The following is a 70976-nucleotide window of genomic DNA, read 5'->3' as shown; positions in this document are numbered from 1 at the left end:
TGCTGCGATTATTTTATTCTTGAACCTGCCCAGTATTATTACTAGGGCTGTCAATCGATTAAAATATTTAATCTTGATTAATCCCATGATTGTTCAGAGTTAACTCGCAGTTAATCACACATCTTCTACCTGTTCTAAATTTACTTTGAAAGGGATATTTCTCAAGTTTTTAATAGGGATGCACCGAAACGACTTTTTCAGTCCCGATACCGATGCCAGGGCTTTGTGTATCTGTCGATACCAGATACTGATCCGATACCGTTGTTTAATTCATAATAAACTGTATACCTTTTGCACCTTATGCCTTCCTTCCACCATGTGGAAGAGACTAAAGGCACCAGACTTTCCTAACTAAACATTACTTTCCTAACTAAGACAAAATAACATAGATGTAATGTATTGAATTCTTATTTGTTATTTAAAAAACAATTGTGCATTCAAATATAAAATATAATGTAATCAAACTTCTTAAAATAAATTTAAATAAATAACAATAATGGGCCTTTATATAGGTTTATAATGGCTTATTCTACTGTCAGGAGTACATAGAATATCACAAACATTTAATGTCATCATGTTTACTAAAAGCTTTGATTACTAAAGGGTTTGCTTGACTCATCAACATTATACAATAACGTTAATATGAAGGAGAATCCATGAAACCGTTACAGAATCTAAACAATTTTTTTTTCCTGCAAAGAGGTAAAATAAACTCAAATCGAATGAATACACATACAAACAACTAGGTAAGTTAGGTTGTAGTGTGGTTGTAGTGCGTGACTGAACGTAGCTCCGCTGTCAGCCTCCTTCGCTGTTTGAATGATGTTAGCAGGTTGGCGGACATATTTCATCCAGGCAAGGCATCTTAAATCCAGTGTTTTAATCATTGCTCTGAACCCGTCTTTCTCAACGGTCTGTAGCGGGACCGTAGCTGAATTGCGTTCATAATGTTGCTCCGCTGCATGCTTGAAGTGACACGTCTTTAACGTTAGCACTGTAACGTTAGCACGGCCGAGTAACGTTAGCGCGACGGGAGACAACAGTGGCTAAATTATGTCCGATTTTTTTTTAGAAACAAAAAAACCTTGTAACAACAGACGGTTCCTCTCTTGAGCATACGTTGTTCTGGTGTATCTCCGGTCTTTCTTCATCCTCTAACTTTCTTCTCTGTTCTTGAATGTGCAGTAGCGACCGGAGCCTCTCCCAGCTTAACAGACTGTTATGCTACCTGGCCAGCTAGCAGCGATAATGTTACCCAACATGCCGTTCGGCAGTGTAGCTACATCTGTAAATGTAAAATTATTAGTGTTAGAAACTGTTTAAGTCACAAATTGTTATGTGCTATGGTGTTTTATCCTTTTAAATAAAGTTAGTTGTGGGTTATTAATGGTTGTGTTATAAAGTTACTACCATGCGTGAGAAGGGTACGCAGTTAACATGGGTCCCAGTGCTGCGACTGAGGGGGGGAAAAAAACAAAAAACTGGATCGGCCCGTGGATCTGTTCATTTTTCCGATCCCCGATCCAGCTATTTTGTCAATATCGGGGCCGATATCCGATCTTAATATCGGATCGGTGCACCCCTAGTTTTTAATGCTCTTATCTGCATGTGAGACAAATATTCTTGCTCTATGTAGATGTTTATTATTATTGCAACAATGACAATGACTGTCTAGAATATTCTCCAGAAAAACCTCAAAGGTACTGTACGCTCAAAATATTTGCTGAAAAAGCATAATATGGCAAACTCAAGCCCATCAAGCTACAACAGATGGGCACGTTGACCTGAATGGAACACTACTTGGTAGTACTGACACAATGTAGTGTCCCACTTTACACTTAGAACGGTAGCAGCTCAACACAAAACAATGGAGCTCGTGCATTACAGCAACAGACTCACTGTACATTGGTCAGCTAAATGTAACTGTCATTGTGTTTAATAATAAAGGCTCACAAAACATTCCCTTTTACTAAGTGGAATGGCTTGGTGGAGGCTATGTGCTCCAACGCTAGTTGCCTGGCAGTCATGTTCTGTGCACTAACAGCGGTCAGTGTTCTGACTTTATGTTCAAGTCCCACTGTCTGGCTACTTGCAGAAAGTGCTCGGCGCACGCGTCAGCCTAATGCCCCTCCTCTATCTTCAGAACAGTCGAAGCATGCGACCGAAGTTCCCACTGCGGGTCAGAATAATGTGCTGTGACCCCGAGGTAACTGATTACTGAGAGAAATCTCCGGTGAGTGCAGCGCATGGATGCAGCGCCGCATCGCCTTCTGATTTCCTAAACTACTGATCGGCTCGGGGGACCACGTTACAGAATGCGCGTTTGTCAATAGCGTGTCAGAAAATGTAGTGCCGTTAAATGGACCTTGCGTTAACTTGTAATGAATGCGTTCATTTTGACAGCCCTAACCAGCCTATTTATTTTCAAATCAAAGTACAGGGCCATTTTCCCCTTATGGCAGTTTTGATTGTTAATTAGTTTCCTTTGTCACTCGGGTCTGTTGAAAAGTAATGGATTTTAGGTGATTGTTAATCGCTCTGCAGATGGTGTGAATGTATGGCTATAGAATTGTTATGAATCGCAATTGTCTAATTTATCCGAAATTCACCACACGTCTGCTGCAGGGCTCTGGGAGTGAAGGACGCCCTGAATCTCCGAGTGACAGCTTAGACGGGACGAAGAAGGGCGAACGGAAGAAAGAGTTTGTCTGCCAGGTAGGTCTTCCGCTTACAAATTTTACTTTTCTTATTTTGTAAAAGTGGCATCACCTGCTTGTTTTTTAAATACAATATATCAGGGTGAAGTGTTTCACATAACCGAGCATGCTGGATCACACATTCTTGTATAATCTGTGTAATATAGACATGTTTTCTAAATTTCAAATGTTTTTGGTTTCTCACACGTCCCAATTAACGTCTCTAGTTCTCCTGATTACCATGTCATTCTCTGATCTTTTATTCTGATCGCATGCACCAAAACGTCTCAATCTTATGTCATATATTTTGATCTGTGTATTTGTTTTTCCTGCAGATGTGTGAGCAGGCTGGCGAGGACTTGGTGCCCTGTGAAGGCCAGTGTTGTGGGATGTTTCACCTCCACTGTCTGGGCCTGTCACTCAAACCTGACGAGAAGCTTCTGTGTCAGGAGTGCAGCACAGGTTAGAAGTTCACACATGTCCAGGGAACAACGTTTGGTCAGTTATAAGTGACCTCTTGCTTTCAACTTTCAGTTGTTGACTGTAATATAAAAGTCTAAGCAAGTCCCTTTTTAATCATACCTAAAAATTACTTTTGTTAGGAAGTCATCTATTTTTTTTTTTTTCTTCTCTAATCTATGAATGTTATATCTTCAATATAATCATGTTATTTGGTTTTCTCTGACCAAATGTCAAAACCACAAGGTTTTTATTTAGTTATTCACTTTACAATAATATAAATGTGATTAAAAGCAGTTTTCGTTACATTTCTTTTAAAAAAATTTTTATTGTAAAGGCTGTAACCAATGACTATTTTGGAATTTTTTTTTTTAATATAAATTACTTTTGACTCATGCCTAATTGTTATTGCTTTTTGAAACCGTAACATGACAGGAATGTATTATGAGGGGTTTAACTCAGACAGACAGAGTAAGTTGGTAGTAGTTGCATCCGTAAGGTTTTTGCTAGAACTAGGGTTGGGTACCGAAACGGGCACCTTATTTCGGTGCCAATTAAATGCCTGCGCTGCTCTCTGGTGCTCCGTGATAACAGAAGCAATGTTTGTAATTACTACTGTCAATTTCTTCCCTCCTTTTTGATTCTCTTCGTGTTTCTCCTCTCAGGAATTCACTCGTGTTTCAGCTGTAAGCAGTCGGACGGCGCGGTGCGTCGCTGCCACGTCCCGCACTGCGGCAAGTTTTACCACGAGGCGTGCATCCGCCTCAACCCCCTCACTGTGTTTGACAACAGGGGCTTCCGCTGTCCGCTCCACACCTGCCTGAGCTGCCACTACGGCTGCCGCACCAAGCAGAAGTCCACCAAAGGTGAGGCTCTGCAGCACTAGAGATTAGGGGTGCAACGGATCACAAAACTCACGGTTTTGGGTTACGGATTCGATCAATTTTCGGATCAGCACAAAAAAAGGGGGGAAATGTATTTCACACTATTATTATGGTTAAACTTTGCAATTCATTTACTGTTGAAATTCTGTTACATTTTAGGGGTGCTTAAACTGAGATTTCAGTTAAATCCTGTGTGTGTGTCAACTGTATTTTAATAACTAAAGGATCATCATTATCAGGCAGCACCATCCTGACCTTTGTTACCAAATTTCAGAATAGATCTGTTATGTATAAAAAAAGGACATGATTTTGATAATGTTAAATGACCAAAAGTTTCTGACTGTTACTGTAAATCATTTGAACCTCACAGTTAAAAGCATGACATTTACAGATAAAAACTAGCTGAAGGAAAATGAATTTGTTTGGAGAAAGGGGTCTCCAACTACAGCCAGGCCGCATTTTGATGAAAAATGAAAAGAAATCCTGCATTTTTGCTTTCTCTATTTAGGATACATATTACCTAGTGAGCATTTCATTTGGTGGCCGTGAAAACGAGGCACTGATTTAAATATGATGCAGCCCCCCTTCATACAGTTTGTGACAGACAGGACCAGTTTCCCTAAACAGAATCAGCCTAGTGTTGTAGACTTAAAGCAAAACCGTTCAACAGCACTTATCTACAGCAGGCATTTTTGGTCACTTGTACTTGTCCGAGTGATGTAACTCTATCTAATCTGGTGTCCCTCTCACTCTGCGTACTGCAGGTAGGTTGATGCGTTGCCTGCGCTGCCCTGTCGCCTACCACGTCGGTGACCTGTGTGTTGCCGCCGGCAGTGAGATGATCACCAACGCCGCCATTATCTGCACCAACCACTTCAACGCCAAGAAGGGCTACAGCCACCACAGTCATGTCAACGTCAGCTGGTGCTTCGTCTGCTCTAAAGGTTTGCTACTTCTCTTATCAACATGGAGTGTGTGATCATTTCTTTTGTCTACTTAGCCAGTCTGCATTTTAAAGGAACAAGCTGACTTATTGGGACTTTGTCTTATTCCCCGTAACCCCCAGAGTTAGATAAGTCCAGACATACCCTTCTCATCTCCGTGCGTGTCGTAACTCTATCCGACACACCCACCGCTAGCCTAGCTTAGCACAGATCCTGGAGGTAACCGGCTCCATCTAGCCTACTGCTCCCAATAAGTGACAAAATAATGCCAACATGTTCCTATTTACATGTTGTGATTTGTGTAGTCACAGCGTGTACAAATAACAAGGTCACATGAGACACAGCCGTCTTCTAACCGTATATATACTGGGAACTATATTCTCAGAAGGCGAAGCACTGCTACTTGGGCGGAGTGATTAGCGCAACACCTGAAAAGTCCCATGGCACTGTGTCAAACTCAAGGCCCGCGGGCCAAATCCGGCCCCTTGCAGGTTTTGATCCGGCCACGCATATCAATTAAGGTTCATAATAAATGTTGGCCCGCCTAGTTTTTTCGCTTTTTCAATTTTTTGCCACTTTTTCGTAAGGTTTTTGTCACTTTTACCGACGCATTTGACACATTTTTTCAATGTTTTTGCCCCTTTTTGAAGTTGTCTTTTGGCACGTTTGTTTCTCTGCTTTTTTCAACCTTTTTTGTTGCTTTTTTCTTCGATGGCTAAGTTACTTTTTGGGGGCTTTATGTCGACCAAGCTGTAAGTGAAAAGACTATATGAGACATGCAATAATACAGTAAAATATGTTTGACTTCTTCTATTAAATAAAGCATGTCAATAAACTACATGTCTGGCCCTTGATGTGATTCTTAGTTTCCAGTGTGGCTCTTAGTGAAGTTGAGTTTGACACCCCTGGTATACATACTGGGAACTATATTCTCAGAAGGCGAAGCACTGCTACTTGTGCGGAGTGATTTGCGCGCAGCACCTGAGAAGCCCCGTGGTGAGGAGCCGAGAGTAACAACGGTGCTTTTCAGGTGTTGCGCTAATCACTCCGCCCAAGTAGCAGTGCTTCGCCTTCTGAGAATATAGTTCCCAGTATATATACGGTTAGAAGATGGCTGTGTCTCATGTGACCTTGTTATTTGTACATGCTGTGACTATACAAATCACAACATGTAAACAGGAACATGTTGGCCTTATTTTGTCACTTATTGGGAGCAGTAGGCTAGATGGAGCCGGTTACCTCCAGGACCTGTGCTAAGCTAGGCTAGCGCTGGGTGTGTCGGATAGAGTTACAACACGCACTGAGATGAGAAGGGTATGTGTGGACTTGTCTAACTCTGGGGGATACGGGGAATAAGCTGAAGTCCCAATAAGTCGGCGTGTTCCTTTAAGGATCACTTAAAGGATCTTTCGTGCTGTTAAAAAAACTAATTCCAGCTGTATAATGGAAGGTTTTGTACTAAACTTCACTTTAACATCCTTTAAACATGAGTAGTTTTCATCTTTGGCTTCGGCTTTTAAAATCTAGCCTTTTCTAGAAATGACAGCATTATGCCGGTAGTAGGGTAAACCGCTTCTCCTGCACTTGTTTAAATCTTAGTATGCATTTCTTTTCTTCCTCTTTGTGCTCGGCTTGTCTGCATTTTTTGTGGCTGGATTGATTTCCAAGTTTAGGGAATTCAGATCACAACCAGACCTCTCCTCTCGTTGACTTTGAACTAAAACCATTGTGAGAAAAATCTGTCTTGTGTGTCCAAACCCTTCTTTATGAGGTTTCCCTCAGGCTATTGTTAAGCAGAGGTGATATGCCACACAGATCCTGACGCATGGGATCAGTTAAGTTTGTATATGTCAGCAAAAAAAAAAAATGGCTGCAATATGCTGCACCGCCACTAATGTTTTCCTGAAAGTTTATTAAATAAAACAAAAATTGTATTCATTTTTTTGTTATGTTAGTGGAGGGGGTCTTTATTTCAAGCTAAGTGGCTGGAGACCCTTCTTTTAATATGATGTAATAGCGCTACAGAGAGTAGGGCAAATGTTCTAGAGCAAAACAAAAATAATTAGCATCTCCTTAGTCTATAAAGGGTAATAAGGAAATCATTTTGGCACTCAAACTGCACTGGAGCTGTACAAGGGCGGGTGTGGAGCTGTCAATCACTCATTCAGTACTGCTACTGAAAATCAGGAAATGCTGAACAGCAGGAGTCCTGAGCATCCTTTTTTCTTAGTTGCGCTCACAGCCAGTTTTACAGAGGTGGCTGTAAGTTCATGTGCGAGTTATTTTCTGAGTTTGTGCAAGATGATACTGAAACCCAGAAAGCAAGCCAGCTGTAGAAATGTCAAGCTTGGAATGACAAATAAGTAAAAATGTTGGTATCAAAATGAATACTAACTTTATGATTTTTGTCATCAATGCAAAATCCAGTAAAAATGCCTTGAACCACTGCACTAGCCTCCCACCCCCTGTATCATCTTTGCTTCAGCACCAAAATACACAGAACAGCAGTGTCTGTAGGTAAATTGAGTGGTTATGTGGCAGGTTTTTGGGCTGCTAGTCGGACTAAACGCTCCCATTGTATTGTGCTCGTTTAATCACCCTCTCACAGATAACTGTAAATGGGAACTCTCTCTGCAGCTTTGATGCTTTAATACGGCACCAATTAAACTAAACGTTTTTAAATTGATCTTGTGTTGCAGGAGGCCAGCTGCTGTGCTGTGAGTCTTGTCCTGCAGCTTTTCACCCCGACTGCCTGAACATCGCTATGCCTGATGGGAGCTGGTTCTGCAATGACTGCCGGGCCGGAAAGAAACCCAAATACAGAGACATCATCTGGGTCAAACTGGGAACATACAGGTCAGAGAAACTGATCCCTAATTCAGCACCGTTGCATTTTCTATCTTTTAAAATGTAACCCAAATGGCTGTGTTTCTTCTTGTTCTCTATTGTGACCTAGACTCTGAATAAATAACTTACACCTGCTACCGGCCTTTTTCCTTCTTCAGGTGGTGGCCTGCAGAGATCCACCACCCCAGAAACATCCCCACCAACATCCAGCACCTTCGCCACGAGATCGGAGAGTTCCCAGTCTTCTTCTTCGGCTCCAAGGACTACTTCTGGACTCACCAGGGTCGGGTGTTTCCATACATGGAGGGAGACCGGGGCAGCAAGTACCAGAGGACCGGCATTGGCAAAGTCTTCAAAACTGGTGACGATCTAAACTAGGAATACACTTTTTAGGCCATTTCCGTAACCCATGAATAAGTCATTAAATCTCATGAAAGTTGTTCAGAAGATGTTTCCGTAGTTGAGATGGAATGTAATGAGCATCTACATTGTTTTGTTTCCTCAGCGCTGCTGGAGGCTGAAGTTCGATTCAAGGAGATAAAAATTAAACGAGAGGCCAAGGAAGCGCAAGAGAACAGCCGCAAGCCACCCCCATATAAATTCATCAAGGTGTGAAATCTAAAAGTGTGCATCTCTTCGTTCAAATGCTTTTTTTAAAGTGAATACATGTGAAGAGTTTACTCTATTTACATTGCTTTCAATCCTTCCAGAATAGATCCTCCTTTCATGATATTGCTGTGTCCTTTTTCTTCTTATTTTGTTTATGTTCTCCTCCTTTTCAGGTCAACAAACCCTTCGGCAGGGTTCAGGTCTACACCGCAGACATTTCTGAGATCCCCAAGTGTAACTGCAAGCCGACAGATGAAAGGCCGTGCGGCTTTGAGTCCGAGTGTCTCAACCGCATGCTGCAGTACGAGTGCCACCCTCAGGTGTGTCCCAACGGGGAGCGCTGCTGTAACCAGGACTTCACCAAACGTCTCTACCCAGAGACCAAGATCATCAAGACCCCAGGCAAGGGCTGGGGCCTGATCTCTCTGCGGGACATCAAGAAGGTAAAATGGTCTTTTAGTGGGATCAGCCAATGTGTCATGCAAATGTACATAATATCAGAAAAGATTCATCCCATTGAAAGTCGTACTGAAAAGCTGAAGACTTATAATCAGGGTAGATAAAAACATTGGTTATGTTTTTTGCATGAGCACAGGAAGATTTTACAAAATCAGTAATAATTTCTGGTATTTTTTGTTTTTGTGCAAATCCATGTTTTAGTCACTTGGAATTAGATCAGCCAGTCCAATTATTGGCTCGTTGCCGGTACATCAGCAAACATGTCAGCTGATTAATGACAAGGAATTGAATAACAGAAAAGCCAAAGCTATGTTTATTTTTTGAAACGTTGTCACTATTCTATCATGTGTCTATTGGAGTTGATTTAAAAAAACAAATTTAAGGAAACCTTATTAAAAATGTTAGGGGTTCTGTAAAGACAGTTTAAAATCGGCCGATTTATATTGTTATCCACATTGTTTTAAACTCTTGAATATCTGCCTCTAAATTCCTGTATGGGTCGGGCTATACCTCAAATGTTGTACTTGAGGAGATATTTCTGCTGTTTCAAAGAAGGTTAAATCTGCCTTTTTGGCAGCTCAGCGACAGGCGCCTGAGTTGCAGGAAAGTAAGGATCAGGCTTGTACACAGTGTCGTTTTCACTTTGACATTAAATGGTCTTTTTGTAAATCACACCTTCCAAGGGGTGTGGATAGTGTTTTTAAAGGCACTGTAGCCAATACCCAGATGGTCCTGTGGATCAGCTCGGGACTAGTATCAAGACATTGCTGGTCTGTTTCTCAAACAGGGTGAGTTTGTAAACGAGTACATTGGAGAGCTGATAGACGAGGAGGAGTGCAGGGCGAGGATCAAATACGCCCAGGAGAATAATATCACGGATTTCTACATGCTCACCATCGACAAGGTTAGTGGCCAACCAAAAGTTGGAGGTACTTTTTTGCTCAGCGGGGTGTCCAGGTGCTGTTTTCTCAGCAGCAGTACCACTTCCTCTGTGAGCGAGAGAAACACAATGGTATTGCATTGGGAATGTTGCACCATAGGTAACTGTAACATTACAGTAGTCAATACTACAAATCTTCCTCAGCTACAGCTGAATCCTATACATGGATCTGTTAAAGCTAATGATATAAATAATATAATAAAGTGACAAAATGCTAATTAGGTATGTAGTGCTACATACTGTAAATTGTAATGTTGGTACAATAAAATGGGAATATAATGCACAAATGATAAAAGCTATAAGTTCATTTAGAGGCACTTACTCAAAATTGTCGTCTTTGTCTTTTTAAGGACCGGATCATTGACGCCGGTCCGAAAGGAAACTACTCTCGCTTCATGAACCACAGCTGTCAGCCCAACTGTGAGACGCAGAAGTGGACGGTGAACGGCGACACACGGGTCGGCCTGTTCGCTGTCTGTGACATCCCAGCAGGTGAGACAACTTGGAAACGAGACCTTTTTAGAGCCTTATCTGCACATTCCTTTCACAACAACAAAATAAGTAGCTTGAGATGGACACCTAATCGTATAACCCAATATGTTTTCCTAAAATGTTTTTGTATTTCAGGGACTGAGCTGACATTTAATTACAACCTGGACTGCCTTGGGAATGAGAAGACCGTTTGTCGCTGCGGTGCTCCCAACTGCAGCGGTTTTCTTGGTGATCGGCCTAAGGTGAGCTTTCTAATCAGAGCTGTTGGTTTATTAAAGGAACACGCCGACTTATTGGGACTTTAGCTTATTCACCGTATCCCCCAGAGTTGGATAAGTCCATACACACCCTTCTCATCTCCGTGCGTGTCGCAACTCTGTCTGACGCCACCACCGCTAGCCTATCTTAGCACAGATCCAGTCAGTCTGGTGAGTTCAGAAAATGACATCACATTACTGTAATGCAGCCCTTAAAACCAGGAAAAGACTAAACTTGTGTCATATTACGATATCCAAAATCTAAGGCAATACCTAGCCTCCCATATCGATGTCGATATAATATCGATATATTGTCCAGCTCTAGCATTAGTGGATTCGGCAGCATGTTTTGAGTGGATCCATTTTCTGTCTTGTAATATTTTATAGAATTTGTATGCATTGGTTGCCTTCTAAAATACCAATAAATAGACGTATCAAAAAAATATATATAATATTGGAAATCCATAGGCATTTATCAAATGAATCCCAACTTGGTGTCTCCTTTGCAGAACTCAAACGGTCAAACGGCTGAGCCAAAAGGGAAGAGGTTGAAGAGAAAGTATAAAAGGAGGAAAACCGAAGGAAAGAAGTCTGATGATGATTGTTTCCGCTGTGGGGACGGAGGGCAGCTGGTGCTCTGTGGCAAGAAGACCTGCACCAAAGCTTATCACCTCTCCTGCCTCAACCTCACCAAGAGACCTTTCGGTAAGAAACCCCCGAAATACCACGCTGCAGCAGCTAATATGCTTCAGCCCAGTGTAGTATCACAGATATTCACCACATTCAACGGGAAGGAGCTTTTGTGCTCTTGTGTTTATTTGTTCCTGTCTGCCTCCATACGTGTAAAGACCCGTTGGGTCTCTTGAAACTATAAACATACTATAAAAATGCAAGTTATTGTAGATTTTTATCGATTATCAATAAGAAACAGAAAAAAACTCCTGTTAACCCAACCCATCTGGCTGACATAAAACACGCGCAAAGATTTTCAAATCGTTTTTAAATTTCGAATCAAAGTATTTAAATTTATTTTCTACATAACTTGCAGTTATTGTGGTTATTATTGTGACTGAGTAAGCAAATGTTTACTCACTACTAATGCATGTTTCAAAGGGCTTTCTAAAACATTTCATACAAAACAATAGCCACTTTTGTTTGTAAAGACATATCACAACCTTTAAATGTGTAAAATGTTGTACTATGGTTGGTGCAACCTAGGGTTGGGTATGGGTTGGGTTTATTCCGATACCTGTGCTAAAGTGATACTTTTAAAAAGGTGCCGGCACCTAAACGGTACAAGAAGAGCACAAACTGACAGTCGGCGACATTTAAAGAACAGCTTGTTTATTGCTAATGCAATATGGTCAAAATTAAATGATTTATTAATAATGTAATAGCTTATAAAAATAACATATTTCACCAGTTAATTGCTGTTAAACGACAAAAACAGCCACTAGATCGGAAGTTTTTTTTATATAAATAAATAAATGTACTGGACAATAGGAATATTACAGTTCAGGAAGTGTACATAGATAATACATGAACTCAAGGTATCTCCTCTCATTGCCCTTTTTTTCTGTCCCTTCTATATCTCGCCAACATTTCAGTACTATTTGACAAGAACAAGGGATGTAAAGGTTATAGCATATTTACCACATAAGGATTTGTCAGATGGAAAAAGGGTATTTTACAATAACTTTGAATGCACCACGAGGCTTACAAGTTTCAAGTGAACGCACCGTCTGTGTTGTTTTTCCGACAACCGAAACAGAAGACTGTTGGACGTCCTGCTGTTGGAGTCCTCTACAATGGAAAAACAGTCAGACTTTACACGTTTAACGTTAGCTGTCAGCGTTTTAACCGTGTTTAATCCAGCTACTAGCTAATGCTAGGCTAACGTTACCTGCTGCCAAGTGTAGTGTTAACTAGTGTCACCTGATAGATGCCTCTGTTGCCTGTAACGTCCGTTTCGGAGCATCGGGCATTTCAGTGGCACCGAAATCCGCATTGCTATCCGGTCCGGTAGGTACCGGTCGTTTAGGCACTGGTGCCGTATTAGCACCGGGTCTCGGTGCCCAGTCCTAGTGCAACCTGCTGCTCACCAAGTCAATTTCTTTTTTGTAAAGTTTATTTATATTTAAAGAGACTCATACTCCTTTTTAAAGCGTCATATTTGTACTCTTGGGGTCTACTAGAATAGGTTTACATGCTTTGATGTTCAAAAAACATTGTTTCTCATACAGCCCATTGCACAAAAAACTATATAACAAACTAAAAGATGGGAAAAATCCAAATAAGCATAATACAAGGTTTGGGTATGTCTCTGTAGATATAAGAAGTATAACCTTTTCATTACATTTTTCAGGAGTTTAATTTCTTAAGAGAGCTTTATTTCTGCAGTGTTTTAAGTTTATTTCACCCCCCCCATTTTGACGTCTTCTAAACTTTGTGTCCGTATCCCTGCAGGCCGCTGGGACTGCCCCTGGCATCACTGTGACGTCTGTGGCAAAAACTCGGAGGCTTTCTGTCAGCTCTGCCCCAACTCCTTTTGCAATGCTCACCAGGAGGGGGCGCTGCGTCCCTGGCCCCCCACAGGACAGCTGTGCTGCCAGGAGCACGACGAGCCGGAGGGAACGGACAACCGGGATCGGGACCTCAACTTGGAGACTAACGCGACGCCAGCGGCCGCCTCTACTGCCACCGCTGGCGCCCGGCTCCCTAAAGGCTCCAGGAAGGCAGCAGCCGGGGCCAAAACAAAAGGCTCCAAGAGGAAAGCAGCAGAGGCCTAACAGTGACCTTTGACCTCTCAGAGCCATAAGACCAAACTAGACTCTGACGCCTGCCCCCCCCCCCCCCCCGTTCATGGACAAATATAAACCCCACGTAATAAAGTCTCCAAGACGGCAAAAATAAAGGCACTGTACATCTTCATCAGGGAAAGCCGCTGATGGCTCACACGCTTGGCAGCGGCCTCTAGCTCAGAGCTCAAATATTTTTCTATTTTTAAACATTTTCAGGTTTATTTTTTACTTGTCTGCACTGAGCCGAGCCATCTGTGGTAAAGCACAACGCAGAGCGAGCGCAGGTCAGAAAACTTCAGCTAGTGGATTTCTACTCTTATTCTTCCACCAACCAAACTGCGTTTTTCATTTTTAGTTTGGTCTTTTTCATGTTTATTTTTATTTTTTTATTGTTGTTGGTTTCTGCAGAAAAGAAAGTGAACCAGCTGGAAGTAAACTTGAGCAGCAGTGTCACCGTCTGCTAACTTGAATCCCACCCCCCCCCCCCCCTCCCCCTCCGTCGCTCCACACGGAGGACCTGGAACAGCAGATTTTTATAGCTATATCATATCTATATATGTTTATATCAAAGACCAAAATTATGATTACTGGAATAGTTTAAGACATCAAACAGGTTGCCAAATGGATTGTTTTTATTTTTATATATAGTATATATATGCCAGATGTAATATGGAAACACCAAGACACTATGGATAGGCCTCAGATGACCTCTTTACTTCCGTTTTGTAGCCATAGGTTACATTTAACTGTAGACATTTGTTTGCTATTTTACAACCTGTTTTGTTTTAGCTCAGTTTTTGCTGTAGATTCATAATGATTTTTTTTTTTTTTTAGATAATTTTTTTTGGGCTTTTTGCATCTTTAATGGCAGGACAGCTAGTTGAGAAAGGGGAGGGAGAGAGAGGGGGAAGACATGCAGGAAATCGTCACGGGTCGGATTCAAACCCTGGACCTCTGCGTCGAGGCATAAGCCTCGAAGTATATGTGCGCCTGCTCTACCCGCTGAGCCAACCAGGCCACTTCAAAAAGATATTTTTTGGTTTGTTTTTGGTATCAGGATGCTGAACCTTTTTATCTCCCTGCCTGTCCAGAGAACGAGGTGAGCGCTCTGAAACTGCCGTCTGACATGAAAACACTACTGGGAGGTTTTAAGTCTTTACTGCTCTCTGCTAAACCAGATAAATGAAGGAATACTTATTCTTTTCTGGGAGGTTTTCTTAGTTTAGTTTGGAGTCCTAACCTTTTTTAAGGTGCTTTTTTTTATTTTTCCTCTGATGTATCTGAAATCGAAGGTACAAAGACTGAAGTTTAAATAATACACATTCAGCTGATTCACATTTTGAAACCTTTTCGGTGTCAACCGGCCTGGCTTTTTATCAGTGATAAACTCATTGAGTAGTTGTAGCTGAGGTTTTAAAAGGACAGACCTCAAATATTTTAATCCTCCGAGGGTTTTTAGCCTCAGAACTGCATCATGCTTGTCGTTTAATACTTCAAAACTGGCCAACGTATTGGTCAGATTCTCCTTTTTTGTAATTGGCACGAGGCATCTCAAAGGAGGGTTAAGAAACTGGTAGTACATTTTAGGACATGTCGGACTGTGTGGTCCGTGAGCTCCAGTGGTAGCTCCATGGTAGTTTGTAAGGCTCGGCGCTACATTTATAGACTTTGCTTAGCTTAGTTTTACTGATTTTGAAATGTCCTAAAATGGCCACCACACTAGGCGTTTTGAAACCATTTCAGATGCCCGTTGGTTCCGGTGAAAAGATGCATGTTGGGTAAGCAAAAAGGCAACAGGAGAAAAAACAAGGGCTGGCCTTCTTTTCTTTGTGGTACCAGGTTAACGGTGATTGTCTCACATTTCATATTTAAAGGTGCTGTAGCAAGATCCAGGACTTAGCCAAAAAATGTGAACATCGACAACTTCTCAGTCCCTCCCCCCTTTCCGCTAAAGCCCAAAACGGTCTCCTAAGCCCCTCCCCCCACAAGGGAGAATGAATGCGTGTGCATGAGCAGTGATTGACACGCAGTTAGACACCCCCCCTCCCCCTAGCCCTGATTGGTGCATCTGAACAGGGAGCTGTGGGTTTTTGCAAATCTCACTACAGGCTGTAAGTGGAGACAGAGGAGCTGGATTTAATTTTTTTTTATTACCTGCTTCATGTAGTTCTACTGGAACATAGGGTCAGTTTCAGCAGATATGACAGAAAGTTAGTTTTATAAGGCTTACCTACTGCTCCTTTAAGTCTGCATTAAGGGCACACAATATTTTGGCAGTCTCTGTTTTAGGCCAGTTAATGAGGTGTTTTTTTTTTTTTTTTTTTTTTTTTCTGCAACTCTGAGGCTACAGACATTTATTCCCATTTAACTTCATATCTGACATTGACTAAAAAAAATGCTTAAACGGTTTCATCTTAAGCTTAATCTGAATATTTTCTCCTCAGCCGACTATTTTATCTCAAAGCCGAGATCTGTTTTTTTTTTTTTTTTTTTAAAACATCTTCAATGTCCCAGATTTCAGTTGTAGAGACCATTTTTAGAACTGCACCTTTTTTTTTTCCAGGGCGTGTAAATGGGACATGTCCAGAGGCGTAGAAAGTCTCGCACGAGTATTTTTTACTTTGTATGTATCCTAACCTTGACTTGTGTTGAGTGAATGTAGTCCAGCCAGTTATTTTTTTGTAAGCACTGTAATTCCCTGTAGAGCTGAGGTGTAATGTGTGCGTAGGGGTTTCATTCTGTAACTACTGTCATAGTAAACCAGAGACTAATATGTACATAATGTATAAGTGGTAATAGTGATGCATCTATTGTAAATATACAATTTCTGACATTGTATGTTTTTTGTTTTTGTTTTCTTGATGCAGTGCTGAAACACTTTTGTGCAGGATCTCACGTCTGTTGAATCGTGCAATAAAAAGTGACCAAACATGCATCTACTGTCTGCACTGCTGGACTTTTGTTATCATCAATCACTGATTATTATTATTTTTTTTTTATATATCTATCTCTTGCTACAGTGTTAACGGTCATAGTATAGTTGGAAAAGTGGGAATGGTTTTATTTTGTATGAATTTAATTTAAAAGTTAAATAACACCACTAATGTAAAAAAGATATTTAATTAAGTTTTTTTTTTTATAAAAGCTAACGCTAAACTGAATTCTTGGCTTAAAAAGTTCAATAATGCCGAAGGATGTAGAACAGTGTACGGTTTGAATTTATTTTCTAGAAAGTATGTGTACATCAAAAAATGTCAGTCTAGTATGTTGGAAAACGTGATAATGTCATAGCATACTATGTCCAAAAAAAGTCATAGTATATAGGCTATGACGAAAAAAAAGAAGTGATAAACGGTCATAGTATGACGGAAAAAGAAGTCGTCTAAAATCGGGAACTCTGTGCGTGTTCTGTCCTCTGCATGTTCAGAGTATGGCGAGTGGATGGTGCCACGGATAATGTACCGAAGGAGACTGTCGTGTGACTCTTACGTGTGTATAGACTACACTGTCGCCAGTGTGCATTGTCGATAAGTACACCGCCACACCTACGTGTCGTTGCCCCCCCCTGACACACTTTTTTGATATTCAAATCAATATACTGTACAAAATTGTTAAACTTGGCACAAAAAGTAAGGCAAGTTTTGTTTGGTAGATTATTTCTCTGTTGTAACAATGATTCTTGCCAATAAATCTTATACCGTTAGCCTGATTATTTCCCTTTTCAAATGGTGCCCCATTAGTAAGGAACATGCATTTGTGGGATGAGCAGCAGAGCTGAGTATGTGGGTTGCGCCCATGAAAAAATTGCTAAATCGTCCCAAGAAGACCATTTCCTCATCCTGTCAGCACTTAGGAACCGTAGGCAGTCTTCTACAGATTTGCAGTCAAGGTTTGCAGGACGATATGGCCGACACCTCTCTGTCCAGTCAATTCGGAACAGACTGTACGCAATCTCTGGTCTCATAGGGCTGCCCTTCACTGTCAGGCCCGTTTGCACCGGTGTCGGCAACACGTGCAGTAGAACCTGAACATGGACTCACTGGAGCGGACCAAGGAGACCACAAGATGAAGGGGGATGTGACTGAGCTGAGTGAGTGCATTCACTGATACCTTCATATCTAATCATATGATTTTTTTTCCTGTCTCTGATAGACCAAAGGTGGGCTGCAAGATTGCATTTAGTTTACTAAGTCACAGAAGTTTGATTTGATAGTTCCTATACATGAGAGATTAAGAGTATCCCCAAGTCATATATGCATTTAAGCAGATTAACTCACATAATTCTCTGCAAAAGGTTTACGTACTGATCCAAACGCTCTTAAACACACATACAGTGAAGAAGTGCATAATCTGATCTGACCTTCCTCTTGGTAGAGTTTATTTTTTAGGTTTTAAATTTGACTTTTAATGTAATTTATTCAACAGAAATTGCCTCAAACTATTAGGGTTGCAACTAATAATTATTTTCAATATTGGTGAATATGTCGATTATGTTCTTGATTTATCGTTTGGTGTATAAAATACGTACAAAAATGTGTAAAATGCCTGTTTTATTTTTTGAGATTATGTATTCATATAGTTTTTTTTCAAAATAATCACAAGAATCCCGAGAAATTGAATTTACTATCATATGTGACTATTGATTCTAGTGGAAAGAATTGAATTTAAAAATCGTCGCAAAAAGAAAATCACGATGCATACATTTATTGATTTGGTTCCCACCCCTAATGTGCACATAGTCATCCAAAATGAAAAGAAAAAAACATATATCTTCCACCATGTGTTCAGAGAAGATGCAGCGGCTCACCTTGGCGTGGATGTTGAAGTACCTGTTGGTCTCAAAGTTACAGTGGCCCTGAAGTGCAAATCACAACAGCAAATAGAAAAACGCAACAGCAAATCATAAAACACAACGGCAAATAGGAAAACACAACAGAAAATAGGGAAACACGACAGCAAATATGAAAACACGACGGCAAATATGAAAACACGACCGCAAATAGGAAAACACGACAACAAATATGGAAACACGACGGCAAATATGAAAACATGAAAACACGACCACAAATATGAAAACACGACAACAAATATGAAAACACGACCACAAATATGAAAACACGACCGCAAATATGAAAACACGACAGCAAATATGAAAACACGACAGCAAATAGGAAAACACGACAACAAATATGAAAACATGAAAACACGACAACAAATATGAAAACACGACAGCAAATATGAAAATGTGACAGCAAATAGGAAAACACAACAAATATGAAAACATGACCACAAATATGAAAACACGACAACAAATATGAAAACACGACAGCAAATATGAAAATGCGACAGCAAATAGGAAAACACAACAAATATGAAAACACGACGGCAAATATGAAAACATGAAAACACGACCACAAATATAAAAACACGACAACAAATATGAAAACACGACCGCAAATATGAAAACACGACGGCAAATATGAAAACACGACAGCAAATATGAAAACACGACCACAAATATGAAAACACGACCGCAAATATGAAAACACGACCGCAAATATGACAGCAAATATGAAAACACGACAGCAAATATGAAAACGCGACAGCAAATAGGAAAACACGACAACAAATATGAAAACACGACGGCAAATATGAAAACACAACAACAAATAGGAAAACACGACAGCAAATAGGAAAACACGACAACAAATATGAAAACACGACGGCAAATATGAAAACACGAAAACACGACAGCAAATATGAAAACACGACAACAAATATGAAAACACGACGGCAAATATGAAAACACGACCGCAAATATGAAAACACGACAGCAAATAGGAAAACGCGACAGCAAATATGAAAACACGACAGCAAATAGGAAAACACGACAGCAAATAGGAAAACGCGACAACAAATAGGAAAACGCGACAGCAAATAGGAAAACGCGACAGCAAATAGGAAAACACGACAACAAATATGAAAACACTTTAAAACACAACAGCATTAACTTCTACCAGAAAAGGTAGGTCCTATCTAGTAGAGGACGGAGCCTCCTGATTGGACAGACGGGCTGTCTTTCTTTTAACAGGAAGGAGAGGTGAAAAACGCAGAAACGTGCCTACTTTTAACAGAGAGACAGTCCGTCTGTCCAATCAGGAGGCTCCGTCCTCTACTAGATAGGCCCTACCTTTTCTGGTAGAAGTTAATGCCGTTGTGTTTTATGATTTGCTGTCATTTTTTCCTATTTGCTGTCGTGTTTTCATATTTGCTGTCGTGTTTTATGATTTGCTGTCGTTTTTTCCTATTTGCTGTCATGTTTTCCTGTTTGCTGTCGTGTTTTCATGATTTGCTGTCGTGTTTTCATATTTGCTGTCATGTTTTCCTGTTTGCTGTCGTGTTTTCCTATTTGCCGTTGTGTTTTATGATTTGCTGTTGCATTTTTCTATTTGCTGTTGTGATTTGCACTTCAGGGCCACCGTATGAAGTTCCTCTTCTCGCTGTCTGCATAGTAGAGCAAGAAGCTGTCTTTAATGATGAAGTGAATCAGCATTCACACAAATATTGTAAAGATGGAAACTGATCTCCCACAACGTAACACACTGTGGATGATTAGAGCAACAACCTTTTCAGGATCGATGCCACGAAATGTGTCATATTGTAATCTTGTTTACTTGTTCTTTGATCAGATAGTTTCTGTTTTTAATTTAAAAACATTATTGCCAGTTTTACCCTATTTCTTTTTTAGAAAGAGTTCTTGTTCAGCTGCTTTTGAAAACGTTGGTTTCTCTAATACAAATTTAAGAAGGTACTGGCAAATTAGTACAACTATCAAAAAATACATTCTCAGAGCTGAAAGTGAAGTGTCTTGTTTTGTCTGACCAACAGTCAAAAACCCTAAAATATTCAGTTATTTATTCATCATTGTGTATGAAAATACAATATTCTACCGGCCCCAATGTAGACCAGTTGCAGAGCCAAGATGGCAGCTGACTGACAGGTCTATTGACCAATCACATGCAGTTTTGTCAGAGGAAAAAGTGTCAATAGGATAAGCCTAGCGGGAGGGACTTTCTAGTCAGTGTTGGAAGACAAATACAGAGAAGACAGGAGGCCCCCTGGAGGCTGAAATGAGTGTGATTTGGCCTTCTGATGTCTAAAAGCAGACAGATAATGCATTAGAGGTGACACAACTAACCTTTTCGGATAGAAGCATATGGACCTTTCTGGGAAGAAACCTAAACAGTTTTATATTTTTGTTAGTTACAGAGTTTATTTGTGTTTCTCCTGATTGCCAACACTTGGGAGAACAATTTTCAAAAGTCAAAAGTCTTGGCCATTATTGTTCTCTGTGTGATTTCAATACATTTCTGTGAGATTTAATTTTCGTTTAGTCTTTTCTTTTGTCTTTATAGCCATATAACAATGTATGCATTAATGTGACATTCCTGCAGCATGCATATACTTATATATGCTTATTTTATCATCCTGTTTATGATGCAAGTTGTGTGTGATGTCTTTAAGCTACTGGGACCTTGAATTTCCCCTTGGGGATCAATAAAGTCTCTCTCTCTCTCATCACAGGGTTGAGTTATCTACAAGCATTATTACACAAGGAGACCAGGCGAACCAAAGACTGGAAAAAATGGCTTTGACTTGAGAGTTAATGACCAATTAATTATTCTCATTTTAGCTAAAAAACTATGTATTATTGTATCTATATTGAAACTCAAATAATGTTTGAGCACAAGGATGACTTTCCTCCTTAGAATACTGTTTGCTTCTTACTGGAAAGGTTGCTAGTTCGAATCCACAGTATCGATGAATGCAAAGCGGGGAAAATACTTTGTAAAAGATAATCAATCAAGCACGGATCAGACTTAAGTCCTCCAAAGTTTTTATTCCTCTTTAAGACAGACAAAAACAAGTTTCATTTTGCATAACAGTAGTACAGCAGCGGCCGAGGGTACAAAATGCTTCTTTTTTTTATTATTCAGTGTAAAAATAACTCTACTCATAACCTCACACCTGTGCCGTCCTCTCGTAGTGCAAATGCTTCAAATAAAAGTTAGGCACATGATGGATACGATACGATCGCAGTTCAATTACACTTAAGTACTGTGACAAGGAAACATTCTCAACTCCTTTTTTGTGGTTTCCCAGCCCATAATGTTCAACACTGACACTGAACAAGACTGAACAAATGATGACAGCTGGAGTTTAAATAGCAATAAAAGGGCAGTTTGCCTTCCTGTTTGTAGCTGTTAAGTCCGATGAAGCTTCATAAAAAAAAAAAAATAATAATAAAGAATAGAAAGACCTAAGAGTCCTATTTTGCTGACAAGATGATTATCTGTGTCCGCTTCTTTGACTAAGTGCAACGGAGTTTAATACTATGTCAAAAACAAACTATATATCGCAAGCTTATGGTCCCAAGCAACGATCCCAACTTGTCCCTAGTTTGCTTGTTTTTATCTGTGCGAGCATTTAAGTGGCAACTTGACATCTTTCTACTTTTAAAAAGGAAAGAAAATAAAAACTAGCTCAAAATAAAGTCAAATATTTCCCAGATTTACATATGTTACAAATAAAAAATAAATATCAGCTTTGTTTTTCATCTAGGCATTTTTATGATTCATTCGAGAAAAATAATAAAAAAAAAAAAAAAAAGGTACAAAAAGCGGCCGTCGTTCTTTTCCGACTAACACAGTGCAGCTTATTTTAGGTGTTCCTCCGCCATCAGGAGGCCAGCACGCCTCGGCGGATGATGTCAGAGCCGTAGCGCCGGCCGAGGGCCGCGTCGCCCCTCAGTTGGTGGGAGTGGCATCGTTTCAAGCAGGGCTCCACCTCGCCGGCTCTGGAGTCGGAGGTGTAGCCGTCGCTCTCCGTCCCCGTCCGGAGTCTGGTCCTGGGGTACGACGGCTCCGGCGTGTTGGTCAGCGGCCTCAGCAGCGGCTCGCCGTGCTCCGCCTCTTGCGGCGCCTTCATGGCCGCCGTCAGAGGCCTCTCGCTCCTCTTCGGGATCCTGAACTTCCCCCAGTTCCTCAGATGTCCGGCCACGTGTCTGCTGGTTGTTTGCGAGCCGTTGGCCTGAGCTTTCCTCAGCCAGCCGTTGGCTTTGGCGGGGGTGGCCTCGCCGGCCCTGCTGAGTTTAGTGTTGGTCGCTGCGCCCAGAGAGACGGGGCACCGTTTGGTCATTCCTTCGTCCGTGAAGAAGTCGTCGTTGTCAGAGTTGCGGATGTCAACCAGCCGGATGGACACTGTTTTCTCCAGGTGTTTGGACCCGTACCTGTTCTTCGCCTGGCTGGGGAAGCTCTCGGTCACATCGCTCTTCCTCTTCCTCCTCCTCTCCTCTTGTTCCTGGTCGTTGTCTCGTTTCCGCCTGGCCAGCGCCTCAGGTTCGGGCCCCGGAGCCTCCCTCCTGTGGCCCCTGACGGTGATGGTTTCCTGAACGACTTCTGGCTTCTGAAACTTTGGGAAGGGAATCTCCTGGCTGATGTCAGAGTTGGGGGTTTTGGCGTTGCGTGTGTCCTCAGCGGGCTCACACTCTTTGACTCGGGAGACTTTACTGTCCTTCGTCTCCACTGGTTTGCTTAGATTGTCCTTCTTGTGAGTGTGCGGGGAGTCCGAGAGGCCTTTTCTCTCGCCACTTCTCCTTTTTTCCTGCTTTAAAGACCCTTGTTTGGTTTGGAGTCCAGAGTGGCTCCAGGAGGAGCGAGCCTGGGAGCCCTGAGACGATAACCAGCCCAGAGAGAAGAGCTGCTCCAAATCCTTCGCTGACGGATCGCCTGCAACACACACAAGTCATGTACAAACTCAGCACAAAGTTAAGGCAATGCTTTTCTATCATCCTCTACTGACTTTCAGTTGACTCTTACTGTGATCTTATGATCTCATAATTACGTTTTACGCATTTCTGTTTCCAAATTAAGAAGTCCTTTTCCTTCCGTTAATTAAAATAACAAAAACTTGGGCACCTGGATAGCTCAGTTGGTAGAGCGGGCGCCCATATATAGAGGTTTACTTCCTACACGCAGCGGGCTCGGGTTCGACTCCGACCTGTGGCCCTTTGCTGCCTCAGATTTAGTGGAATAGAAGGAGGAAATAGCAGTTCATTCTCAAGATTGTACTAAAGGTGGCCGGGGTTGGCTCAGTGGGTAGAGCAGGCGCACATGTACTTAAGTTTATGCCTCAACGCAGAGGTCCACGGTTTGAGTCCGACCTGTGACGATTTCCTGCATGTCTTCCCCGTAGACCATGCAACTTTTAGTTCTTAAAACCTCCAGACACTTGTGTCTCTCTCCCGAGTTGTTGAAGCTTTCTCCGACATTTTTTTTTGTCACTTTAGCCAATGTCTTTGTCAATTTTTTCAGTTTTTTGGACGTTTTCGTTGTTTGTTTTTTTTCTCTACATTTCTTGGGGGGCATTTTAAGCCTTTATTTGTATAGGACAGCTTAGATTTGAAAGGGGAGAGAGAGGGGGGAATGACATGCCGCAAAGGGCCGCAGGTCGGAGTCGAACCCGCGGCCGCTGCGTCGAGGTGTAAACCTCTGTACATGGGCACCCGCTCTACCAGGTGAGCTAACCAGGCGCCCCTTTTCTCTACATTTCTGTCACTTTTTTCAGTGTTCTTTAATCATTTTCTTTTCTTCAAATGCTAGAAAATTAGATAAAACACCCAAATTCAATGAAAGTAGTGAACTGATCAGTTCTGTAACTTGTGAAGAGCGTTGTACGGAACCATCCAAGTTATTTTTTTTGACAATTTGGTTGCAGGAAACCCAAATTTCTAATATAGAAACTTTTTGAAAATGGGTCAAATTTGACCCCGAGGACAACAGGGGGGTTAAACATGAATCAAATACATTTTAGATGTCTACGGAATATAATTGGATATTGGGAGGTTCCAACTTAAAGTGAGATTCTTAAAACTGAACTACAAAAAAAAGCTCCCAAACCAGCTGACAGACACAGCGCCCTGATATGATTAGTGGAGCTTTAGTGACATCATGTCGCCGGGCGGGGCTGACTCACCCGTGAGCAGCTCGTGGTCGACCAGTCGGACCTGGTGCTGGAAGATCTGCTCCTGGACTCGCCACAGCGAGCGCTTCATCTTCTCCCTGCGAGTCACCATGTAGGTCAGGTTACGCACCTGCGGAGCAAACACAGCTTCTTTAGACGGTCAGAAACTTAGATGAACAATCTCTGGCTCGGAACAATGGCTCACACCGAGTCCAGCTTCTCAAATGTGCAGATATGCGGCTTTTCTCTGTTAATATCCATATAGAGTGACGTCTAACAATTTACACACATCAACCTTTAACGGTGGTTAAAAGTGGAACGGGCGTTTCTCACTACTTACTTCCAACATTTTGAAGACTTAATTATTAAAGTAAATCATCATGCAGCCCCATTTTAGATTAAATCATCTTCTATTCCGTTTCTATTGCACATGTATTATATTGTGTATACTTCCATACGTCTTTGCATATTGTATTTATGAATCATACTGTAAACTATATATTTTTTAATGTACTCCACCATACTTTTTCAATAGGGCTTGCACTAATGGACTAACAATATTTGCAAAATCTCATTTATGTAACAGTGATTAAATCTGGCCCACAATTTCCACATTTCCGAAGTGCTTTTTTTTTCTGCCTAAGGTATTATAATCTATACATCTTTTGCAATTCTTAATGCATTTTATATTCATAAACATTACATTTACATTATTGTACTGCTGTGATGTAAATAACTTATCTACAAAGAAGCAAACCGTTCCACCATGTTCAGAATTCATTTTTAATTTATTTAAACGGGGTTCTTTGGTCATTCCGTCCTTCTCGTCTCCCCGCCTCTTTTAACTGTGGAGCAGGGGAAGTAGAAACCTACCCTCTCCAGGTCCTGTCGCAGATGTGTGAAGAGCTGCAGGCGGCGCAGCAGCACCTCGTGCTCGCGGCGCGCCAGGCTGTCCTCCTCGTCCTTCTTGGGCGTGAGCAGCGGCTGGTTGAAGTTGGCTTTGCGCTTCAGTTTCCAGTACTGGTACAGGAAGTCCACCGCCTCGGGTGCCAGCTTCAGGTGGGCGGCCACCTCCTCCACCTCCACAAACTGGTAGAACTCTTCCTCCATCTCCTGCAGCTTCAGCTTGCGGAGGCTGACTCTCTTTTCCTGCTGGCGACAGACGAGCGCCTCCAGGTCGCTGGCCGCTCTGTCGGCCAGCTGCGGAGCCACGTAGGAAGAGGAGGAGGCGGCGTCTTCCTCCCCTCTAACCCTGCCTCTCCTCTTGCCCTTCTTGTCTCTGGCGCTCTCCCGCTCCTCCTCTCCTCCAGAGTCTCGCTCCCTGGACTCGGCGCCCTCCAGCCCCGAGTGTTTGGGGCAGTAGGACTTGAACTTGACCTCGTCGTCCTCGGTGAGAATGGTGTTCATTTCGAGGCTGGCGTGGAGGCCGCACGTCACGTGGAAAGCAGTCCGGCAGTTTTTCGCGGAGCACTACAAGCAGCAAACACGACACGGGTAAACATTCAAAACACACAGTCCTATATGAATTATAACAAACTCATTTCATATCGGCCAAAGTCTATAGCTGTGTCCCATATCCATACAACAGGCTAACTCTAAGCAGCAGGCCCAAAGGGAACGGAGGAGCTTCTCTGGATGGTGGTGAAACAGTCACAGTTTAACTGTTGTCTGACGGCACAGGTACTGTATAATTCCAGTTATGTTGCAAGTTGATATCTTGTACACTTACTGCAAAATTTGTATATACTGTATATATTATTAAATAAACGTTTGATGCAAAACAACTTGACAAACGGATTTTGTGCTGACTGATCAGCTTCCTCCTCCAACCTGCTGAAATCTATTACAATTTAATTCCCCACATTTGTTTGGTTGTGAAAGGCAAAGGAAACACGTCACTCTCCACAACACTAAAGATATATCCAACTGCAGTCGGAGTTATTCTTACACGCTGGGTCCAGCGTTGCTATTCACGGCTCATTAAATGTCTCCGTGTTTGGGTGAAATGTGAGACGGGGACTCTACCTGTATACACGCTCCGGCCTTCTCTTTGCACAGGCAGCAGATCAGAGCCCATCTGTTGCTGGGAATGTGGGACACGTTGGTGATTGGCTCCATCTTCTCTGGATTCCCGATGCTCACCTGCACAGCACATTTAACATATAACATGTCACGTGCAATTCAAATGTCAGCGCAGGACAGGTGGTGCTGACTCATTTAACACAGAGTCTTAGATGTTTACATTTCCATGCATTAAGTCATATGTCATTTTTGACAACTTGAACCAAACAAGTTAATCTCCTCGAAAGCTACCATTTAAGGCTGTAATTAGGAAAGAAATCTACATTTAATTTTTTTATTTTTCAGGCGGAAAAGTCTTTGATTATTTTATGAATAACAGGAAACAGCCTAATGTAAATGAACACCAGCTTATAGTTTTAAGTTGTATTTTGGACAGTAAAAATGATTTGTTTACAAGCAGAAGAAAGCTCTTTATATGAAAGAGTGATATCTTTTTTAGAAAAATGTTAAAGATGATATATGCTCGTGATGCATGATAATTAGTTTTTCATTCGCAGCGATGGATCATCTTTTCCAACTGCAATGTAAGTTGTTTACCAATTTGATGAATGAATTTGATGAGAATAATTCAGAGCCAGGTCAATGTCAGTAATAACATTCATCATATACATACACAACATACATCAGGGATTAAAAAGGCTGGAATTGTCCTTAAAACATGATTTCTATACAAAGTTAAATTAGTTCTATACTAATTTTCTAAAGATTCACACAGTACTGTAATACTGTGTCAAAAACAGGAAGAGTGAATGTAATTATTTGGTATAAAAAACAGAAAAATAAAGACATTTTTTTATCTCCACCTCTGGAATCCACAAGGCACAGCTGACGTGGACCCACTTGGTTCCGCTTCGGGTCGGCTTCATGGCTCCCCCCTTCTTGGGACACAGCTGGCACTTTGGCAGGATGCCGAGGGCACAGATCCGGCACAGCCAGCTGCCCTTTGGGACTTTCTGGATGCCGTAACACGCCTGATGAGAAACAAAAACGGGTCAACGTATTTGGGTGCAGGCAGCAAGCGGAAATCAATACAGCAGCAATATAGGAAGACATAGAGAAAGCGCGTGGGTACATGTGTGTCACATGAAACCACAGCAACAGCTGATCTGACAGTTAGGAGGAGTCATTTTCATTTTGCTTTTTCACCACAGCGGAAAAAAACAGTCAAAAGATTGAGCCGACCTGACGTGTCACATCTGATTGACGTGTTAACATCTGTGACTGAATGTAAAGCTTCCTGCTTCAAATGCAACCAATAAATTGACTAATTTGGAATTTGAAATGTGTTCCTCTTAACCCCCTTCTCCCCCCCCAATTAACACGCGCTCCCAAGAAAGTGAATGCCGGAGACAGGAGAAGAAGCTCTGGCTGTCTGGGAGAGGTCAGCCAAATCCTCTGTAGTTTGGCTACCTAAACCATAAGGAGTTTATTTGCAAAACAACATCAAAGAGAAAACACACAGCAGTTTGTAAATCCTGCAATGTAACGCTGACTGAGACAGCTGGGACCACCTCCATATTTTTATCAGCACTTATAAAGGAAGACTAAAGAAAAGGTAAGCTAAGTCTAGCGAAGGTAGCTAGCTATCGTTTTCAATCTGCCTCTGTACCAGAATTCTTCAGAAGTTTAGCGAATATTAGCTATACAAATTAGCTAGTTGTGTATATACACTGTATGCTTCAGTTGTTTGACAGTTATTTGGTCTGGTCTTGGTCTAGTCTCAACCCCTCCAAGTCTTGGTCTAGTCTCAGTCTCAACCCCTCAAAGTCTTGGTCTAGTCTCAGTCTCAACCCCTCCAAGTCTTGGTCTAGTCTCAGTCTCAACCCCTCCAAGTCTTGGTCTAGTCTCAGTCTCGACCCCTCCAAGTCTTGGTCTAGTCTCACGTACAGCGCCCGTGTGTGTGTTGAGCTCTGACCTGGTGAACACAGATGTTGCACTTGTCGCAGAACACCATCTCGTTGTTGTCCTCCCCGTCAGGCGAGCGGCAGACGTCACACACCACGTCCTCGTCGTACTCGATGCCCAGCCCCTCCTCCGTCTCCATGGCGTGCGTCATGTTTTCGTGACAGCAGCGCTCAAACTCCTCCATCACACGCTCCATGGTGATCTCGTCCAGCGGTGGCATGGCTGCAAAAGTCAGCAGTGAAAGGTTTGCTGGCTTGTTTGTCACAAGAAAAGTCCAGTCTCATTATCTCAATATTGCATTCTCAAATAAAGTATCAAACGCTACTCTGGGACATGAGAAACTTGTTGAAGTTAATTAAAAAGTCGCGGTGATTTGCGCCTGGGTAGCAGAGGCTCAGACATCGACGCAGGTGCTGCGGGTTCGGTTCCGACCTGCGGCCCTTTGCTGCACGTCATTCCCCCTCTCTCTCCCCTTTCATGTCTAAGCTGTCCTGTCACAAATAAAGGCCTAAAATACCACCAAAAAAAAAAAAAACATAGACAGAGCTCAACTGTAGACAACAATGTGCATCTAAACAAAGACGTGGTCAAAGCAACACAAGCAGCCTAAAATAAAAACTCTAAAACATTGTGAACCCAAAACCTGTTGTATGAACAGAGTCTCCAGCTTGAGGAGAAGATGAAGTGAAGCTGAGACGCTGTTAGGACAGGGCTGACTGTAAACCAGGGACAAAAATGAAAGCAAATCTGACACTTTAGACTTTTCTTTCCCTAACAAAAAAGTTGGCTGTTCATATAGCTACACAGAAAGAAAACACAAATCAGTTTGAGGAACACCTTCAACCAAAGCATCTTCAGATGTGTTGGAATAGCACTAACATTCTGAATCAAGGCATTTAACTAACCCTTAAATCGTGATTCATGTTTTTCCCTGAATCGTGCAGGCCTACTTGACAGTACCGATGGGGAGAACTTGCTGCCGTGGTAATAAAAAACAAGCTGGCTCACTTAAAGTGTATAGTCTTTAATGAACCACCACAAACATCCTAAATCCCTTTCATGTCTGAATCATACAACATAGTTCCAAAACATCAGATTACAGAGAAAGATTTAATCAAAAGGGCAAAAAACATGGTCTAAAATTTGCCAACAGCAGTGCATTTTCGGCCGATTCAATACTTTTAGGTTTTGAAGGCAATGATGTTTTGTTAAATAGATTTCGTGAATGACACCTACAACACAACTACCAGCCTTCTGCCAAATCATCATCCTCATTTCTAGTGATGAATTGGCGAAAACAGGTTTTATTTCTCCGATTCACGGCTTTGTCCTAGGTGCTACCTCTCTTCAGTCACTCTCTAGCACGCTCCACCTTACGGACTTGGGGGCACACGTTGAGCCTCCGTTAACAGTTTGTAACAGAAATAAAATGGATTATGGATCATTTTTATTGTAGCTGACTTTACAAGCTGACATCACTATCTATTGGCTGTTAAAACAGGTGACGTCCCGTACGCCTGGGCAATATATCGATATCGTGATATGAGACTAGATATAGTCTTAGATTTTGGATATCGTAATATGGCATAAGTGTTGTCTTTTCCTGGTTTTAAAGGCTGCATTACAGTAGAGTGATGTCATTTTCTGAACTTACCAGACTGTTGTAACTGTTCTATCATTAGCTTTTACCCACTTAGTCATTATATCCACATTACTGATGATTATTTATCAAAAAACCTCATTGTGTAAATATTTTGTGAAAGCACCAATAGTCAACACTACGATATCGTTGCGGTATCGATATCGGGGTATCTGGTCAAAAATATCGTGATATTTGATTTTCTCCATATCGCCCAGCCCCAACGTCCCGTACGTTCTAAAACCAGCTGCCTGTGACTTGACCAACTGAGTCGCAGCGACACCATCAGCTGGTTTGAATTGAACGTTCAAAAACAGTTTCGTCTCGTCGCGAATCTTTGGTCTGACCTGGGCACAAACATCAGCAGTTTTGTGACTAACCCATCTCTGCAAACTCCTCGTTGGCGGTCTGCAGCCAGGCCACGTCCTCGTCGTTCAGGTCGTAGCGGCACATCCCCTCCGCCAGCGTCCGGATGTCCACGTAGCCCAGCGCCTCTGTGCCAGACGTCCGGATCAACTTCTTCGGCTTGACGAACATGACCTCCTTTCCTTTCTCAGCCAGCACCCTGCAGAGCACAGTCGAGGAATAGGCGTCAGTTTACGGTCCTGCATTTACAGTATGGTACTTTGAATTATCCATCCATCCCTTTTCTAAACACTATATAGCACTTTTAAAAACACGTAGTTACAAAGTGCTTCACACACACACAATACATATGAACAAATAAGAATAAACATGTATTACAGTGCCAAAATACAGCGTAAAGGGGGTGTAGCCCTTTACAAGACGGCTAGTGTATAACGGTGGGTGTTTAAAAGACGCTTCAAACTGTCAAACAAAAGATTGAGCCGACCTGACAGACTGACGGAGAAGATTCCAAAGGGTTGGAGCTAAAATGGCAGAGGCACGCTCACCTTTGAACCGCTGAACACCGTTTGTGTTGCGTGTTAAATGAGCAGCATTGTATCATAAATTATGCTTCGACTAATACTCTTTACATCATCATTACAATTAAAATCTACATGTACAGGTTTGGTTTCCAACTGCTCTCTAACATTGTGCTTGCTGAAAAACCAAACTATCTGACTATAAGCCTGTCACGATTCCAATAAAGAAACGATTCCATGTAGAAATCGGTTGTCGATGCCCAATCCTACCTGGCGACAGGCTGCGGGATGGACTGGGGGCTGACGGGAACCTGGACGCCCTTCTCCCACTCCTGCCTCCACGGGTCGGCCAGGATGTAGTAGTCCTCCGGGTTCAGCTGGTACGAGTCATGCACCTTCATGGCGGTAATCAGGTCGGTCCTGAAAACCTGCGACAGGCGCATAAAAACAAAAGTCAGTACACTTCACTGTAAGCACTGTTGCAACTAGGGCTGCACGATGAGAGGAAAATATGCGATGACGTTGTTGAATATCGAAATAAAGATATTACTTGGAATAAATAAACAGATATTAAAGTGCACTCAGTCTTGCTGATTTCAGTATTCTGCTAAAATACAACAAACTGCTTGTTGAATTTAAAACAAACTAAAGGAAATCCTTTCTAAGATTGTTTTATTGAACAAATTAAACATTGAATATAAAAAATAATATAAAAAATAAAATAATTTTTTAAGTGCAGTTTTCTGCTATTTTCTTTCAACTACACACAAAGAATCTCAGAGTGTCTTTGGCGCTATGTCGCAGCCTTTCGCAATGATTATTGTGCCAGTTGATATCACGATAAAAAAAAATAATAATAAAAAAATAATATATATATATATATATATATATAAATTGTGCAGCCCTAGTTGCAACAGTGAATAAATACAGCCTGTGAGGGGGTAATATTTATTTTGTTGTTTCTGACAGACCATCACATATTCTCTTCAGTAATCATACAGCCACATTTTGGCTTCCAAAACACTGGTTTATCAGCATTAATGATTTCATCTGAAACAACATCTACATCAATACATATACATCAATCATCCTAAAGCTCAACTACGCTATAAAATGTTTAAAAAAAAAAAAAAAACTACCACTACACATAGCCTGACATAACCCAGCCAATCAGGATCCTGCTTAGGCCTGAGTCAATGCTTTGTTTTGATTGGCTGTTGGTCAAAGGGCGTGTACCGTGGCCTGCAGAGACCAAGTCCACAGACTGTACAGTAGATAACAGCAGTATACTGTGCAACGTGGAAGACCGCACTAATGAATGTGACAAATAAAGACGTGTTTTACATATACTATTTTTGTATAAATATACTATTGTATGTTTTAATTTACAATATTTTTGCAGGAGTCAATTTGTTCCTTAAATCATTACATGTTTTTAGTTTGTGTTTTTTCATGGATCAATACAAATAAAATAAAAACAACAAAAATGAACTAAAACATGACAGACGAAGATAGTTCATGAACTATGGCCTTTACACATGTTCATTACAGTCTTATCATCCTACAACGCGGTTGTGATTAAGAGTTCAGCCAGACGTACCTCGGAGGGTTTCTGCCCGGTCCCCCTCCTGGGCTGTGACGAATGTTGGGACCAGCAGGTGGAATTACCTGGAGGAACACAACAGGGTGTTAAATGTCTCATTCATTTTTTGTCTGTTTCTGCTGCTGCTTTAATGAACAACCACACATTCTGTAGAAGGTTTGGATTTCACACACCCCCCCCCCCCTAATTTTCATAGTCAAACTGATGAAACTGACATTTTCTGTTTTCAATTTCATTTCTTTACTATTCAGTAATTTGACTTTGGGCTTACTGCAAAATTAATGACAGCTGCAACAGCAGTCATTTGGCATTTAAAAATCACAAAGCCTTCGTTCTTTTTACATGTTGAAACTCAAAATCCTAAAAGATCGTTTGGTTAAACAGTTACAAACAACAAAACCCTGAATCAGACCTTGGCTAAAAGCAATTTTCAGTAAGAGCTTCGGGTTTGTTGTTATACCAGATGGCACGTCAGATGGATTGGATAACAAGTAAACCCAAACAATCACATGGAAGCATCTACACTTTGGTTTTCCGCAATTAACAACTTACCACAACATTTTACACAATGTGGTAGAACCCCACCCATCTGAGAGTTTGTGGAGGATGAAACACACTACTACATGTCACATTTGAGCCTGTCTGTCTGACCTGCCAGGATGTCTTTAAAGGTCCAAGTGTCCCTATTCTGTCCCCTGTCTCTCAGACTGTAGACCTTCTTTTTCTTTTCCTTAATCTTTGTCCATCTGCTGCCCTTCTTCCCTTTTCTCTGTCTTGATTTCCTTCCTGAACATGAAGTATACATTTACTGACACTGACGAAAGATATATTTTCAGGAAAGGGACAACTACTCTGACAAAGAAACAGTGAAGCCACAATGAAAAGGCTATTTGGTAACAGCTAGAACATGTACTTGGCCGACAAAAAGATGTGACATTTACAGATGAAAACAACAAAAATGCAACAATACTGAAACACTATCTTCATCATTATCTCAAAATTACATTTTGCGGTATTTAAGGATACAAGTTGGCATTTCCTCTGCAGCTTTAGACATTTTGAAATTGAGGAAAGTAGCAGAATTGTGAGTGACCTCGTTCAGATCTATATTTGGACTTGGTATGAATGAGTCAGCAGAGACAATATTTGCTTACTTCCATTGTCGGAGTCATCACTGCTGCTGGGGTGCCTGCTTCTCTTCATTGTCGTCTGTCTGCGGAGCTCCGGCGTAGGTACACTTAACACAGACCAGGCAGGAGGTTAAGTTACAGGAGGGGATTGATGACAAGCCACAAGATATACAGCTTTGATAAAGAAAACTATGAACATTTGGGAATAAGAGTCTGACTCAAAAACTGACATGATGCTATAGCACAATGTTAGCGCCAGAGTCTAATTAATCACTGGCATACTTAATGAGTAAGTTAACACAGAATCAAGTTTAGAGGGCATGGAATTAATGCAGAGTTACACCTATACACAGTCAGTTTCCACCATGTATAAAAGCATACTCATGACACATTGAAGCACTCCCACTGCTGCTTTATTTACTGATATAAAGCTGTGATCTCGTTGGTTTTCATTTAAATAAATGTCTAACTATTACTGAAAGAGGTAACACAATAGTGACTGATGAAAGTATTGCAATATTTATATATTTGAAGTTGCAGTATTACCAACTGGGTGTCCAACGTGACATGTCCCGGGGGAAAACAATCCTGCATTACAGGTTTTTCTACATTGTATATAGACACACAAATTGAACTATGTACACAATTCTGAGCTCATGTATCAACAAGACTCCAGACCATAAAATTGGAATGAGATTCATTCCCAAGACTGCTAAACTTTACACTCACACTTTTATATCCAGTTTAATTTCTAGCCTAACAATCAGGATACAATCCCTGCAGCCACTTGCCCATCTTCTGAAAGGTGGTTTTTAATTCAATCATTAAACTGCTAGGTAATCCATCATGTCTCTAAATATTTACAATAGCTCTACTAACATAACAATTATTGGCTATAAGCAGGTCGATATCAGAGAAAAAACAGTAACGTTGGTTCTATATACTAATTTCACTATTCCACCGTTTCCTTGTTGCTCTGACAGCACACCAACCCTGTAGCTAAAGATGTGTACAACATTACATACCACAGTCACTTTTCAGCGATGACAAGAAGTAACCACATGCAACAGACAGGAAACAACGCTTTTTACGGTGCTACGAATTCAGCCTGCATGATGAAAAATATCAGCGGGGGATCTAAAATTCCCGACAGGTGGAAATATCTCAGGGACTGCCGATAGCACGCACAAGCGGGGAAGGTGATAACCCCAATTTAGCTGGCTAGGCTAACAGCAGGCTAGCTACGCCCCTTCTTCCAGCAAACATGCAACAGAAAGTACATTAGCGGCTAACTTTAGCTAGCAGGCTAAACCAGCTGGTGGTTACCCCGGCAACATGGTAGCACGCGCAAGGCAATGTTGTGTTTTTACAATATGAACTTAATTGCTTTAAATCAGACCACATAGCGTTGCATTATTTAAACCACACTGCAAATGCTAGGTGGCTAACGTTAGCCAGCGCTAATCTCCCCACAACCGTTATTATGCAACATGCGGGCCCACCCACACCATCGAGTGGAAATGTTGTTTATGATAACGGGTTTTTTTTTTCTTCAAAATGCTCCGCTACGCCCGTTTGCTTAAAATAATAACTTTTGCAAAAAATTGAGACAGACTGGTTCATATTAGAAGGGTTTACGCTTAAATACGTGTTTTCTACTCTGCACATTAGGTACATTTAGCTGACGTTGGTGATTATGCTGCAATCATGTGCTCCTCGGATTTTCCCGTTACCCCGTTGGGAAGTCGTTTCCGAAAACCACAGAAATATATATTAGGGTTAATTAACAACTTTTTCAACTAATCTATGTCACTCTACGTGGAGAGCAACTTACTGTTACAACCGGTTACAACCTAATATCATATTCCAAATTAACGTTAACCTCCATGTGAGCAAAACTGTATATGCACTATGTGAATTAAATAAAAAGTCTTACCATTAACCTCACATTTACTTTTGTCCGCCTTGTTACTGCGTAATGTGACGCCAACTCTGTAAGTCCTATAATGCAAAACTTTCGCCGACTTTTCGAGTTGTTGTTCCGAGTTGAGAGGGCATTTACGTGAATTTTCGCAGTCTGAAATACATTTGTCCGATTCTTTCAACACCACTTGAATGCAGCATTAGCAACACTGGCTAGCTTGTTAGCTGGGGGCTACGCGTATGTAATGTAGTTTGCATTTAGGCATTAGCCAGCGCTGCTTACATGCTGCCCCCGTATTATCAAACAGTCCCCAGCCACCTATCTGTCAAAGGTTAAGGGTCAATAATTGATTCAAACTACCTGAAATCAACGCGAACACACCCATGAACGCTGAAAACTAACTAATACGGCAGTGTTGTTGTGCTATCTATGTTGCTAACCAGCAGCAGGGTGCACAGTGTTGCAGATTTACCAGCGATCCACTGGCTGAGGTTAACCTTTGGCGCCATTTTAAATGACGATGTCGCGTTTTCCTGGTGGACTGCTAGTGCGACCATACTAGAAATATTAACTCGTTCAAATAGCCGGTTAAGAACATTCTGTTAGATATGCACACGAATTAAACCAGTGTATATTTGAAAATAAATTGGACGGTACATACAGAGCACGTCAGGCCGGTGAAAGCCGGTGTTTTGAGTTTGATGTGAAGCGCACAGCCGTGAGTTCCGCTTGACCCGCATTCCACATACACAAACACAGAGCGGCGGCCGGGGAGGAGGTTACCCAGCCGGACTGTAGCTGCGCCTGTGCGCCGCTGGAGGGCAGCAGAAACCCCTAAACCGGCCCCAGTACCAATAATCCTGCAGCTCCCAATGCAGGAAAACATGTTTCATTATTATGTTTCCAATGTCAGTATTCCCATATTCAGCTTAATGGATGTCATATTTTATATGGAAAATCTTAACAACTACATATCTTCTTTAATGGATACAGTCATTCTTATGGGAAAGAAACATTTCCATATTTGTAAGTGGAAAAACAGAAAGCCTAATTCCATAGGGGTTATTAATGAAATAAAATACTTTGTCAAATCATTGAAATTCGTCAAAAAGCCATACAACTACTGCAAAACGTCACCTCCTTTGTTATAACTTATAATTAATTGTAATTTGTATCACCCTGGTATGTGGCTTATTAAATATTGTTTCATAAGTGTATACATTTTTCATAGTATGCATCATCAAATGTCCCCTGTAATTTAGTTTATTTTTTATAAAGTTTAATTACTGTCACACTTTTATATTAGATATGTTATATGATGAGTACATTGTCCCATTCTTGTTTTGTAGTATCAATGTTCTTGATTAAAATAAATGTTTCCGTGTCACGTTGCCAGGTTAAGTGTCAACAAACGGATAATGTGAACTTTGTTATTATAAGTGTGCATGAAGCAGCTGTCCCATTGACTCCTTTTATGGAAAGTACCATGCTGTAAATGGAAAGTACACCGTTTTATCTATTAAAGAAACAGAACACCAAAAACTAGAATTTAAAAGAAGGAAATAGCCTACAATAGTTGTTTTTTTTATCATTCAAAGGAAATTCCAGAAATGTTATATTAACCCATTTTCTTACAAAGCTACAAGTTAAGACAATTCAACCTTATCAAATATTCTATTGACAGGGTTGCAGACATACAGTACATTACATACAGCAATACTCGTAAGCAAATCATCCCCTAAACATATGCTATAATGGAAATATATTTTGAAAAACTGATGTCTTATGCACACTTCTGGGTGTATTTACTTTTTTATTGTTAGCATTGAAATACATAAAGATGGAATATGTCATTGTTTGTGAGTTGTCCTTTAACAAACCAATGTTTAATTTTGGAGTCATTTCAGCAGCTACATGACATAAAAAAACAAAAAACAAAACTGCAACAATAGAAAGACAACTGCATTGTCAAAATCCATCACCTGGTGGCTTTTTACACACGCATGTTGCTTTTAAATATATTTTTTCTTTTGTTGAATGAACTATTTAGAAAGAACTAACCAGATGTAGTGTATGTCTCGGATTTAATCTGCAGGATGCATGCTGCCCACACGTGGAATGATCAGAGGACAGGAAACAAGCTTACAGAACCGTGTGCTGATTCAAAATGATTCTATCAAACAGTATGACATTTTGCATTGGCTCCTCATCTATGACACACAGGCAGATCACAAAAAAAGGAAAATGTTTCCTGCACCTCTTACACGGTTTTGTAGTATGTATTCAATATGTGACATTTGCAGTACTTGTTTAGAGCTGAGATGATGTAAATTACTTTCTGTTGTAAACACGAGATGTTGAAATGCAACAAATACCAATAAAAAACACCAGTGGAGGAATAATGGAGGTAAACTGAGGTTTGTTCTGCAGAGTCTGGTTTACATGCAGTCTGAGAGGGAAACTGAACTCATCACAGTAAACAGGAAAGCCAGGAACACACAGTAACACAATATCACAACATACACAGAAATCTGTATTTTCTAAAGCGTCATCTTTTTTTTTTTTTTTTTTTACTGCATTAGAGGTTATATCTACCAACACTACAGCAGACACTTGAGTTGAAATCACCAAAACAACCCAGGAGATGAAAAGACTGACGTGTCTTCTAAGACTAAGAAATGATTTATGCTTTGCAAGATGGACAAAAAGGATAATATATTCTTTGGAATAATGAACATGGCAGTTGGTTTGCCTCCCCTCTTTTTTTTCTTTTTATGGATGTTTTTACCATTCATGGACAATATACACAAAGTATGTAGAGATATGTACATGGTTCATGGCAACAGGGTTGATGTTGTTACTTTTGGTGTTTTTGACTTCAAAAATAAGTTTGAAAAAAATAATATACACAGACATTTTGCGAAAGACTTCCTTCAACAGTGTGCAAACTGACAACAACGCTGTTGCCCAAAACATCTGTTTGGAACTAATCACACTTTTTATCTTCACGGTGCTCTCCTACTGATGATATTACCTGATTATACTGGGATTTTTGCTGTCTGTCCCAAACAAAGAGCTTTTCTTTAGTCTGTAGTATACGATTTGTAGCCCCCCAATATTTTGGCTGAATATTCATAAAAAAATAAATAAAAAAAAAAAGCTATCCCAAATCTGTCAATAATTGGTTTATAATGTTTTGGAACACACCCTCCATGATTTTAAAGAAATACTGTCACCAATGATAAAACTATCATATGATATCATACCCGTCACTATTTTCTGTTTAAATCTGGTATGTGTGATAGGTTGTGAACGGCTGATATTCAAAAAGATATGACTGCAAATACTGAGCAGATTTTGGTATTTTTTAGCATGTCGATAAAAAAGAAACAAAGTAAAAACATGGTTGGCTTTAAAACACTGTTCAAATGGGGCCAGCCTAAAAAGCAAAGCCTGTAAACGTTCCACAATTCTTAAAAAAAAAAAAAAAAACAGCATCGGCCACATCAGTGCCATTATATAATAATGATCCAATAACAGATACTGCATTGGTTCCTTTGTAATAATATGACATGTTATTCAGTGATCTTTAGATGTGCTGGTTGGCTGATTTTGGACAGAGCCAGGCTAACGGTTTCTACCTGTTTCCAGTCTTTATGCTAAGCAAAGCTAACTGACTGACTGCTGGCTGTGGCTTCATATTTAGCGTACAGACATGAGAGAAGTATCGTATGGTATACCTTTAACCTAAATTGATTACAAAGATACAGAAATATGTTACCTATAGAGACAAGTATTCATCACAAACATTTTCCAGCAGGAAGTTTAATCCAGAGAATGTTTGTATTGCTACGATCTTTGAAAAAAAAAAAACCCAAGTCGAACTGTAATCACAACGCCTGAAAACATCACACAACATTAACTGGGGAGTAGGGCTGCACCATATGAGGAAAATATCTAATTGCGATTATTTTGACTGATATTGCGATATGATTCACGATATTGGAGGACATTATCATTTTTGTATCATTAGTCTCATTTTCATTGAAAAATATTAAAATTCTAAATATTAAAATCGTTATAGTGGGATTTTCGCAAACATCTGTCCCAAACAAAGAGGTTTTCTTTAGTCTGTAGAATACGATTTCTGGCCGGGATGTCTCTGCAGCACCACAAAAATTAATTCAGAATGGTTTGACACATACTGTATTTTGCCTTTAACAAACATTGCGCTTGCGATTTGGATATTGTAGTAGTCTATTTTCCGATTTCGATAAAATTGCGATTATTTTAGTATCTGATCCATGTGCACTGAGACTGGCAACACTTGTTTGTTTTTTCAGAGCTTAATATGTTTTATGTCCACCTCCAAACCTTTTCAAAGCCTTGAAAGTTCCAGATCACCTTTCTTTACTTTCCCCAGACTTTGAGGGACGCCTCTGGACTGTCCTGAGCTCATCTGATGGCCAGGATGGCGTCGTAGGACTTGCCGGTCCGGCACACCTGAACGTTGTGGAAGCCGGTCTTGTTGAGGATGCGGATGTACTCGGATGGAGGGCGCTCCCGGCCCTCGGCCTGCACCAGCATGTTGAGGGAGAAGATCTGAGCCATGACGGGCCCTCGTCTGTTCTCAAACAGCATGGCTTCCACCAGCAGGACGCCGCCACCTGCCAGAGGGACACACACACACACACACACACACACACACACACACAAACACACACACACACATATTGGGACATCGACACAATTCTAATCTTTTTGGCTCTATACACCACCACAATGGAGTTGAAATGAAACGAACAAGATGTGCTTTAACTGCAGACTTTCAGCTTTAATTTGAGGGTATTTACATCCAAATCAGGTGAACGGTGTAGGAATTACAACAGTTTGTATATGTGCCTCCCACTTTTTAAGGGACCAAAAGTAATGGGACAGATTAACAATCATAAATCAAACTTTCACTTTTTAATACTTGGTTGCAAATCCTTTGCAATCAATTCCAGCCTGAAGTCTGGAACGCATAGACATCACCAGACGCTGGGTTTCATCCCTGGTGATGCTCTGCCAGGCCTCTACTGCAACTGTCTTCAGTTCCTGCTTGTTCTTGGGGCATTTTCCCTTCAGTTTTGTCTTCAGCAAGTGAAATGCATGCTCAATCGGATTCAGGTCAGGTGATTGACTTGGCCATTGCATAACATTCCACTTATTTCCCTTAAAAAACTCTTTGGTTGCTTTCGCAGTATGCTTGGGGTCATTGTCCATCTGCACTGTGAGCGCCGTCCAATGAGTTCTGAAGCATTTGGCTGAATATGAGCAGATAATATTGCCCGAAACACTTCAGAATTCATCCTGCTGCTTTTGTCAGCAGTCACATCATCAATAAATACAAGAGAACCAGTTCCATTGGCAGCCATACATGCCCACGCCATGACACTACCACCACCATACTTCACTGATGAGGTGGTATGCTTTGGATCATGAGCAGTTCCTTTCCTTCTCCATACTCTTCTCTTCCCATCACTCTGGTACAAGTTGATCTTTGTCTCATCTGTCCATAGGATGTTGTTCCAGAAATGTGAAGGCTTTTTTTAGATGTTGTTTGGCAAACTCTAATCTGGCCTTCCTGTTTTTTGAGGCTCACCAATGGTTTACATCTTGTAGTGAACCCTCTGTATTCACTCTGGTGAAGTCTTCTCTTGATTGTTGACTTTGACACACATACACCTACCTCCTGGAGAGTGTTCTTGATCTGGCCAACTGTTGTGAAGGGTGTTTTCTTCACCAGGGAAAGTATTCTTCGGTCATCCACCACAGTTGTTTTTCGTGGTCTTCCGGGTCTTTTAGTGTTGCTGAGCTCACCGGTGCGTTCTTTCTTTTTAAGAATGTTCCAAACAGTTGATTTGGCCACACCTAATGTTTTTTGCTATCTCTCTGATGGGTTTGTTTAGATTTTTTCAGCCTAATGATGGCTTGCTTCACTGATAGTGACAGCTCTTTGGATCTCATATTGAGAGTTGACAGCAACAGATTCCAAATTCAAATAGCACACTTGAAATGAACTCTGGACCTTTTATCTGCTCCTTGTAAATGGGATAATGAGGGAATAACACACACCTGGCCATGGAACAGCTGAGCAGCCAATTGTCCCATTAGTTTTGGTCCCTTAAAAAGTGGGAGGCACATATACAAACTGTTGTAATTCCTACACCGTTCACCTGATTTGGATGTAAATACCCTCAAATTAAAGCTGAAAGTCTGCAGTTAAAGCACATCTTGTTCGTTTCATTTCAACTCCATTGTGGTGGTGTATAGAGCCAAAAAGATTAGAATTGTGTCGATGTCCCAATATTTATGGACCTGACTGTACCTAGTACTGGAATGAATGAATGAATGATATTTTATTATTGTGTCATGCATAAAAAGACAATATGCCCAGCCCACATAAGCCTACAAGACACTAGTAATTACAGCAAGGGACAAGATTATATTGTAATATATATTACATTGTCCGTATTTAATGCTGGTCTCTAGACTTTATCCTTGCACTATTGGACTTATTTGCACTACCACCATGACACACACTCTCATAGAGCACCTTACCATGCATACTGAATCACAGGGTCAGTCCCTGCCCTGTCACTGCAAGCGTCTCATGCTTATACATCCCTTAATACATTCATGGGGATTTTTTATTTAGTATCTTTTTGTTTAGTGTCCATATTATTCATGTGGATTTGTTATTTTATCATCCTGTTTATGATGTATGTGTATGTTGTGTGTGACTGTTGATACTGGGACCTTGAATTTCCCCTTGGGGATCAATAAAGTGTGTGTGTGTGTGTGTGTGTGTGTGTGTGTGTGTGTGTGTGTGTGTGTGTGTGTCTGTCTGTCTGTCTGTCTGTCTGTCTATGCCAGAATAGTAACAAAAATTACATATATTAAACAAATAAACCTTCTTGTCGTTTTTCCCATGCTTTAGAGACAAAGATTTAAACAGCCACTCCATTTTGTCGGAAGATGGGAGTATAAACACATGGCTAAATAAGGCTGGGCAATTGAACAATTGCAAAAACATTGAATGTGCATTTGTTATGTTGCCATGGAACCCTTGTTTCGACGAGTAAAAAGCTTGATAACCCTGTTCATCATCTTCCTCCAGTGCATAATGACACATGAAGCTTAGCTTGAATTCAGCTGGGAAGACTATCTTATGTTACTTACTCAGTCTTCTCCTGCTTCCTATTATCAGCTGATTAGGGGCGTTTACTCTTCTACTAGTCTCGCATTGCCAGACCTTCCTCCACAGCGCTGCGGAGGAGGGTCTGGCTAGTCCACACAGCATATTATTTATTTAAATATAGCTTATTTTACCACATATTTTGCTGGGGGTTTTTTTTACAACTTTTTGTCAAATTTTTCCACATTTTCAGCGCTTTTGTTCACTACCACCAGTATATGCACCACTAACACTAACCTACTTTCTGTGTTATAAAAGCAGAAATCATGAATTATTTTGTTTAAAAGTTAAGATCAGAGGAACGTCTGTTGATGGATAATCAAAGACTGTCAAAGTTTAGTCAGAATAATGTTATGAAATTGAATAAAATACTCAAAATTCAATAAAAGTACTCAATTGCTCCTTCCTTTTACTTACGAAGAGCGGTTTATGGAACCATCTGTGTTATTTTTGGGCAATCAGGTTGAAAGAAACCCAAATGTTCTGATAAAGAAACTTTGAAAATTGGTTCAATTTGACCCGAGGGCGACAGGAGGGTAAAGACCCACTGTTTAGAATCTGTTCCCCCAATGATGAAACAAAGTGCCTCGCAAGATAGGTGGAGATCTTAACCCCCCCAATGTTGAACCCAAAGTTACACCCTTGACACCCACTCACCTGGTTTGCAGGTGTCATAGATCTTCCTCAGCAGTGTGAGGCACTTCTCTTCAGGCCAGTCGTGAATGATTCTGGCCAGAACGTACAGGTCAGCAGGAGGGATTTCACCGAAGAAATCTCCTGCATGTACATGTACAACACAACCCATGTGACTGAGCGACCACTACTTTTTAAAATCCACACTCAGCTGCCATTTTATTAGGGAACACCTCGGTAAAACTAAAACAGCCCGGCAACAAATCCTTCACGAGGGTTATAATGTTCTGTTTTTGTTCTGGAGAGGTGTTGATTCAACGTTATGGTCATTTTGGAGGTTGCAGTTTGTGCTGCTGTTGAATTGTACTGTTATAGAGAGAGGCGATTATGATATGCTCACTCTGCCCTCATTCATATTAATAGGGTGTAAAGAATATTAGGAACACCTCACAAACTACAGCCTCCAAAATGACTCTACTTTGAATGAGGTATAATGAGGTATAATGAGGAATAATGAGGCTCACCACTCTGAAACACCACAGTGTTGTTCTCCTGAGAGAAATGTTTCTGAGCTGTCTCTACGATCTGCGGGAGGTCGAACACCGTGACGGAGGAGGACGGGTAAGCCTTGGCCATCTCACGGGCCAGAGCACCGGTGCATCCTGGGAGTTATTCGGACAGAATTAGGTCAACAGGAATTCACTTTCTTTACTGTTAAATAACAGGGGGAAATACAATTCTAATTCATTCATTTAAAACAATAGTTTGATCTTTGTTTGTGTCTGTCAACATTTGGTAACACTTTACTTGAAGGTATCTACATAAGAGTGACATGACACTGTCATGAACACATGACACTGTCATAACACATGAACCCTAACCATAAACATAACTTTTCATGACAAAAACCGAATGACACTCACTAAAAGAAGCGTTATGTCATAAACGTTTATGACTTGTTTATTATTTATTATATTATTTATTAATTTATGACACGTTCATGACAGTGTCATGTCACTCTTATGTAGATGCCTTCAAGTAAAGTGTAACCAACATTTGTCATTCCTTTGCCTATTGATGTACTGATTGCATTTTATTTTAATTTAGTCAAAAACTTTCCTATTGATACATTTTTGCCATTTTCTCATTTCCATTTGGTCAAAAAGACACATTGTTTGACGATCAATAATGCGAACTACAATGTTCAACCATGAATAAATATATAAATATTCATAAAGGGAATTAAACCTCTTACCTCCAAGGTCTACTATCTCCTGAAAGCAGGAGAGGTTGAACGCCGTCACAATGTCGTGTCCGTCTAGAACCCACGAGGAGTTCATCAGACCCATGAATTTCAGCTTCTCCTCCTCTGATCTGGGTGGAAAAGTTCACAGAATCATAAAAGAATGCTAAAAGCGATGAAGTTACACACTTAAAAGGCCCTGACACACCAACCTGGCGAGGACAATCTGGCCGACATGACTTGCTGGGTCGGAGGGCGGGCAGTCGGACTCAGTGACCAATCTGATTGGTGGAGTGCTAACCCAGAAATGGCGAGCGGGATGAAATCTGACGAAAATCTTTTAAACTGACCTTTGTCGATCTGAAATGAAGACAGATTCAGCAACTGCACGGCCTATTTCTCCCTTAAAATGTTTTCAGAAACACGTTTCAGTGAACTATTTTCGTAAAATATGAGATCGTATTTCGAACAAGCCGCCATTACTATCGGCTGGAGAAGCCAGACCCACATGACGTGTTCGTCATTTCCGGTTTTCATTTTTTGAGCGACAATACATGTTAGCGCCGATTAGCGCCGATTAGCGCCGATTAGCGGCGATTAGCAGTGCCTGCTGTTACGAGACATATTACGTCTCACGCACGCGCAGAACGTACGCTCATGTCAGCATCACTTCGGTGCGTTCAGAGGCACTTTTTGGACCTCGGGGAGCCGACTGATCAGTCCGACTGCCTTTTCTGCCGACAGTCGGACGTCGGGTTGGTGTATCAGGGACTTAAGGCATCTGAAGCAACAAAATCCACACCAACCTGTAAATAGCTTGGAAAATATCTTCTGGTGGAAGGCCGAAGGTCTTTTCATTCTGATTCTTCCCCTCCCTGCATGGTGGGAAAGAACACACTACTGTTTGTACTCGAGAAAAAATTATGATAATTGAAATGTTTGCTCTTAGTTTCCTGTAGAATGTGTTTTAGTTCTGCAAACATTCCTCAGAGGTGTCGCAGCTTTGGAGGCCATTAGCTAACCTAGATTACTGTATGTTTACACTGCGCTTTCTTCTTCTTCAGTCTGAAAATAATGAGTCTGAAAAACTGGGCTTCTTCTGCTACCACTACAGTGTTTAATTGACAAACCGAATGGTCTCTTTCACTGTCAATCAACATATGAATAGCCCTGGTCCTTGTTAGAGATGGTTCAATACCATTTTTTGCTTCCTGATTCGGAGTATTGATCCGATACCAGTGTGTCATATATTTTATTATGTTTTAACAGCTGTGTACTACTATCCCTAAATGGATGTGATATCATTCCTATCTTTGTTGTACAGCCTTGCTCAGGTTACACTTTCTGTGAACAAACACAAACAATGAATGCCATAGAACTTTCTTTGAATATCCAGTTTGACAGTCAGTCATAACGGAAAAAGAAGTAGATTTTCTTCGGGGCAAAATGATGTGGTATCGGATCGGTGCATAAACTCCAGTACTTTACAATACGTAATGATCTATGAACTATCACACTTGGTTGTAACCTCTTTTTGCATCTTGTTATCATGACGTTTGAGCATCACTTTTAACCGTGTCCCATTCTGACAGTGCAGATCCACCTGGCCGTGCGACATTCCTGTCACGCCAACAAAATTATTAAATTGTACTTGTGTATATAATCTATTATAAGCCTTGACAGCAGCTATTCACATCAAATAAATCTTCATTTTCAAAAAGTCCTGGTTATTCTGAAAAAGGAAAAGGTACAACACATCCATTTTTTAAGCTAATAAGAAACAAACAAAAAAAGAAAAATAAGCAGTTTTGGGCCTGGGACTGAAAGGGTTAATGTGTTAACCCTTTCAGTCCCAGGCCTCTCTATTCAGTCTCCTGACTGTGCCTCATTGGAACCTACTAACCTGACGGCGTCCACCATGTTGTTCCACAGCGGGTAGATGGTCTGGGATTGGTAGACGATCATGTCGTGAAGAGACTTGCCGCTGCCTTTGGCCAGGTAAAGATTAGCCACGTCGGTGCTGCTGTACAAAGCTGTTTTAAAAAAAAAAACACATTCACACTTTAAATCAGGGCATCATCAGTTCTCCACAGGGACGTTCACAGTATCAACAACAGCCATGCACGCAGACGTACTCCGAGTGTTTTAGTGTCAGTTCGCTGGAGCGGAAACCATTGGTCAGATAAAGGATTAGTCATAGTCATTTTTCAATCCAAAATTCCAAACATTCTCTGGTTCCAGCTTCCAAAATATGATACATATGATAGTGAACTATATATCTTTGGGCTTTGGACTGTTTGAACCAATTTTATGATGTCACATTGGACTTATAGTGGCTTATTTCGTTCACAATTTCCTGATGATATTTAGACAAAATGATAGATAGTTGCAGCCCTTATAGGAGCAGTGTGTAGGATTTAGGGGGCTCTATTCGAAATCCGAAATGGAACATATTATTCATAATTAGTGCATTATCACCTGAAAACTAAGAATTGTTAGCTTAGAATGAGCCCTGGCTCCATATCTATGGAGCGGATCCTCTTCCAAGGAGCCCGCCATGTTGCACCACCATGCTTCTACAGTAGCCCAGAATGGACAAACTAAACACCGGCTCTAGATTGGGCTTTTTACGTTTTTACGTTACCTGAAGGCCACCGTAGGTTCTACTACATGCTTGGAAAGGAAAGGGATGAGGGAATAGGTGTTCAGTTGGTTGCAATCTGCAACCTCACCACTAGATGCCACTAAATCCTACACACTTCCTCTTTTACCTCTAGGGGTGTACAGTAACAGTCATGTAGATAGTTTTTTTTTTCAGGGGGAATTTTAGTGAAATAATTCTTTAAAGTGATGTTTAACAGAAATACCCCCACTCACATTACTGCTGGGTTGTCTTAACAACAGAGCGTGATGGCACACAGGAACAAAATACATCGGACTTTGGCAATAGGCCTACCTGTTATTATCCATTTATTGATGGTTTGGGTCTTTTTTTGGGGATTCGTTGACAATAAGAAATATATATATAATATCACCAGGTTAATCTCTGCCTTGTTGGTGTGTTCAAGGTAGCTCCGACATCTGGATTTCTCACAGTTGACCACAGAGAAGAGTTGCATTCATTAATGTGCACAATGCATTCAAAGGTATCCCCATGGTTGGCTCGGGTGTCCACATACTTTTGGCCATATGTAGTGTGTATTGACACACTGATACGGAGCTAATTAAGCAGTCAATTCTATCACATTATCACCTCGTGCTCTTCTTCCTCACCTGTCCCGTCGGTGGTCTCCACCTCCAGGATCTCGATGCCCACCAGTGCGTCCAGCAGCCGCTCCATCCCGTCCACGCTGGTGCTAAGCTCCCGGGCTACATGCTGGGCACTCAGAGGCTCCTGGGACCTCAGCAGGAGGTCAAACACTCCCAGCTCACAGGCTGAAAATATCACCTGGAGGCAAGGGCGTACGTTTAGTTTTAACATTGGGGGGGGGGGGCGGCACATAACCAGGGGGTCCTCCCCGAGTGTTGAGCGTCAAACACTTAATTTCTTGCATTCTGGTGAATTGTAATGCAACAATGTATGGTGCAAATGTTTTTATTTAAGTAAAGGAAATGATTATTCTCCTTGTCTTGTAAAAACCTTCTGCATATTCAAAACATCACGTTTCGGGATGCTTTTGTTAGGAATCATGTACATCTCAGCAACAAATCTGTTAGAGAATGAGACCTTGTTAAAGGTGCTCTAAGCGATGTCACGCTTCATTTTTTAGGCTACAACATTTTTTGTCACATACAGCAAACATCTCCTCACTATCTGCGAGCTGCCTGTCCCCTGAACACACTGTAAAAAAAAAACGCCGTCTCTGTAGACAGCCCAGGCTCCACAAACGCCAACAAAAACAAACTGCGCCAAATGCAACTGATATCATACTGGACCTGGACCCTACGATGAAAAAAAGGGTGTCTAAAACCTACAAAACAGCACTGGTCATTAGCCCATAAGACATGGCCTTATTCAATGTTAAATTGTGCATCGTTTGCATTATTCATCTGAGAAACTAGCCAAAATATATCCTGGCACCAGTCCTGTGTGCCTGAGGTGTGGCCACAGTCCAGCTAAATTAGGTCACATGTTCTGGTCTTGTGATTCACTTATCAACTTCTGGGTTAGGGTCTTTGAAGCCATCTCCTTCATTTGTGACAGAACAGTGAGCTGTAGCATTTATTACACTTCTTGCCCGGAGACAAGTTCTTTTACACTGGAAGTCTGTGAGACCTCCCTCGTTTAGACACTGGGTCAAAGAGGTACTCTATGTGATCCCATTAGAGACGTTGAGATATAATCGTAATAGATAGATATTTATAGAATTTGTTGAAAGTGTATCCCTCACATGATGTAATTTTCCTTTGCACATCGATGTACTGTCAACTGGTCTATTGATGTATGGTATAAGGGTATATGTGGTATAATGCTGCATAATATTCCCATTCTGAGCAGTGTAAAGTGATATACAGGAACTGTGTGTAATTATTTTTTGTGTACCTACCTCTATTTATTTTTATTTTTCGGGGGGGAAGCAGGGGACGTATCCCCTGCGAAATCTACGCCTGTGCCTGGAGGGACAAACACCTCTGTATAACGCCTCTGCACTGGTCGATAGATTTCCAGCCATGTTAGCATCGTAGCTTTAAGGCAAAGTCCGTCAGTCTACCACTACTAACTGCATTATCTAATTATTATTAATTCTACCGACTTTGGTGATGCTCTGACTTTGCCATTTAGCACCACCATCAGGTAAAAAGTTGAATTTGTCCATTTTATGATATAAAAGGAATGCCTAATAACCTCTAAAACTAACAAAAATATTGTACATATTGTAAAAAGTGAGATTTCCATGTCTGTTTTTATTATAAAGTAGGTTAAGGGCTATATAAATAAAGTATTCAGAAACTGTGTCTTTAAATGAACAGTGTGTCGTCTGTTGTGATGTCACAACTATACTATATATATATATATATATATATATATATACTGTAGGTAGAAAGTGGCGCCACAGTGCTGTTACAGTCATACTGCAATAACTGTGCAGAGACGCTGAGAGCACAGATGCGAAGAGCCAGATCCGCTGACCAATCAGAGCAGAGCTGGGCTTTTTCGGGAGGGGGGCTAAAAAAGACAGGGCGTTTAAACAGAGCGTTTCAGAGCATACAGGTATATTCAGACATTATAGTAGACAGTATAAAAAAATTGTGTTTTTTTTTAACATTAAAGCATGAAAACATGTTCTAGAAGAAACCCAAAATGCAGGTATGAGCCTGAATATGAGCACAATATGGGACCTTTAAATGTTTATTAAATAAGCCACAAAAAAAAATCTAATAAAATGAGTTACCTTTGAGACTCTGAAGCCGTTGAAATACTCCAGAAGTTTGAACGGGTAGTCCAGCTCACTCTGGGACAGATGCTCTGCCATTGTAGCCAACTGCACACAGATCCAGACAGAGACGTTGATAACTGAAGGAATCCATGTAAGTTTGGTTTGTATGAATGTGGACAAACCGCGCTGTCTTTTGGATCATCACTCACCCAATGTTGTTGCCTGGAAAGATGCCAAGATGATCCGATTCCCGCGGTAGTTTTGTTTTTTGTTTGTTTGTTTTTTTAGCCCAAAACGGCCAAGATGTCGCGTACCTCGGTGCTGCGTTCAAGAGCTTGTCGGGGATGCACTGAAAATGGTCGACGGATCATCAGCGGGTAAAACGCATCCCTGTCTGCGGGATCTTAATGTGGCCCTAGTCGGCTTCTCGCTGCTGTGATGGCCGATAAGAAACAACAGCGACTAGTTTCACCCTGACACACACACACACACACACACACACACACACACACACACACACACACACACACACACACACACACACACACACACACACACACACACACACACACACACAAATCTGAGTGTGTGGCGGTGCAGTTCCGGGACCACCCGCGGCACTAGTGGGGGCGCTGTTGAGCTGTGTTGTTGATGCCAGAGTGGTTTCATATTTTTACTCTGTGGTGACGCTGCCTCTTCATCACATCTCCACATGAGTGCACATTAATGCAGTCCTGGGATGTCTTTGCTGTTGGAAGAAGTTTCCAGATCATTTACTGAAAGTAAAAGTCGCAATTAAAAAAATTACTATTATAAGTAAAAGTCTAGTAATTATTATTATTATCAATAAGTGTACTTAAAAGATCAAAAGCAGGCTACTTATTATGAAAAAAAAGCCTCTGTCATGTAATTTCATTATGGTGTTGTATTATTATTTCTCATGCGTTGTGTACAAGCATTATTTTAACGTCTAATTTGAATTTGTCTATGTTGAATATGTTTTATAATATGTGGTAGATTCATCTGTATTATATTTGTATAAACTAATCGTTGTGTATGCATGTCTTAATCTGAAAAGTAACTAAAGCTGTTTGAGCAGTCATATACTGCTCAAACAGTATAGAATACATATAAAATACTTTCTAGGCACCGACCGAACTGCCTCTGCCTCGTCATTCCATTTCAATACCTGAGGAGTACGTCTCATCAGCGTCAGGGAGCCAATAAGCACGCAGCATGCTTCTACCAAGATCTAATAATGTTTGTGATTGGCTGTCTAACGTTACACGTCGTAGAGGCACGTACACCTTTAACCTTAAAGATATCTGTTTCTACGATAATTCTGAAATGTATGTTTTAATGTAGGCTACCTCTTTTTATTTATTTTTTCTGTTACGATTATCGTTTGTATTGCTTCGTATGTTTTTTAAATTTTTTATCTTAAGTTTGTACACTGATATTCATGTGCTGTTAATGTTTACCTGTATACTGTGTATTTTTTCAATGAAAAAAATATTAAATAAATATGTTACACAGAGACGGGGCTCATGTAAGCAGAAGCTGAAAAATAAATAAAAAAGATTTGTGCCGTAATGTTGTTATTTCTTTTTGTTTAGGAACCGGTATCGAAGTCACGGTATCGGTACCTAGCCCTGCCTATAAATAGGGATGCACCGAAACGACTTTTTCAGTCCCGATACCGATGCCAGGGCTTTGTGTATCTGTCGATACCAGATACTGATCCGATACCGTTGTTTAATTCATAATAAACTGTATACCTTTTGCACCTTATGCCTTCCTTCCACCATGTGGAAGAGACTAAAGGCACCAGACTTTCCTAACTAAACATTACTTTCCTAACCAAGACAAAATAACATAGATGTAATGTATTGAATTCTTATTTATTTTAAAACTAACAAAACTGGATCTGTGGATCTGTTCATTTTTCCGATCCCCGATCCAGCTATTTTGTCAGTATCGGGACCGATATCCAGTCTTAATATCCCCTACCTATAAATAATTAAATGAGCAACAAATATATAAACAATATATTTTTCTTATAAACTTTCAGTTGTTTTACATATTTCCTCATTAAGGCCTATTTATTTATTTTACTTCCATATTTAATGAAATGTAACTATCCTATTTAGTTTTATTTCATTTGACTATAAATTCATTTCCTTCTTCATTTATTGGTTTCGAATGCTTTACCCAATATATGAATATTCCTACTAATTTCTTTCTGTATTATGTCCCATACATACAAATGATTGACTATATCACGCATCATTTGTACCAGTGTTATGTTTCCATATTTCTTTTCTTCTGTATTTGTTTTCTCCTTTATGATAATGAGAGGGCATGGCCTTGTCATTAAAGCATCTGAGCACATTCATTTATTTCTGTCCCCTTTAAGTACCCATTATTAAAAAAAGGAGCTTGCAGATAAACGATTTGGGATTTTTTTCTTTCAGAAACCACCTTAAACAAGCTCCATAATTTGTGACATCTTTACTCTCTAATGTAGTGAAAGTTTCAGGAAAACAGAAACTTTCCATGAATCTCTCAAGTGCTTCTCTCTTTTCTAGGGATACGTTTTCTGTTTGAACTTTTCTCTTCCCTCTTATTACCTCAGTTTCCCTGTGTGCTCTTCAACATCTGGCGTTGATAATGGTTCATGAGAGGTTTGCCATGAAGCAGTCTGCACGACACGCTGAACATTTTGTTCCTGACTTTCTTTCCAAATTCACAGCACTGCTCTCTCAATATATGCAGGAACAACCATCATCTAACTAGAAACTTAGTTTAACTAACCTGTCTGTGGTTGGTTAACAACACCAGTGGTGGAAGGAGTATTCAGATCATTTACATAAGTAAAAGTACTAATACCACACTGTAAAAAAAATACTCTGTTACAAGTAAAAGTCCCTCATTGAAAATGTTACTTAAAGGTGCCCTAGGTAGGATTGTGAAGATCCAGGATTTAGCCAAATATTTGGACATTGACAACTTCTCAGTCCCTCCCCCCTTTCCGCTAAAGCCCAAAACGGTCTCCTAAGCCCCTCCCCCCACGAGGGAGAATGAATGCGTGTGCATGAGCAGTGATTGACACGCAGTTAGACACCCCCCCTCCCCCTGGCCCTGATTGGTGCATCTGAACAGTGAGTGGTGGATTTTTGTAAATCTCACTCCAGGCTGTAGGTGGAGCCAGAGGAGCTGGATTTATTTTAATGACCTGCTTCATGTAGTTCTACTGGAACATAGGGTCAGTTTCAGCAAATATGACAGAAAGGTAGTTTTATAAGGCTTACCTACTGCACCTTTAAGTAAAAGTATTTCATCAGGAAAACGTAATTAAAGTATTCAAAGTAAAAGTACACAATGCAGAAAAATCCTCACATTTTAGAAACTGGAAACGTTCAAAACAGTTGTGTTAAAAGTGTTTAATGGTCTAATAATTTCAGCTGGACCTATAGGCCGATATATTGTTGGGTAGATTTATAATAAAACCTTGCATTTATAAACTACATGTCTTTTGTGTGCGAAAACCTTAATGTTTAAAGTAACTAAAGCTGTAACAGATGAATGTAGTGTAAAAAGAACAATATTTCTCTCTGAAATGTAGCGGAGTAGAAGTAGAAAGTGGCATGAAAAGAAAAGACTCAAGTAAAGTACAAGTACCTCAAAGTTGTACATAAGTACAGCATTTGAGTAAATGTACTTAGTCACATTCCACCATTGCAACAACACTGCATGCTTATCATTATCACCTGTTTATTTCTCCTTGTAAATACACTCAGCAGTACTGTACTTCGCAGAAAATGAATTCATCACGATAATAAGTCTGAGTTTTATGCATTCATATCTTCTAAAAAATATCAAACACCACACAACATGAATGTCTGCGCCTTTGTATTTTCCTAACAGCCCTGAAGCAGAGAAGACACTTAATGTCAAACACTTTTATGTACTATACAACTATTTCCTGGTAGTGAGTCAATCACGCTGCCTCTAAAAGCAAATAAATTCCAGACATCTTCAATTATTAACCAAATCGATTTATTATGCATGAACAAATCCCTTCCTGCTTCTCACACACACACACACACACACACACACACACACACACACACACACAACATTTAAATACATGACGTGGTGGGAATTCGGCATAGCTCACTGTGTTGTTGCACATGCTTTAATAAAACGATAGATATATTTACAGGATAAGCAACGTCTCCGAACAAAAACAAAAAAAAAAATCGCAAGAACAGCTCCCGGTCCCGCCCTGCAGCACTTTGCAGCTCTCCCTTTTTTTTTTAAATTTAATTTTATTTATTTTTTTGGAAATTTACCCACATTTAAAAAGAAGTTCAGAACCAAAAAAAAAAAAAAAATCCATGGGGGTTTTGGCCAATACGACATAGCATTATACATATATGGAGTTTATCAACTACATAAATATGGCAGTAACACTGAGTAATTCATACGATCTATTTACAAAGTTTGTGAAGTGGGGAAATATTACAGTCTGTGTGTGGACGACTGACAGAACGTACGCCTTCTTAAAAGTCTGGGGGACCGAGTCTAGGGGGGGGGGGAAAAAAAAACCCGACACCTCCATCCCTCCGCTCGCCTCCTTTGTTAGAACGGTCAGGACTGACACAACAAACAAAATAAGGCACGATTAATACTTGGACCATTTTCAAGGGGAATCTACAGACTTGCAGCTGGCTTGTGAGGCGTGTAAACAATTGCGTCGATTGATTGACTGCCTTTGTCACCTTCCCTTTGTATTCCCGATCGGTGATTCAGTCCGTCTGATGTGATTCAAAACAGGTTTCATATGGCAAAGACCTTTAAACCCCCACCCGAAAAGAAAAGAAAAATGTCCCTCCCTCCCTCACTCAATGCTACTCGACAAATACAATCACATGGTGACAAACAAAGAAAACTAGTAGTGCATACACTACAAACACAACAGGAAAATGCAACACCCTGCCAACTTCCACAGCACTTAGGTCTTAGGCCGCAGCGCTGCCCTCTCAACAAGGGAGGGGGAAATTATCTGAACACAAAGATTGATTGACAAAGCTGTCCGAAGCTGAAGCAGTTTCAGGTACAATGTGACTAAACCAAGAGATAAAAAGGGGAGAGAGAGAGAGAGAGAGAGAGAGAGAGAGAGAGAGAGAGAGAGAGAGAGAGAATGGTTTCCCCGTCCGGAGCCACTGATCATCTTGGACCAATGTGTTTCTCTACCTCTGACCACGCGCCCCACAGACATGTTTTCTGTTATTTAAAAAGCCCTCATTGAAGGTTTTTCAATCGCTTCCTCTTGGCAGGATGAAGAGGGAGGGAGGTCTGGGCGTCGAGACTTGAGTCCTGCCCCTTTCCAGAACAGCCACGGCACCAGACAGATTCAGGGAGGGGGAAGAGTTTTGGGGGAGTGGGGGGCAGGAGAAGAGGAGTGGCGGGTAGATCGATGGGGCGGGAGGAGGAGGAGGAGGAGGTCTGCGGGGGAGGGGGTGTCTGTCGCAGCTGTTTGGGGCTCCTGGCTTTGGTCGGTGTGATGGAAGCGCCTCAGTCGTGCTTCAGGTGGTCCTTGATGTCCTCCTCGTCTGTGTACTCCGACGGCTCGTCCCCGGGCTTCAGCAACCTCCCCACGTAATCATATTTTTCTGGAAAATATCGAGGAAAAAAAAAAAATGTATCTCGCGTTAAAAACAGGGTTGGCGATCGGGGACATATCCTAGGTCAGCGCTCCGTGCTGTAATCCTACTTTTATTAGGAGAGCTTTTACAACTAGGGTTGGGCATCGTTTGATTTTAACAATTCAGATTCTTCCTTTCCATTCCGGTTCTTATCGATTCTTTGAGGTGGGGGGGGGGTGTTGAAGCGGGTCACATGCTTGGGAACGTTTTATTTTGATTCAGTGGTGATTTACAGTTTTACCGGGCTTTTTCAGCCACACTTATGGAGCGCTGCCTACTTTACTTCCAGAAAAAAAAAATGTGATTGTTGCGGGCAAAAAAATCCTTGATTATGCGGCACGTTTTCTTAAAAACTGTTTATGCAATTTTATGCGATGAAACTGTGGGAACTTGCACAAACTGCGGTTTCATCGTGGCTTCATCGCGGCGTTTGCAGCTTTTCGATGATGTTCACGTCGCGTAATTACGTCACTTCATAACGTTCCCATGGCAACATGAGTTTTATGCGTTCGTATCTTCTAAAAAATATCAAACAGCACACAACATGAATGTCTGCGCCTTTGTATTTGCTCTTGTGTGAAGTAAACGCAACATTTTTCAACTTTCTGCTAAGAAATATGGGACTTTTTTTGCAACGAAAATGCGGGAATTATGAAATCATGCAAGCCCTGCATATTTTGCGTGGAAATCGGCAATTTATGTGGCGTATTTGAAAAAAAATGCACCCCCCCCGCCCGCATAAATATGCAGACTTTGACCGATTATGCACTGAATTATGCGATCACATAATCAGGTTTTTCTGGAGGGACTGACAAGCGCCTCGCCGGGCCGCTACGGAAAAACTAAACTTGCACGTTAAATTTGGAACCGATGATCGGATTCAAAACCAACTTTTCCAAATGATTCCAATAAAGAAATAATTCCATTGGAATGATAATCTTTGCTGTCATTTAAGGCCGCGCTGCTTTCACTCCTCTCCGTCCATTCCACAGACTCTATGAAGTCAATAAAGTGAAAAACATCAAATAAAAAAATGTTTGCCGACAATGCCGAGTGCAGACGCTTCGCAGCACAGAGGGCGACTCGGCAGGACTTGTTGCTCTCTCTACCAATGTAAGCTGCTCCGTTTTAGGCTACAAAACGTGCATGCAGGCTGGAACTTAACTGTGCGGTATTGTCGGGATTAAGCTATAAGCAGGAAGGAAACGCCGCAAGCTGCGAGGCTAATGTGCAATGGTAGTCACTGCAGCGGTAACGTTAATGTGTCCACGTCCACCTCAGCTGAGAACGGAGAAATGTCGTTACCTTCCCTGCCATGTATTATATTAAACGTTAAGCGTAGAAATAATTCATAATAATATGACACACAAAAGAAATCCCCCATATAGCCTATGTAATGGACTGTCCATCAGCTTGTGCAAAGCTGAAGTGATGAGCAATGTCATTTTTTTTCTCTCTATAATCTCTTGAATACAAAATCGTAGTAGTCATTGAGGATAACAATAATTATAGCTTTCATTATATTTAATATCACACGACACCTTTTCTCCTGTAACTTTCTGCCAGCAAAGAGTCCAAAAAATGATAATACCACGTCACCGCGGGTATTGTGGTGATGGTCACAGCCAGTTCATGCATGTCACGGTGTTGGAAGGATGACCGACCGCCATTTAGGGACAGGTGGATTTCAGACATGGCTGCTTGTGAGCCTAGTGAAAAGAAAACTAGGATGGTTGATGAATGCCCTACATTTTGACCTGACATCAGGGAGAACTCTGGACTGTGATCAACAGCATGCTGAGAGTAATTTACTGACATCTTCTTACATGGTTTAATCAGACATCGTTTGCGGCCGCCAACTTCCAAAGCTGCTGCCCATTCCAGCTTTAAATGTGTCATCTGCGTCCAGTGCACTCTGCTGTTACTCAAGTGAGCAGAGGCCCGACATGGATTCAAAAAGAACACCTGACTGACATAAAACACAAGCACGTTTGAGAAAAGGATTTAAACGACAGACTATAAAAATAGGACCTAAATATGTGTTACATTTTAGGGATGCACTGAATCCAGATGTTTGGGGTTCGGCCGAATACCGAATCCACTGGTTAAGATTCTACAGAATCCGAAACCGAATACCGAATCCTATCTATCATTTTCCCAATTGCTGCGTGAATGGCTTTGGCCAGTGGATGATCTGAGGCCCACGGTTTGTTCGGTGTAGTGCTATCAAAGCTGGTAATGGGCGTCTGGTTAACACCAGTTTTTAGCCGTGACTGTCCTTCCTTTGCCGTACCTGAAGTTGCTGCATTCTGGCTGCTGTCTGTAGATTCCTTCATGCACAACTCGTATTCTTTCAGATGTTTCATACCAGATGTTGTAACAGCGGTGATGGTGTGTATTGTTTAGGGTCCTCGCCACCACCAGACAAATCGGCATTGCAAGTTGAACATGTAGCTGGACTTGAATGGCCTTCTTTTGACTGAAAGTACTGCCAAACAACATGTTTTCTGCTCACCAGTTCCATTTTCACTTTCTCGCAGCCTACTTCATTGCACGGTCCACCTACGTAAACACCTTCCCGTAATCAACGGCGCCGTCATTACGTCGACCAGCGTAGCGCGCGTAGTGCAAGCGTAGGGGTCGGTGGAAAAATATTCTAAGGTTCGGCAGAAACCAAACCCCGTCAAAAAGCCCAATATTCGGCTGAATCCAAAGCCGAATCTTGGATTCTGTGCATCCCCGTTACATTTAATCCGCGGATGTGATTCACCGACATATAAAAGTATCTGAGCCCATCGTTTCCTTCCAGTTCCAGTGCTTCCTATTTCTCAGCAGATGTGCTGGCAGAGGATATTTTTACTTGAGGTTTGTCTCACGTTCACTCCCCAAAGTTTGGTTTAACTGCACGTTTCAGAAACAGTCAGTCATTTCATCAATTAGCTGATCGACACAACTATTTTGATAGTGGATGGATTTCTTGAGCCCAAAAAAAAAAAAATGCATACAATTCACTGGTTTCAGGTTTTTAAATGTTAATATTTTCTGGCTTTCTTACCCTTATATATGTTAGTAAACTATTAACGGTTTTATATAATTATCGTTTCATCTGCCAATTATCTTCTCAATTAATCCATACAACGTTTGATCTAATAAATGTCAGGATTTTTTTTCCTTCATTTACCTATCAAAATTGTGACAAAACTAGGGCTGCAACTGACAATTATTTCCATAATGGAATAATCTGCTCGGTATTTTCTCGATTTATCATCAGAAAATGGTGAAAGATGACGTCACATTGTCTCAGAGTTCTCGGCGACATCATCAGGTTACTGGGTTCGTCTGAGCAATGGTCCAAAATCCAAAATAGATTCAGTTGATACTGATATGAAACAGAGAAGAGCAGCAAACGCTGCCTCTGGCGAAGAAGGATCCAGAGAATGGCCCGGCAGTAGTGCTTATTAAAAAATGATGGACTAATAGTTTCAGCTTGGCCTGCATTGTCGAGAACGTCAAACATTCTGAATTTCTTGCAGAATCAAAATCTTTCTAGAGCTTTTTTTTTTTTTTGGGGGGCATTTCTGCCTTTATTAGATAGGAAATCTGAGATATGAAAGGGGAGAGAGAGGGGGGAAGACATGCAGGAAAACCATCACAGGTCGGACTCGAACCCTGGACCTTCTGCATCGAGGAATAAACCTCTGCATGTGTACGCCCGCTCTACCAACTGAGCCAACCGGCCCTTTCCAGAGGTTTTTTTACAAAATGTGTTAAGAAGTTTCTCATTGCAGCAGTTAGTGTATTTTTATTTTGTCATTAAATCTCTAACATTCCTGTATCTTTGGGTTTGAGCAGATGATTGCCTGATTGTTGTCTGTAGTTATTTTGCTCCCACATTGTTTCCTCATCTTGGCATTTTGGCTCTACCTGCATATCTGTTGTTACCGTGGGATTCTTTCCTTGCATTTAGTATTTTTCTATTCTGTGCATATAAACAATCAATCAATATTCATTACGGTATAAAACATGACTTTTGAGCACTGAGCTTTTTTATAGTTCTTCTTGTTGGACGCACAGTGAATCTGCAACCCTGCAATCAGTTTTTTCCTCTCCAAGCAGAGGCTGATTTATTTCTGAACATAAACCGAAGGACTGTGTGTGTGTGTGTGTGTGTGTGTGTGTGTGTGTGTGTGTGTGAGAATCGGTTCAACAGCCTCGTTTACAAATGTGTGTACTGGCTAGCAGCTTTAAATTGTCCTAATTTAACAACATACAGCAAACTGTGCTGTTCAAACTGTAATACAACATGTAAAAGCAGTGGATGCTGTTGCCGAAAAAACAAACAAAAGACAAACTTGTGTTTGGGATCCTCCGTCTGACCCGACTGAATATACAGCGGCCCTGTGGATGAATCTGTGAAATCTGAGCCAAATCAATACCGGTGGAGCATTTTTCTCTGGCGGGATCGTCAGGAAACAAGCCTACCCATAAACTGCATCTCCCACTCCCTCACGCTCTCCATCTGTACAGCGTTGAGGTCTGACAAGTCGTCGTACTCGTCCCGCAGGGCGTCTTTCTCCAGGCAGAAGGTGGCCAGGCCTCTCGAACCGTCCCGGCCAGCGAAAATGCCGTAAGGACCATCTGAAGAAGGAAAACATGAAGTCCAGATGAGTCAGGATGCACAAGAGATCAAGCATTAGGGCTGTGGAATATTGCGATAACGATATTACTTGCGATCAGGGTTCAAAATTAGCACAATTTACCAGCCAAATGCTGGTAAAATATGCACGTGGCTGGTAGATTTGCTTCTAGGGCTGCACGATATGAGGAAAATATCTAATTGCGATTATTTTGACTGATATTGGATGATATTGAAGGAAATGATCAAGTTTGTATCATTATTCTCATTTTCATTGACTAATATTAAATCTTAAAACATTTAAATGATAATAGTGTGATCTTTGCGAGGATCTGTACCAAACAAATATGTTTTTCTTCAGCCTAGTCAGCTGGTCAGTCTAGTCTCTTTGGTATGATAGGATTTGTAGGCCGGGACGTCTCTGCAGTACCACAATACTTCATTCAGAATGGTTTGACACATTTTTTGCCTTTAACAAATATTGCGCCCCCTGCGATTTGGATATTGCACTAGTCCATATTGAGATTTCGATAAAATTGGGATTCATTGTGCAGCCCTATTTGCTTCACTCACCGACCAAAAAAACAATGGCAATCTATTCAGTGGCTAGTAAAATCTGAACATTCCCTAGCCATTTGGCTGGTGGACAAAAAAAGTCATATTGAACCCTGCTTGTGATAAATAAACAGATATTAATGTCTACTCGGTTCTGCTGCTTTCAGTATTCTGCTAAAATGCAACAAATTGTTGAATTTAAAACAAATGAAATCATTTCCAGCATTCTTTTATTAAACAAACACAAATAAACATAACCTTTTTATATAAAAGGCAGCACTAAAAAAAAGAATGACAGTTACGTTTTAAAGTGCAGTTTTCTACTGATTTTTCCTTCAACTAACAAAGTCTTTCGCGATATGACGCAGCTTTTCGTGATTTGTTTATTGTGCCAGTTGATATCATATATTGTGCAGCCCCTGTTGAGCATCCTCCACTCCCACAGGTCAACAGTCTGACTGAGACTCTTTGCTGTTAATCCAAGCTTGCTGCTGATTTTCCGGGATGAACCAGTCACTTTTTCTGCCCCGTTTGCTCTGGCTGTCTCTACTTTTAAAAGGTTTTTGCGCCGTTTCAAACTGAGTCACAGAGCACAACCGTGGTATTGTACAAAAACAGTCCGGCAACAAGTTCATCCTTGGCGTAACGTCAGACCTCCTTCACGTGACTGCTGCTTCACATTAAAAGCCTCCAGGACTGCCAATAAGTTAAGCACTTGAAAACAGCACAGATACAGAGTTCACAAAGAGACTTCTGGCTCTCGAAAAATCAGACATGCTTTTCTTTTTCTGAGAAGCTCCTGAGAGTGACGAAGCAGAACTTCTGCTTCAGCGTCATGTTGTTATTAGAGCTGCGAGATGTATTAAGATGTTGTTGTGATGCTAAATGTGACATGGTGGTAATCTCAAGAGTGCCTTTAAAAACGTCTTCAAGAAAGCATTAGCGTTCAATTACAGCTGCAACCATTAGTCCATTAATAGGGCCCTATGATGTCCGTGATGCAGAAAACACGGACGGAATCGTGGAATCTACACATGAAAACGGAATTCTCTTATACACGCGGAATCGCAAGGAATTTGCATATATTTTGTTGACATTAAATACATAATTTTTCTCTGCTTTACTCGCCCAGAGAATTTGGTCCACCCATGAGAAAGAGACATCATGGCTTTAAAACGTGTGAAGCATGGCAGTTGGTTAAGGCCACACCCCCTCTCTCCTCCTCAATAGCATTTAAAGCTACAGACACAGAAATGGCACATAATAAGGAAAGCTCATTGTGGGACTGGCTCTAGTGGCTGTAATTCTGCACCAAGGCTGAATTTCGGGAAAGAGACTTCAGATACAGTATTAGGGGACCACTAAGGTCTATATAAAAGAGACTTCAGATACAGTATTAGGGGACCACTAAGGTCTATATAAAAGAGACTTCAGATACAGTATTAGGGGACCACTAAGGCCTATATATAGAGACTTCAGATACAGTATTAGGGGACCACTAAGGCCTATATAAAAGAGACTTCAGATACAGTATTAGGGGACCACTAAGGCCTATATATAAGAGACTTCAGATACAGTATTAGGGGGACCACTAAGGTCTATATAAAAGAGACTTCAGATACAGTATTAGGGGGACCACTAAGGCCTATATAAAAGATACTTCAGATACAGTATTAGGGGGACCACTAAGGCCTATATAAAGAGACTTCAGATACAGTATTAGGGGACCACTAAGGCCTATATAAAAGAGATTTCAGATACAGTATTAGGGGACCACTAAGGCCTATATAAAAGAGACTTCAGATACAGTATTAGGGGACCACTAAGGCCTATATAAAAGAGACTTCAGATACAGTATTAGGGGACCATTAATATAAAAGCATCCAAAAAGCAGCACGTCATAGGACCTTTAAAAACAAACATTCTAAAGCGCTGTGGGAGCATTTCAAAGAGCAGTAGAGGTAGCGTTTCATGGACGTAGAAAAAAAAGACCTGTTTAAAATTATTTAAGAACTAGAACACAATACTTCAGCAAATTTAAGACTTTTTAAGGTCTAACATTTTAAAAACTTTTAAAGACCCCACGGAAACCCTGTTTTCAGTCCAGTAAAACATAATAATCATGTAATAACAATAATAAATTATCCAGTGTGCAGACACTGTACTTGTCTCCCTGTTGCTGAATTCGGTACCCAGCCCCATTTAAAACCACTCCAGTGGCCAGCAGATCAGACTGTGATTGTGCTGGGCAGCTTCCAGGTATGAATGTGTACCTGTGTGAATGTGACAGGTCATTGTTGCAAATGAGAATGTGTTCTAAATCAGCTTACCTGGATAATTACATTTTAAAGAAAATTTAAAAAGCGCCACAGCATTCGATTTTAATTAGTCTGCGTTTTCCCTAGGTTTGTTGAAAACATACAGTCAGGTCCATAAATATTGGGACATCGACACAATTCTAATCTTTTTGGCTCTATACACCACCACAATGGAGTTGAAATGAAACGAACAAGATGTGCTTTAACTGCAGACTTTCAGCTTTAATTTGAGGGTATTTACATCCAAATCAGGTGAACGGTGTAGGAATTACAACAGTTTGTATATGTGCCTCCCACTTTTTAAGGGACCAAAAGTAATGGGACAATTGGCTGCTCAGCTGTTCCATGGCCAGGTGTGTGTTATTCCCTCATTATCCCATTTACAAGGAGCAGATAAAAGGTCCAGAGTTCATTTCAAGTGTGCTATTTACATTTGGAATCTGTTGCTGTCAACTCTCAATATGAGATCCAAAGAGCTGTCACTATCAGTGAAGCAAGCCATCATTAGGCTGAAAAATCTAAATAAACCCATCAGAGAGATAGCAAAAACATTAGGTGTGGCCAAATCAACTGTTTGGAACATTCTTAAAAAGAAAGAACGCACCGGTGAGCTCAGCAACACCAAAAGACCCGGAAGACCACGGAAAACAACTGTGGTGGATGACCGAAGAATACTTTACCCTGGTGAAGAAAAACACCCTTCACAACAGTTGGCCAGATCAAGAACACTCTCCAGGAGGTAGGTGTATGTGTGTCAAAGTCAACAATCAAAGAAGACTTCACCAGAGTGAATACAGAGGGTTCACTACAAGATGTAAACCATTGGTGAGCCTCAAAAACAGGAAGGCCAGATTAGAGTTTGCCAAACAACATCTAAAAAAGCCTTCACATTTCTGGAACAACATCCTATGGACAGATGAGACAAAGATCAACTTGTACCAGAGTGATGGGAAGAGAAGAGTATGGAGAAGGAAAGGAACTGCTCATGATGCAAAGCATACCACCTCATCAGTGCAGTATGGTGGTGGTAGTGTCATGGCGTGGGCATGTATGGCTGCCAATGGAACTGGTTCTCTTGTATTTATTGATGATGTGACTGCTGACAAAAGCAGCAGGATGAATTCTGAAGTGTTTCGGGCAATATTATCTGCTCATATTCAGCCAAATGCTTCAGAACTCATTGGACGGCGCTTCACAGTGCAGATGGACAATGACCCGAAGCATACTGCGAAAGCAACCAAAGAGTTTTTTAAGGGAAAGAAGTGGAATGTTATGCAATGGCCAAGTCAATCACCTGACCTGAATCCGATTGAGCATGCATTTCACTTGCTGAAGACAAAACTGAAGGGAAAATGCCCCAAGAACAAGCAGGAACTGAAGACAGTTGCAGTAGAGGCCTGGCAGAGCATTACCAGGGATGAAACCCAGCGTCTGGTGATGTCTATGCGTTCCAGACTTCAGGCTGGAATTGATTGCAAAGGATTTGCAACCAAGTATTAAAAAGTGAAAGTTTGATTTATGATTGTTAATCTGTCCCATTACTTTTGGTCCCTTAAAAAGTGGGAGGCACATATACAAACTGTTGTAATTCCTACACCGTTCACCTGATTTGGATGTAAATACCCTCAAATTAAAGCTGAAAGTGTGCAGTTAAAGCACATCTTGTTCGTTTCATTTCAACTCCATTGTGGTGGTGTATAGAGCCAAAAAGATTAGAATTGTGTCGATGTCCCAATATTTATGGACCTGACTGTAGGTGCATGTATTTGCGAGTTGTTTAGGGGTCCTCCTTTAAAGAAAATGCACATTAGCAGTTCTCCTTGGATTAGGGTGGCACCTAAATCATGGCTGCAGCTGTCGCCGTGGTCCTGCTCCGCGCCCTGCTACGCTCTGCAGTGACCTGCTACGCTCTGCAACGCTCTGCAGTGCCCTGCTACGCTCTGCAGTGACCTGCTACGCTCTGCAGTGACCTGCTACGCTCTGCAGTGACCTGCTACGCTCTGCAGTGACCTGCTACGCTCTGCAGTGACCTGCTACGCTCTGCAGTGACCTGCTACGCTCTGCAGTGACCTGCTACGCTCTGCAGTGACCTGCTACGCCATGAACTAGTACAACTACAATTTTTTAGTCACTGTTCCATTATCTTTATTGTGACTATTATTGCCACTGTTCAGCACACCACCAACCGGCACCGTCAGACACCGCCTACCAAGAGCCTGGGTCTGTCCGAGGTTTCTTCCTAAAAAGGAAGTTTTTCCTCGCCACTGTCGCAATAAATGCTTGCTCTTGGCGGAATTACTGGAATTGTTGAGTCTTTGTATATCATAGTGTGGTCTAGACCTACTCTATCTGTAAAGTGTCTTGAGATAACTCGTTATGATTTGATACTATAAATAAAATACAGTACATCCCTTATTATCAATACTGAAGCAATCACTCTTGCAATATTAGTTTCTGTCCAATAATGCTCAGCTCTGTGTTGTAGTCCAGTCGTGTAACTTCTACCAACAACGATTCATATGAATATACAGTATCAGTGCTGTATTACAAGAGGATATCACAAAGGATACTGTGTTAAAATGACGCATGTTGTACTCAGAACTTTCCAGTAATCTGACGGATATATGTAATGGCTCTTCAAAAAAGGCCCTTGTGATGTTCAACTTTTAGAATACATTTCATAAACAACGCCTCGAGCATTCCCTGACGCTTTCTCTGCGTTTAAAATATTCTGTTATCCTCCAGAAGAACATCATCTGACCAGCATGTGAAAACTCTGCAGGCCCTCAGGTTTTCTTCCTTTAATTGTGCAACAGAAAGAAAAAAACTCCAATCTGCCGACCATGAGGCAAAGACGCCTTATCACCACAAAGATTAGATGTACCTTGCATAACTACAAGAACAAGCATTTTTAACAGATTTAACTGCCAGCCTGAGTAACACTACAGTAGCATACTGTATGTTCTGATTGGGCTTTCTATTATTAGAATGTTTTTTTTTTTTTTTATGTCATGACTCACAACAAAGAAGAGATTACCGAGTCAGATTTGTGTCTGAATAATAATAATATAAAACTCCTCCAGCTGGATTCTCCTCTAACCATCAGTGAAGGGGTGCAACTGGCTATTATTTTACTTTTTGATTCATATTTGGGTGTATAAGAGATCAAAAAATAATGACAAATGCACACGCTCCAGCTGCGCATCTTGTCTGTGCACCAAAAGCCAACCAAACCCAAAAAGTATTCAGTTTACAACAAATCACTTTCACTTTTTAGAAACTGGACCAAGCTTTCACTTTCCAGACGCTGAACCAAGACAATGTTTGATATTATGTGCTCATAACTAACTTTAATGGACAACCAAACAAGTCCTAAATTACTTCTCTGTCAACTGACATGTAGCTTGTCAGCATGACGTGCCAGGGTTTCCCCCAGTGTACTGCAAGCCCGGTGGCCTACTGGGCCTGAGTTGCCCCCCTAACAGGCCCAGCCACAGGGAAATATTTTTTAATTTATTTTAGACTTGTTAACTACAGTTACAGTGGGGCGACTCGGTTATAAACTTAGACGTAGTCATATTTTTAAATCTCCAGTTAGCTTTTAGCACTGACTTAATGTAGAACCCTACGGAATCTGAGCTTTTTTAAATTCTCAATTTTGCAATTCCGTCCATGATTCTGTTATTATCACAGAAACTATTGGGCTCTACATGCTGCCATCAGCAGTGGTGGAATGTGACTAAAGTACATTTACTCAAGTACTGTACTTAAGTACAACTTTGAGGTACTTGTACTTTACTTGAGTCTTTTCTTTTCATGCCACTTTCTACTTCTACTCCGCTACATTACAGAGAGAAATACTGTTCTTTTTACATTAATCTGACAGCTTTAGTTACTAGTTACTTTACAAATGCACCCAAAACACATGTGCTTTATAAAATATGATGTTTTATTTATTATAGATTAAACTACAAAACAATATATAGGCCTACAAGTCCAGCTGAAATGATTAGCTGATTTACTTAATTGATTGACAACTGTTTGGGTCGTTTCCAGTTTCTAAAATGTGAGGATTTTCCTGCATTGAGTACTTTTACTTTTAATACTTTATTAAGTACATTTTCCTGATGATGCTTACATACACACTTTTACTTAAGTAACATGTTCAATAGGGCTGGGCAATATAGAGAGAGATATTATATCGATATCGTGATACAAGATTAGATATTGTTTTAGATTTTGGATATCATAATATGGTATAAGTGTTGTCTTTTCCTGCTTTTAAATGCTTAATTACAGTAAAGTGATGCAATTTTCTGAATTTAACAGACTATTCTAGCGGTTTTATTATTTGCCTTTACCCACTTAGTCATCATATCCACATTACTGGAGGAGTATTTTTCAAAAATCTTATTGTGAAAATATTTTGTGAAAGCACCAACAGTCAACCCTACAGTATCGATATCGAGGCGTTTAGTCCAAAATATCGTGATATTTGTTTTCTCCATATCGCCCAGCTCGAATTTTCAATGCAGGACTTTTACTTGTAACAGAATTTTTTATTTTTTTTTCAGTGTGTTATTAGTACTTTTACTTAAGTAAAGGATCTAAGACTTCTATCACCACAACTTTTCTGGGGGGGAACCATGAGTGCACTGTGATGAACACCAACTAGACAATGCATGGTGTGGCTCAGTCAACTAAACTCCAGTGTGTCTCTACTGTAAAACCGTGGGTCATCATTTGGTGAGCTGGATAGATTTAGGCCTGCTTGGCTCGGTGTTGGTGGCAGGCGTGACACATGAGACTGCTGGGAATGCTGTCTGAATAATTATAGTTTATGACGGAGTAGATGATCGAGTTAGCCAGCTCGGAGAACATGTTGAGTAGCACGTTAGGCTTGCTCTGCACAAATATATATAAAAAAAAAGACTTATGGGGACTGAAGCATGTTTTGTGAAAGTAAAGAAATGTAATATTTGGTACACATTTGTTCACAAACGTCTTCCCTTAGCTGCTATTCATTTTCACTTTGCACAGCAGAATGGTCAGTGGCCCCACAAAACACACGTATGTTCTGCATAAACTATCCTCTACTTTAGTGAATATAGCATTAATTGATATTATTTAAGGTTCAAACATTGGTGCAAAGTTCCCAATATTCATGCATGATGAGCCCCATCAGTGTAAACAAGCAGCGGCTACAAACCAGACACCCAGACAGTGCAGTGTGTCAGTGTGCGCGTCAACAAGCTAACACAGGCTAGCTGGGTAAAATCTCCAGCCTTTAACTTTAACTAAGAAGTTTAACAGGTTAAGTGTTCAAACATATAAAGTTTAGAGGTGTTCATGCATCATCACAACGGCCACGACCCCGAAACAGTCGTGCTAGTTAGCTTACAGGTAGCATCCCATTCAATAACACAGACAAAGCCAAAAGAGCTAACGTTAAGCTAGCTAACCACAGCCCTTTGCGCCCAAATATTTGGGACAACTCACCATAAGCGGGGACATGCCAGCTAACTCACCCGGCTGTCAGCTCGTGATCTACCCATTGCCCTGCTCACCTTTCCCGTAAAACTTTCTGCCGCTGGTCACGTCGAAAACTTTCATGTTGACAGCCATCAGGATGCGGGGGTTCTGGAGTCCGTCGTACTCCCGCAACTGCTCCAGAGAGAAGTCCCGTCTCCTCATCTTGGGAAGCGCCGAGGCCTCGTCGCCCTGGGCCGCGGCAGAGACAAGCTTCCTGCCCCACCGCCGGTACACCACCAGACAGACCGCCACAACCACAACTAAAATACTGATATTCAGCAACATCGCGCCGAGGCCGAACCCGTCCGACTCATCCGCTGGCCCCTGCCCGCCGCTTGTGTCAACTGGTCCGCTCGAACTATCTCCATCGTCCGCCATACTGCACGGTTAGCGCTTACCCGCCCCTGGCCAGATGCTGCGTTCAGGTCCTGTCAGGTTAACGGAACCACTAGTTGAGCAAGCGGTCTGTGTTGTGACATTGCGTTTTATGATGCAATGTAAAACTTTCCATCTGCAACTAATGATTACTTGTACTATCGATTATTCTTTATTATTATTTTTTTATTTTTTATATTTTTTTTTATATATATATATATATATATAGTTCATGTTCATTATTTGATACATTTGAAAACGTGCTATCAGCTTCAGTTTGCCCTTTAATTAAAAAAAACAAAAACAATAAATAAATAATTAAAATGAAGCAAGACAGTATGAGCATAAATAAAAAATGAAAAATTGCATTTGTAGATTCATGAATTTGATATCAAATAGACCTTTCTGATCAAAAATAGTGTCATTTTATTGCATCATTTGGCATTTAGGTTACTTATTTTTATCTTTCAACTTTTAGTGGTTAAACATTTTTCTTTTTAATACATTAGTAAAATCACGTGGCATGTTTTAAAAAACTCGCACTAGTTTGGCGTCACCCAGATTTAAATTTAAAACAAATTAAACTACTAAACATTAAAACGACTGTAATTATACAGTACACTTGACAGTCCCACTCAGATCCACTTCTCACTTAAGAGGGGTTTTTACGAGCCACACCTGAAGGCAGCAAAACACACGCCTACCGTCTCATAATACATCCATGATCTTAATTTGAGAGGACCGATGTTTTATGTCCCTCCATCGGGACCCGTAGTGTCACAAACCAAGTGCCAAAAACTTATAATAAAAAATAAAATAACGCAGAAATTTAGACTTACATTTCTTAGACTTCTTTAAATATGTACTGTAGGGTTATATATCTTTCCTAATGGTATGGAACTATGATCATATGAGCAGAATAAGGCATTTCTAGGCTAGAATATGCATTTCAGATACAATAAATGATCACAAATGTTATATTGTTGGTTGGCTTTGTTTTTTTTTTAACCTCACACCTTCTCCATTTCCCCAGTGTTGCCCTTTTTATTCAGCTGTTATCTGAGTGCTATTTGTACACTTTATGTAAACACATTTTCCTAATATCTGTTTACTCTGTAAGAAGTGTTGAAATGCACTCAGTGGAAACGTGGTTTCGATTTACAGTTTATTGAGCTCAGTGTTGTTAGGAACAAAAACCTGCTCATCAGGCTCAGTGTGTCGCCCTCGGCAACACAAGACGATACCAAAGAGAGAGAGAAATGTGCAGAGCAAGAAGGACAGATCACACAAACACAAGTTAATACAATCAACTGTTATTTTATATTTTTTTGCATTTTACAAGTCATTCGTGGCATTAACATGCATTGCTTTATCCTAAAACACACTCAAAACCACACTACCGATAAAACAAATCAATTCTTAAAATCAAAAAGAATAACTGAATAGCAAATGATTTTTTATAGTATTTACATTTTTTATTTTTTTTAAACTCAACTCTAAAAACCTCTCCGAAGTCCATCGATGAAGTAAAGGAAAGTTAATTATTTAAGTGCTCTAGAGCACAAAGCCTCAAACGTAATATGAAGTCAACTTCAAGCTAAAATATACTGTTTGATGATGCTAGCTCACACCCAAAATTCCAGCAGAAACATTTCTCTTTTTATAATATTCAACAGCAAAAGCCATTAGAGACTGCGATGATTACCTAAGACTATTTCATCAAATCAAGTAAAAATAAAAACAAAAATAAAACAATAAATTATACTACCTCTGAC

General features: G+C 40.8%; 4 protein-coding genes and 1 long non-coding RNA gene across 8 annotated transcripts in view; 1 reads left to right on the top strand and 4 right to left on the bottom strand.

Moving 5' to 3' along the window:
* Window positions 1-14423, top strand: part of nsd2 (nuclear receptor binding SET domain protein 2) — a 21053-nt gene extending 6630 nt beyond the window's left edge. The window contains exons 10-22 of the mRNA XM_078277822.1: window positions 2626-2715; window positions 3032-3158; window positions 3821-4021; window positions 4804-4983; window positions 7683-7839; window positions 7989-8191; window positions 8336-8439; window positions 8613-8882; window positions 9686-9802; window positions 10189-10330; window positions 10466-10572; window positions 11097-11292; window positions 13054-14423. Coding sequence (XP_078133948.1) covers window positions 2626-2715; window positions 3032-3158; window positions 3821-4021; window positions 4804-4983; window positions 7683-7839; window positions 7989-8191; window positions 8336-8439; window positions 8613-8882; window positions 9686-9802; window positions 10189-10330; window positions 10466-10572; window positions 11097-11292; window positions 13054-13376 — 2217 coding nt within the window. The 3' untranslated portion in view covers window positions 13377-14423. The remainder of the gene's footprint in view (window positions 1-2625; window positions 2716-3031; window positions 3159-3820; window positions 4022-4803; window positions 4984-7682; window positions 7840-7988; window positions 8192-8335; window positions 8440-8612; window positions 8883-9685; window positions 9803-10188; window positions 10331-10465; window positions 10573-11096; window positions 11293-13053) is intronic.
* A 6839-nt stretch (window positions 14424-21262) lies between these two features.
* jade1 (jade family PHD finger 1) lies at window positions 21263-36352 on the bottom strand. 4 transcript variants are annotated; one of them, XM_078277390.1, is made up of 11 exons: window positions 36242-36352; window positions 33681-33763; window positions 32524-32591; window positions 31194-31351; window positions 30417-30601; window positions 28408-28619; window positions 27296-27463; window positions 26436-26552; window positions 25284-25880; window positions 24423-24540; window positions 21263-23176 (listed from the first exon to the last, which is right to left on the bottom strand). In XM_078277390.1, exons 2-11 carry the CDS (start codon window positions 33727-33729, stop codon window positions 22128-22130), a joined length of 2721 nt encoding a protein of 906 aa, XP_078133516.1. In that variant the 5' UTR covers window positions 33730-33763; window positions 36242-36352; the 3' UTR covers window positions 21263-22127. The 4 variants fall into 4 exon arrangements, with proteins under 4 accessions (XP_078133516.1, XP_078133519.1, XP_078133517.1 ...); XM_078277393.1 differs by lacking the exon at window positions 36242-36352 and adding an exon at window positions 35941-36113; XM_078277391.1 differs by lacking the exon at window positions 36242-36352 and adding an exon at window positions 35593-35883.
* A 1021-nt stretch (window positions 36353-37373) lies between these two features.
* On the bottom strand, window positions 37374-50648 carry asmt2 (acetylserotonin O-methyltransferase 2). Its single transcript, XM_078278040.1, has 9 exons — window positions 50284-50648; window positions 50090-50179; window positions 47970-48144; window positions 46600-46729; window positions 45503-45571; window positions 44709-44827; window positions 43978-44115; window positions 43478-43597; window positions 37374-40247 (listed from the first exon to the last, which is right to left on the bottom strand). The coding sequence occupies exons 2-9, from the start codon at window positions 50168-50170 to the stop codon at window positions 40036-40038; spliced, it is 1044 nt and encodes a 347-aa protein (XP_078134166.1). The 5' UTR covers window positions 50171-50179; window positions 50284-50648; the 3' UTR covers window positions 37374-40035.
* Window positions 50649-55377: 4729 nt separating this feature from the next.
* Window positions 55378-69245, bottom strand: pgrmc2 (progesterone receptor membrane component 2). The gene is made up of 3 exons (XM_078277452.1): window positions 68862-69245; window positions 60268-60423; window positions 55378-55752 (listed from the first exon to the last, which is right to left on the bottom strand). Exons 1-3 carry the CDS (start codon window positions 69202-69204, stop codon window positions 55655-55657), a joined length of 597 nt encoding a protein of 198 aa, XP_078133578.1. The 5' UTR covers window positions 69205-69245; the 3' UTR covers window positions 55378-55654.
* LOC144535149 (uncharacterized) lies at window positions 57245-59536 on the bottom strand. Its single transcript, XR_013503643.1, has 2 exons — window positions 57612-59536; window positions 57245-57494 (listed from the first exon to the last, which is right to left on the bottom strand). It is a non-coding gene; the product is annotated as an uncharacterized LOC144535149 (long non-coding RNA).
* Window positions 69246-70976: the final 1731 nt, after the last annotated feature.

This window comes from Sander vitreus, chromosome 20 (genome assembly GCF_031162955.1).
Source record: "Sander vitreus isolate 19-12246 chromosome 20, sanVit1, whole genome shotgun sequence".
NCBI lineage: Eukaryota > Metazoa > Chordata > Actinopteri > Perciformes > Percidae > Sander > Sander vitreus.
This window is presented reverse-complemented; position numbering and strand designations above follow the sequence as displayed.

What these genes read in the sequence shown, in the direction of transcription:
- jade1 (XM_078277390.1), bottom strand. Translation starts at nt 33,729, where the DNA reads ATGAAGAGAAGCAGGCACCCCAGCAGCAGTGATGACTCCGACAATGGA. An exon ending in GTGCCTTGTGGATTCCAGAG is followed by an intron (nt 26,553 to 27,295) that starts GTGGAGATAAAA and finishes TGTGCTGTGCAG; the next exon opens with GTGAGCATCGGGAATCCAGA. An exon ending in TGCGACAGGACCTGGAGAGG is followed by an intron (nt 24,541 to 25,283) that starts GTAGGTTTCTAC and finishes TTTGCTCCGCAG; the next exon opens with GTGCGTAACCTGACCTACAT.
- asmt2 (XM_078278040.1), bottom strand. Translation starts at nt 50,170, where the DNA reads ATGGCAGAGCATCTGTCCCAGAGTGAGCTGGACTACCCGTTCAAACTT. An exon ending in AACATGGTGGACGCCGTCAG is followed by an intron (nt 45,572 to 46,599) that starts GTTAGTAGGTTC and finishes CCCACCATGCAG; the next exon opens with GGAGGGGAAGAATCAGAATG. An exon ending in CTATGACACCTGCAAACCAG is followed by an intron (nt 40,248 to 43,477) that starts GTGAGTGGGTGT and finishes TCCCTCTGGCAG; the next exon opens with GTGGCGGCGTCCTGCTGGTG.
- pgrmc2 (XM_078277452.1), bottom strand. Translation starts at nt 69,204, where the DNA reads ATGGCGGACGATGGAGATAGTTCGAGCGGACCAGTTGACACAAGCGGC. An exon ending in CAGAAAGTTTTACGGGAAAG is followed by an intron (nt 60,424 to 68,861) that starts GTGAGCAGGGCA and finishes TTCCTTCTTCAG; the next exon opens with ATGGTCCTTACGGCATTTTC. An exon ending in GTGGGAGATGCAGTTTATGG is followed by an intron (nt 55,753 to 60,267) that starts GTAGGCTTGTTT and finishes GATATTTTCCAG; the next exon opens with AAAAATATGATTACGTGGGG.